At 39.0% G+C, this 72,089-nt stretch overlaps 3 protein-coding genes across 5 annotated transcripts; all 3 read right to left on the bottom strand.

Annotated features, from left to right (window-relative positions):
• Positions 1 to 32,243: 32,243 nt before the first annotated feature.
• Positions 32,244 to 51,485, bottom strand: trmt11 (tRNA methyltransferase 11 homolog). Its single transcript, XM_028471685.1, has 13 exons — positions 51,372 to 51,485; positions 48,864 to 48,929; positions 48,666 to 48,739; positions 48,478 to 48,559; positions 48,267 to 48,359; positions 46,165 to 46,299; positions 45,075 to 45,231; positions 44,907 to 44,987; positions 43,830 to 43,994; positions 41,963 to 42,035; positions 41,508 to 41,642; positions 35,716 to 35,836; positions 32,244 to 34,075 (listed from the first exon to the last, which is right to left on the bottom strand). The coding sequence occupies exons 1-13, from the start codon at positions 51,447 to 51,449 to the stop codon at positions 33,935 to 33,937; spliced, it is 1,401 nt and encodes a 466-aa protein (XP_028327486.1). The 5' UTR covers positions 51,450 to 51,485; the 3' UTR covers positions 32,244 to 33,934.
• Positions 51,486 to 54,398: 2,913 nt separating this feature from the next.
• On the bottom strand, positions 54,399 to 59,244 carry hint3 (histidine triad nucleotide binding protein 3). 2 transcript variants are annotated; one of them, XM_028471122.1, is made up of 5 exons: positions 59,083 to 59,244; positions 58,275 to 58,392; positions 57,412 to 57,481; positions 57,183 to 57,309; positions 54,399 to 55,445 (listed from the first exon to the last, which is right to left on the bottom strand). In XM_028471122.1, exons 1-5 carry the CDS (start codon positions 59,224 to 59,226, stop codon positions 55,398 to 55,400), a joined length of 507 nt encoding a protein of 168 aa, XP_028326923.1. In that variant the 5' UTR covers positions 59,227 to 59,244; the 3' UTR covers positions 54,399 to 55,397. The 2 variants fall into 2 exon arrangements, with proteins under 2 accessions (XP_028326923.1, XP_028326924.1); XM_028471123.1 differs by lacking the exon at positions 58,275 to 58,392 and having other exon boundaries at positions 59,061 to 59,244.
• A 1,880-nt stretch (positions 59,245 to 61,124) lies between these two features.
• Positions 61,125 to 71,587, bottom strand: ncoa7a (nuclear receptor coactivator 7a). 2 transcript variants are annotated; one of them, XM_028470587.1, is made up of 7 exons: positions 71,459 to 71,587; positions 70,166 to 70,358; positions 69,421 to 69,573; positions 69,147 to 69,299; positions 68,971 to 69,066; positions 62,353 to 62,426; positions 61,125 to 62,153 (listed from the first exon to the last, which is right to left on the bottom strand). In XM_028470587.1, the coding sequence occupies exons 1-7, from the start codon at positions 71,482 to 71,484 to the stop codon at positions 62,015 to 62,017; spliced, it is 834 nt and encodes a 277-aa protein (XP_028326388.1). In that variant the 5' UTR covers positions 71,485 to 71,587; the 3' UTR covers positions 61,125 to 62,014. The 2 variants fall into 2 exon arrangements, with proteins under 2 accessions (XP_028326388.1, XP_028326389.1); XM_028470588.1 differs by lacking the exons at positions 70,166 to 70,358; positions 71,459 to 71,587 and adding an exon at positions 69,712 to 70,107.
• Positions 71,588 to 72,089: the final 502 nt, after the last annotated feature.

Genomic DNA, 72,089 nt, shown 5'->3' with positions numbered 1-72,089 from the left:
TCAGGGGAGGGACAGTTGTCGATTAATCACAGGTGTAGAGCATTGTGATCAATCACACCTGCTATGTATTTTCTTGGAGGGGAGCTGCTGGAAGAGAGATCAGACAGCCTGTGTGTGTATGTGTGTGAGTGTGTGCGCGTGTGTGTCTCGAGTTGCAATGAAAGCCGTTTCAAAACTCACCTACGTCGTATGCTGAAGTATCTTGGAACCCTTCCGGACATATGGTCGTGTTCCAGTTTGTAAATACACACAATAAGAACACATGAGCCTTGGTTCTTCTAAATATCAATGCATCCCATATAGCACACACACACGCACAGGTGCATAGGTGTGTGAGTCTGTGGTCCTATGGGAATGGAAAGCCGATTTTGATATAAAAAAAAAAAGAGTTTATGTTATGCAAAAGTTTATGATGGCGTTTTCTTGAGCTACTGTACATGACTCTAAGAAGAGATGCAGTAAAAATCATTCAGTGGTTATAAGCCACTGAAGTCCAATCTGCCTCATTATCTGCCTGTCCCCGCAGGGGGCCTGATTACTTCTGTACATCATTACATGTATATAGTGTGTTTAAATGGGTATGTCTTCACATCACAGAGCATCAACTAAGAGATTACAAATGATTTTAACTGTGACTTCCATTAACCACATGAGTGCTTTTTTAGAACTTGATTAACTGACTTTATTCATTAACTTTATCTCTTGCAACCTACGTCAATGATTCATTTTTCTTTACCCCCTGCTGAGAATGTATATTTAAAGTTCCATACAAGGCATGTCGTAATTATTCTGCATTAATTTGTAATGGCTTAAGAAATGTCAAGGAGATGGACGCCGTGAGGGATCTTCTACTCCGGTGTGAAATGTGATTTTCTTCATCATCCTCAACAAGACAAATAGAGATGCTATGTATAGCATTTGACAAAAGCAGGTCAAATGTGATAGTGCCTTAGTATATGTGTTTACTTTGACACTGCAGCATGCAGTTAATACTGTATTTTCCTTTTTATGAGGAGCGGGGGTGTTGCACATAGGTCCCATGGAGGCATGAGCATGTGACTCCTGTGCAGTAAATACACTCTGCAGAGGTCCTTGCTTTGACACTGGGTCCAACTGGGACCAGAATTAAGCCCTGGCATTTTCTGTCCAGACCAGCCCACTATACATTATCAGTGACACCATGTAGAAGCTGTTATTAAGTCAGTGATGCTCAACATGTGGCTCTTTATGTCTTAATTTTAAATATTGTTCTCCCTGAAACCTTAAAGGGAGAAACTTTATCGCCATTTTATCTTTTTTTTGTCCCTTTTTTGCCCCTTTTCAAAAGTTTTTTCAGACTTCAGCTACCGTTTTACAATAAATATAATTGTTTTCCTATTTTTTGTCCATTTTTGCAAGTTTTTTTTTGACACTTTTATCCACTTTTCAACCCAATAAGCTACCTTTTGCCCAATAAATACCACTTGTTTCATTTTTTCCCTACATTTAGCCTCTTTTTGTTCCACATTTTGCCCTTTTTCACTATTGTTTGCCAACATTTGCCCATTTAAGCTATCCTTTGTCTTAACATACCACCTGGTTCCTCTTATTTGCCAAATTTTGGCCACTCTTGACTGCCCATTTTAGTTAATTTTTACTCGTTTCTTGCCATGTTTTTGACACTTTTGGCCAATGTCTGCTTCCACTCGCTTGTAAAAAAAAAAAAAAAGAAAAAAAAAATGTAGCGGACCAGACTGGCCCACCGGGACGATGCCACCCCTGGGTCCAACAAATGTAAACAAATGAAAGAGATGCAGCGCAGAAGTGGAAGTGAAAATTTTCAAAACAAAATTATCAAAACATACATTTAAAAAAAACTAATAATTAAAACAAAATCAATAAATCAGGACACTTTAGATCAGGACTACTGATCTAAAGTGTATTCATGTGACAGGTTGCATATCACTTAAAGGAAAGACAGCAACAAATTTAATAATTGATATGATATATAATGCACTTCCAGATGTGACACAATATAAGAAGTGGGATACAAAACACATTTTAAACTATCACCAGTGACGTGCCATCAGGGTAGGCAAGGTACCCAAGGGTGAATTGATATTTTGATTATTTAATTATAATTTTATTTTATTTTTTTTAATTATAAATTATTTATTTTTCCATTTCCAATAGCCTACAGTACCTATAAGTTTGAAAGTGTTCGCATTTTGTGCGTTTCATAGCCCAAATTACTAAACAGCGCTATTTCCTGGAACAGCTGCACAGTCTTTTTTTTTTTTTTTTCACTCCGCTGTAAGGCAGAGGGAGGCCACGCCCCCTCCCAAAGGCACGTCGCTCCTCTGCCTCCGTTATATTGCGTGATTTTACGTGTTTGCGCATGCGCAGTCCGGTCCCCAATATGACATCAATTTACGCGTAAAGGCAGCGTAGAGAGCTGCCTTTGGACGTAACTGCGCTATGCTAAATGCTATACGTAAGTTCACAGCACATTAGTGAATAGATGACACGTGACCGCTGCTGCTACATTCTCTAGCTAGTGGGCGGGATAACACTACAGTGTGGATGACAGCGCTAGAGATGATAGAGAAACTTTGTTTTGAGGAAAAACGACAGCTTTTAAAAGATGGAGACCAACACCTGAGTTACCAGAGCTTCAGCAAAGGTAAGGTCAGAACATGTTTCATACTTTTCACAGTGAATGGAACAAAAGGAAGGATTGACTTTGTGGATGCTCCTCACTGAGGCTGTTCTGAGTTGTCATTTTTTCCGTGTTTCTGTGTTTCCAACACAAACAACAGATGTGCTGCCGTGTCATGAGATATACAGTATCTTGTTGGAGAGTATGGAGGCTATATTAAATAATTGTTTATGTTTCTTTAATGGTGTTGTACGATGTTGATTTTGTTAGATGGCTAAATACTTGTTCATGTGGATCTTATTGGGTTTTTTTCTTTCTTATTATGAATTTTATATTTTGATAAGCGCATTGAGATGACTTTGTTGGAAATTGCTTTATACAAATAAAATTGATTTGAATTGAATTAACACTTGACAGCAGAAACATATGTAATTGTCATTGGTGGTCTCGATTTGCAACGTGCCTACCCAGCCCTAGTGGTCACGGCACGTCACTGACTATCACAGTTTATTATCGATAACAGAACGAGGTCTTGGTCTTTTTTCCTCAGGTGAACTTTCTCCATGAAGGCCAGTAACTTCCCTTAACAACTAGCTTACAGCGACACAGCTGCAATAGCAAACACCAGCTTGTCCATTCCTGTGGTGTCAGGGTCCGGGGGGGTGGGGGTGATGTTGAGGAGACTTGACCCCCACCCCACAGCAAATAAAACTGATTTACTGCTGCTTTGCAGGCCACCCCGCACTTTATAAAACTGTCCTGACCAAAGTTATAACCCCAAGTAACACATATATAGTGGATATAAACACTGACGCACAAATGCACTCACACAAAGCTTATGAGTACTACTGGATTTTAACCAGCAACCTGTTGGCACCCTCAGGGCTACAACCCAAATCAAAACTGAATATGTATCGGTGGTATTAGGTTTACTGTTTCATCCTCCATTATAATTGTAATTGTAATTTCAAAAATCTGTCGCTGTCGTAATCGTAATTAAATTGTAATTGAGTTTAGATAACTGACTTTGTCATTTCAATTGCAATGAAAATTCTATAAAAATTGTCAATAATAATTAAACGCTAAACTGGGGAACCATGTTCCAGTTATGTATAGTTCTACACATATGTAGTTAACAATTATTAAAATATATAATATTTATATATACTGTATTACTACATTATACTATTAAAAATGAGTACACTGACACAAGAAAAGGCTCAGACGACCACAACAAAAATATTAAAACCTATATTTTCATTGATTAGGAAGCCTAACAAGGTAACAAGGTGTATTTTACAGTAGATTTAGGACCTGTTAGCATAAGAGACGCAAACACAAGAGAAAGGTTAACTTTCATTAGGTAATTTATTTCAGGATCAATAATTTTAAATAAACTTCAGTAATTAAGAACATAATTGTAATTGACTTTCTGAGGATCCAAATTAATTGTAATTTCATTGTAATTGGAAAAAATACTGGTCACCGTAATCATAATTGAATTGTAATTGAACATGGGTAACTGGAAACGTACTTGTAACTGAAAAATCTAGTTGACTCCAACCCTGGATAGAATCATCCAATAAATAGGGCCTTTCCATTTTTTTCGATTACTACCTTTTGCAAAAACATAGCTACGCATACATGCAAGCACTAAATCTGATACAGTACAAAGCAATGCCTTAAATCTTCTGTCTTCTAGCCTCCCACCCCCTATTCCAAAAGAGGAAAAGCAGAGCCAGCAGCTCATGAGTTTAAATCACCCTGCAGTGCCACACACTCCCTCCGACTACTTCATCTGTCCAGCCTGCTGCCGCGGTGTACGGCTGACGTTGAGCAGATGTGCAACGTTTTATCTTGTCATGACACAGAGCTACTGGAAAAAAAACCCCTCAGGATTCAGATGTTCAGCCTGAATGTGACACTCAATACTTCTTGATACCTCATTAATAGCAGGATAATGTGAATATAATAACCAGATGACAAATATCTATAGGTTTTGACAGCGAACAGACACCTATTGTGAGGAAGTTTAACAACAATGCCATCATAGGAAATAGGAGTCAGGCTGTTATTTTATGAGCCTACAATAAAAGAAAACCACATCCTAACATTCTCACTTTTACCACCTATTAGTGGTTAGGAGATTGACTCGTATTTCTCTCTGTTAATAAGGAACCACTTCCCTAAATTTTTGCAGTTTTGTTATTCCACTTATATATTTTGAAGAGGAAACTCTAAACAATCTAAAATAATTGTAGGTCTTGATAAGTAGAGTGTTGAGACTGAACAGATGTGCTTTGTGTTATCTTGTCATGTAACAATGCTACCAGTCAACCCCTCAGTCTTAGAGGGCTTTGGCTGCCTGCTGCCCTCCTTTGTGGCCCATGGCAGCTCTAACAGTTTCCTGATTAACAGCAGCTGTTGGTGCAGTAAGGTCAGGGTTGGGGTGGAGCATTACAGGGCCATTTATTAACTATTACCTTTTACTTGTCAAGGCAATTAGAGAAAGCTATGACGTATTAAAAAAAAAGTGTTCCAGTGAATAAAGTTTGTGGCGCATGGCTATAGACCCCTTAATGACCTGGAGGTGAAAACTAGATGACACAAGTGGGATTCGCCAGCGTAGCTCAACGGCGGCCATTTTACTTTAGACAACTGACGTTCTGACAATCTGACGTGCTCTACGGGAGCAGTTAAGGGTATTTAAACAAAACTACCCTTAACTCAATGAAATATTGATGGATTTACAATCGGTTTGCCTTATTACAAACCTTATTATACATAGGACGCTTGTACATGATGAAACTGCTGCTTGCCGTTTGAAAGTTGGTTGAAAATTGAGCAAGTCAGGGTGTCTGAGTTCAGATGGCTGCCACGTTGCTCCGTCGCTCCCCATTGTCTAACGGCGTGGGTAAGTCATCTAGTGTTTATATATAAATCAGTGACGTGCCCATGAGCACTAGGGCTGGGTAGGCAGGACGTTGCAAATTGAGACCACCAATGTCAACACCAATGACAATTCTATATGTTTCTGCTGGCTAGTGTTAATCTAACAAAATCAACATCGTAAAACACCATGCTGACACTTTCAAACTTATAGATACTGTAGGCTATCGGAAATGGAAAAATAAATAATTTATAATTATATCATAATTAAAACAAATAATCAAAATATCAATTCACCCTTGGGTAGGCACTGCTTACTTTGCCTACCCTGAATGCACGTCACTGATATATATCTATAGTGGTTTGCCTCCAGGCTAAGCCCTGCCCAACAAAATACGTCAGAATGTTTACAACCAATCAAAGGGTCTATAGAGAGATACTGGTCAGTGACATGCCGTCAGGGTAGGCAAGGTAAGCAGTGCCTACCCAAGGGTGAATTGATCTTGATTATTTGTTTTACTTATGATATAATTATAAATTAAGTTTGAAAGTGTCAGCATTTTGCGCGTTTCATAGCCCAAATTACTAAACAGCGCTATTTCCTGGAACAGCTGCACAGTCTCACTCCGCTGTAAGGCAGAGGAAGGCCACGCCCCCTCCCGAAGGCACGTTGCTCCTCTGCCTCCGTTCCCATTGCGTGTTTTTACGTGTTTGCGCATGCGCAGTCAGGTCCCCAAGATGACAACCATTTATGTCCAAAGGCAGCGTAGAGAGCTGCCTTTGGACGTAACCGCGCTATGCTAAATGCTATACGTAAGTTCACAGTACATTAGTGAATAGATGCCATGTGACCGCTGCTGCAACGTTCTCTAGCTAGTGGGCGGGATAACACTACAGGCAGGATGACATCGCCAGAGATGATAGAAAAACTTTTTTTTGAGGAAAAACGACAGCTTTTAAAAGATGGGAGACCAACACCTGAGTTACCAGAGCTTCAGCAAAGATAAGGTCAGAACATTGTTGTTACTTTCTACAGAGAAGGGAACAAAAGGAAGGATTGGCTTTGTGGATGCACCTCACTGAGGCTGTTCCGAGTTGTTGTTGTTGTCTTTTTCTCCGTGTTTCTGTGTTTCCAACACAAACAGTGGATGTGCTGCCGTGTCATGAGATATATCTTGTTGGGAGAGTATGGAGGCTATATTAACTAATTGTTTATGTTTCTTTTACGGTGTTTACAATGCTGATTTTTTTTTTTTTTGATGGCTAAATGCTTGTTCATGTGGATCTTGTTGGGTTTTTTCTTTCTTATTATGAATTTTATATTTTGATAAGCGCATTGAGATGACTTTGTTGGAAATTGCTTTATACAAATAAAATTAATTTGAATTGAATTAACACTTGCCAGCAGAAACATATGAAAATGTCATTGGTGGTCTCGATTTGCAACGTGCCTACCCAACCCTAGTGGTCACGGCACGTCACTGATACTGGTATGTCACTTCCTGTAACACATTTCACTGGTTTGACTTTGGTCACCGACAACACAAGAAAACAAATCATTTATCTGAACCATGTTCAGCTACTGCAAAGCAGGTTAAGGCAAGAACTGAAAAATAAAAAACTGGCAGATGGAAAGAAAGTAGTTTAGGAGTTTACATGGAGCTTGTAGTGAAATCTGATTTTGAGCTTGATCAAAAGATCATATATAATCAGAGGTGTGAAGAGTACTGATATAACCTACTCAAGTAGAAGTGACCAAATCTGAAACAATTGGAACTTAATTTGTTTTCCACAAAGGCATCTGTATTAAATAAAAGGTTTGTCAAGATCTACAACAATTTTTTAAATAAAATACCACCAATGAATTCAATTCAAAATAATAAAAGTTGTCAGGCTCTAAGTATAGTTACATTTATGAACTCTAAAACAGTGAAAAAAACTTCCATTTAAGGCTGTTTTGGCACTGTACATTATTTATGTTTAATCTAATGTGTTGGCTATGATGTGATGCATTTGATTGTTGTCTGGTCATTTCATTTGTTGTAGTTTCACAATGTCCGTTGATCACTTTAAAACAAAACATAGTAATTTACTCGGTAACAGTTGTGTGTAGAAATGTAACTAACGTAATTACTTTACTTCTCTTAAGTACTCAGAAAAGAAACTCAATTACAGTAACATGAGTACTTGTAATTCGTTACTTTCACCTCTGCGTGTGTGTGTATACCTTTATTTTTTTTAATACAGTTCTCTTTTCCTTTCTTATTACCCCTCGAGGATTAGTGAAGTTTTTTTCTGATTCTGATACTGTATAACGCATTTTATGTTTAGAATCAGAATCAGCTTCATTGGCCATGCAGGTATGGTTAACACACAAGGAATTTAACTTTGGCACCCTACTCTCTCTGTACAATGTAAATATTAAATAATAACAATCAACTAAAAATATACATAAGTAAATAAAGAATAATATGTGCAAGACTAAATAATAATAATAATAATAGGGCAGTGGTGAGTTAGATATGTTAAATATATTTCCACTACAGGTACCCTTTATTAAACACAATGCACTATGGATTGAAACTGTACCGTTTCGTCTTAATAAGCCAATCACCGCCTTGATTTATCTTATTAAGCATCATTGTTGTTGTACCATAATTCAGTGTATTGACACCCATGACCGCATTGCCAACATTACAGAGAGATGACGAGATGAGCACGCCGGCTAAAAAGGAAACATGACCACAGGTCTAGTTCACCTTGTACCTCATTGATCCAGGCTGTGAACACAACACACTCAGTATCAGCTGTTTCACTATGTATTAAAATGCTTTGTTCCTAATTACACTGGCAATGTAAGACACGTGTCAGGATCGTTATCTTGTCCTCCACACCCTTCAACCTCTATGTGCTCTGATCCAGACATGAGATCTAAACATCAGATTCCTGGAGGTAGGAGGGGGTTGATCCTGCTCTGTCACCCTTAGAGGAGATGTGATCCTGGGATTAAAGGTCTGTTGGTTCAGGCTGGGTTATTTGAGACAGAATGAGGCTGACAAAAAAAAAAAAAAAAAAAAAAAGACAGGAGCAAAGAACAATTGATGAAGTGCAAAAGGAAGAAAAAGACAGTCAAGGATACAGATTAAAACGTGTGGATAGGAAAATACATGATGGAGGAGAAGTAATCTGTAAGTGTAATAAGACAGCTCTGTTGTATTTCTGAATTATTTTACTAATGCACTTGTTTGGCAGTTTGAGGCAAATTAATTATTTGCTCATTTCACAGCTCTTTTTAATTTACCATTACCAAGGTTTGACGTTTGATTATTAAACAAGTACAAATGACAAAAAAGAGTAGATAGAGTCCTTCCATTAATTTACATTAAAACTAGCACTCGATTCCAACCACAGGTGCAGCACCTATTCGCTTTCACACATCGGTTATGTCACAGAACGGAAGAAGGTTTAAAGCAACAATGGGATGCTTCTGCCTCGTTGTTCTGTTTATGTGTGACACAGGAGCCAAAGGAAGACGTTGAGAATGAAAGACAGAGCAGAACATTTAGAAAGTGTTCACCCACACACACTCACACACATTTCTCTGCTGCGCTCTGTGACCTTGCACTGACCTGTACTAGTATCTGGTTCACCTGTCCACAGGGGATCTCCTCATCCTGCTGTTTAATCATCACTCTCTGTCCGACTGTTATACTTCTGAGGTCGCACGCTGCTCTGGGGAGGTAGGATTATCAACTGCAGTTAATCCATGTTTTAAACAGCTGTCAAATACGTCACTTTAATATAAATACAGGAACATTTAGAACCAGAAAATCCAAAATTGTTACAGTTAAATGTGGTAATACTGTGCATGACTATCTATTATTTCATTCATTATTTATGTATACTTTATCAAACAGCGATAAATGCTTTGAACTGTATTTCAGAGAAAATGGATGTTATGTAGGCCAGGGCTATTTTGCAAACTCTGTTAATTGTTGGGCTTTTAAATAAAATAAACCACACCCTGAAAGTACCGTTAAGAATAATCAGGTGTGTTGTATCCAGGGTCGGGGTGGTTTTTAGAATTTTCATGGCAACTACAATTACAAAGTGAATTATCTAAATTCAATTACAATTTAATTACAAATATGACAGCAACAGATCTTTAAAATTACAATTACGCCGTAATTGTAATTAATTATCAATTAAACGATTACAATAACTAGTCCAGTGCCCGTTGGAAGTATGTATTCATATAGTGGGAGCTTAAGTAGAGTTGTCAATTATGGTGTTATGTGTTATAAAAGGGTTTATTTGCGGGTGCAAAGTAAAATAGCATGTGCAATTTCCCAGGTTTAATTCTATGGGACATGCGCATGATAAATGTGTTTTTATATTTTTTTAGTTTGGTGTATTTTTCTGTAGTTTGTGTTTTTTGGAGTCATTATGTGTATTTTTGTATCTTTCGGTTGTCTTTTTGTGCATTTTTTGTATAATTATTGTTTTTTGTTGCCATTGTAGTGTGATTCTGGAGTCATTTTGTGTATTTTTGTATTTTTTTTTTGGTGTATTTTCTGTTGTTCATTTCTGTTGTCGTTTTGTGCACTTTTAGTATAAATATTGTTTAGTTTTTGTTTTATTTTACTCATTTAGTATTTTTGTATTATTATAAATACCTTATGTGTGGTGAGGACGTCTTTTGAGATGTGTGTGTGTGTGTGTGTGTGTGTGAGAGTGAGACTCGCTCCTGGTTGCCGTGTGGCACTCTTCCAATCTCCTCCGTGGGTTCTCTCTCACACACACACGCGCTGAATACGGAGAGGGAACTGTAACCCTAAAATTAAAATGAACATTTTTAAACGTTTTGCAACACCAAATTACTCTAAGTTAACGGATGCACACACTTGTGGTATTTGGAAGCCTTTGACAAAGTTTCAGGTCAAACAGACACCACGCCGAGGAGATATTCGTTCCACAAACATACACACACGCACGCATGCAAACCTTTCTTGCATTATAGTATAGATAGTATATAATCTATAGATAATTGACCCCAACCCCGGTTGTATTCAACAACAAATGTCTCTTTTGCTCCCTCCTGTGGGTAAAACCTTCATAATGACTGAGCACCAAGAGCATCCAGTTCACTTGTGAGCTAATGTTCTAAAAATAAATGTATTAGCACATTGATAGACCAAGGTTTGAAGTTGACGTACAGTTCAGTTGTTATATAACTATTTTATTTAAAGGTTGTGTTCTTTATATTTTTTTGAAAAAAGGTAAAAACTGATATTTATTGTATTATTTCTTTATAAAATTTTAAAGAAATAAATCACCCTCCAATATTTTCATGCATGGAATAAAGTGGTTTGTACATACTGATTCTAAATAAATATTAGGCCATTGTAATCTGAATTTATTTTTACGATACAAAGTTGTCATCAATTGTGATAATATTCCTTGATCCCATGAATACAAACATAAAACTGTTACATTGGAATAACAACAGCAGAAACCGAACATACAGCATGAGTCCAGGAGTGTAAAGTGGTGCATTAAAGCAATGCATCCTCAACCAGTCTCAGTGGCTCCTACAGTAATGGCTGAGCGATGGAGGCAGGAGGGAGCTGCCTTCACCTCTTCACGACACCCATCCATCCACCTTTGTAACAGGAGTGCAGCCGAGCAGCGGCCAACAAAGGCGGCTGGACTGGTTTGAGCTGTGCACTCACCACAATAAAAGGTCACGGAGACATGGAGAATATCTCTGTGTGTGTGCATGATTGTGAGCGTATTTCATGACAGAGAGATCCATGGTTTGGTCTACTTAGCCCCTGTCCTATCATCAAAGGACACAGGTGAGGGCAGCATTGTCAATCCGGAGTTCTCATGTTACCCTTTCAGCCCGGTGAGGGCACATCAAAGACGGGTGTTTTGAAGAGTGCAAAATGTACGCACGAGCACAAAACCCAAAGGCATAAAAAATGCAGGGACGCATTTGTGCGCACGTTGCATATGGAAGCATGCTGTCTGAAGCAGAAAAATGCAAGCATGCACTCAAGTGTGTGTGTGTGTGTGCACGGGTAGTTAATGCATAAATGATGTAACTCCTCTCCTTCTTTTCTCAAGCTTGTCTCACTGCTTTTTGAAGGCTTGTTTGTCTGTCAATCGAACCACATCCTTTTTGCACTGTAGACACACCACACATGTGCTGTCTTATAACATGACTTGCAGTTCATTTTTCCAGAATTCACCACAAACTTGTTCATACCTCCTAAAATCACCGTAAAAATACATTTTTTCCCTGGAAAACTTTTTTATTCAGCTCATCTTTAAGAGATTCTAATAATGACGGTCTAACTCTGCGTAATGTACAACTCATTGTACATTGTATTCCCCTCCTGGACTTGCATGAAACAAACTTGTCGGTCCCCGTTAGGAAGCCAGTGAGGGTGAGCCAGGTGCTCGGCAGCAGCAGCCAATGCATGCTTGATACAACAGTTGCAGACATGACAGACTTTCCAAAGCACTTTTATAGCCATACATAACCCTAAACTTGACTTAGATGGAAAGGAAAGGCATTTTATAGTTTTCAACATAAATACTGTATACTGACCATCAACAATCAACTAGAATGCATGAATAAAGGTTGGCAAAGGAATATTTATTTTAACATCCTAACAAATATGTGTTTCACTTTACTTAAATTACATAGTTTTACTTTGAAAGGAGAAGAAAAACCAACATTACCACATGGTCAGAAATAAGCATCAATAGAAAAGAGTTTTAATTTGTTTCTCCTACACTACATAGGGAGACTGAGAATGCTTACCAAACTTGAAAAGGCCTAGATCCTCAGTGCTTTTTAGAGATCAGTATGTCAGAGAGATTGAATGATCCAGGTCAGAAGTGTTTATGGGCTTACGATACCTCAGTGTGTGCAAAGGAAAACAAATCATGCTCTAAGTTTTTCACAAAAAGCAACTTAACTTCTTCCATCTTAGGCTCTAACACTGAGCAGCATCACTGAACTTGATGAACCTTTGGTAACTTTAAACTTGGCACCAGTAATCCATCTGGGTTTGGCAAGACCCGTTTATTATTGTGTACCTTCTTTAGATGTTCCAGGAGCTTGACATTTTTTTTTAACAAGTTCACATGACATGTTTAGGAAATGTCTCTGAGATGAGTAAATGTTATCTTTTGTGGTTAATTTCAGAACAGGTTTTACCGCTGGATTTTCCGAGTGGTGTTGATACGTTCTCCCTCCCTCGTTCTCCTTTCAGCAGTTTTTCACGGATTGAAAGTTGTTGACACAAAATCGGTGGATGTTGATATTGTGGCTCCCATGGAATAACTAGATTACGGCCGAAATCAGAGTGACCACATATCAAGGGGAACACAATAAACATAGTAAACCAAAAATGACGTCAAACTAATCAGGGCCTTGTCTGACAAAAAAAAAACGCATGAAATCAAGGTACGAATGAAGTAAAAAAAATCTTGTTAACGCTGCATTTGCATGCTTCTGCAGGACTCCAAATACCACAATGCAATGCGTGAAACTTTCCCAAGTAACATGACTATTTGTCAACAACCCGTTGACACTAACTTTCGAACTATCTTCGACATTTGTTTGTGAGTAAATCCCTATCAGAGGATTTGTGAAAACTACTTTTGGGTGGCATACATTTTCAAAAAATGTGTGTTATGCGGTTCAGCAGCTTTAAGGACTAAGTTAGGTCACATTTTAAAACAACAGAACCCTGATCCTACAGCATGAGTGAAAAATGAAGAATATTATCATCGCTTCTTGTTTGGTGATGGTCACAACTATGCAATAAAACAAACTAATTTATTTAATTGCAATAACAAAACATGCATTGCTGTCTTAGTGTTGACCTCCGACAGAATGTGCAGACAAAGAAGAAAAAAACAACATAATACCAACATTTAGTTTTGCAATGAGCTTAATATTGAAATACAATTCAAAGAATTATGGTCATCCAGTACACATTCAAGTTTCAAGAATGAATAATAACACTTCAACTGCACACGTAAACAGATTTAATCTCTCAAAAACTCAGTTCTTAAAAGATTTTGAATAAATTGTACTCTGAAATCAGTGTGTGAACAGGTGAATTGAAGACTAATGTTTAGTCATCACAGCTAAGAAACATGGCCATCATAAAAATCTTCCAGACTATATTATATCAGTCTCTGTGAGACACTGCCAACTCAAATTGCACTCTCGTGCAAACTTTTGCCAAGTCAGGTATAAATGTAGTAAATCTCTAATGCTGGCAACCTTAAAGAAGACTCTAAATTTAAAAAGACAGCTCAACACTGAATTGCCATCCTTGAATACCAAAGGCAGGGTTTCTTCTTCTTCTAACGATGATTTACCACTCTAAATCAAAACCGGATTGGATTTACCTCCTTTCTCCATGTGTTTGGAAGAGTGAATCGAAAAGTGACAAGTTACTGCCTCTTAGGCCAGGGGCTGAATTACACCATTTAAAATACAGGTTTGTACAAAAGTGAAAACACATCACAAGGCCTGGCTACTCCAATTGACGTCTGCATGGTGCACATATACACACAGTTTCATTAAATGATAGGGATGTAACGATTCACTCAACTCCCGATACGATTCGATTCACGATACTGGGTTCACGATACGATTCTCTCACGATTTATTTTACAAAATGGGACTGTAGACAATACTGTATTATTTTCCTTTTATATTTCATTGTCAAAAGAATTCCTTGATGAACTATTCAAAACAATGTAATTTAACTAAAAATAAATCTTGAATGAAATAAATAAAGGAATAATAGAAATGAAAATGAAGCCTATTAATTTAAATTCTGGTTCTATAATAAACAATGCAAAACTGCATAATAGTTCTTTTTCTTTTAAAAGTGCAACTGAAAATGTATTTTGTGCCTTAACAATTGGACTTTAAAAAAAAAAAAAAAAACCGTGATTACACTGATTTACGTCATATTTGTTTGGACCAGCAGAGGGCGCTGGTAACACAGTGGTCGGTTGGCATGCAGATATCTTGCAGTGAAGAAGAGAAGCTATGCTAGTAGACAGAGCTAATAGAAAAACGTGACTTTTACATATATTCAAGTAATATTACAGATATTCTTTCGGTGCTAAAGGGGCAATGAATAATTTATTAACATATTTAAGAGTAGAAAGCGGCCAGAAAGAAAGTATTATCAGACTCCGCCCGCCGCCTACACTTGTGGATAACTCTGCTGGTTAAAAAAAGTACTGCGATTCAATTTTCAAAAAGTCGATATCAACCGTGATACAATCGATTTTTAACTGCCTTACGATTAATCGTTACATCCCTATTAAATGACCATTAGATCCATTACAAAAAGAAGACCAGGCCTATGGAGACAAACATACAAATGATGATGACCTGCTGTTTTAAGAAAACCACAACCTGATTCAAGCCTCTCAAAATAAGACCTACTTTGTTCTACATGAAATGTTATCCACAGTGACAGCCGTAGAAAGTAACTATGTAGCAATAACTGAGGCCAAAGAGGCAGGAAATAACCAGGAGATTTGGATTTTCTAAACTAAGACAGTCTAAGTGGACGAGGACATTGGCAGAAGAAAGTGAAAAGTCCATCTGGACTCACTGAGGCCACCACTAGACCAAAACAAATATATTTGTGCAATTATTTTGCATGCACATATTTGTTAAAGGTGTACAGCTTTGAAATTTGTTTATTAAATCACAGCAGGTTTTTAATATACAATGGATTTAAAGGTATTTGATTCTTTTTAAATTGATTTCTACCTATTATATTACATATAATTATTTCCTGAAAATGTGCAAGTGTTGCCATATATTCAATACTTAACTCCATTTCCTCCATTCTTTGTGCATGCACTTTATTGTCCAGGGAAAGATGGAGTCTGGAGTAAATCCAGTCTACTAATCTATTATGTTTGGTAAAAACAGGCACTTGGTTTATCCAAGTATGTTTACACAAGCGTTTCATTTTCCAGTCAGAGTAGTTAACAAAAAGAGAGACAACAGGTGAGAAAGACAATTTATCATTGTGATTTATCTGATGATAACAAGAGTTATGAAACAGTTACCTCTAAAGGTGTCTTTCTTTTTTCTACACACGCTGTGGTGGATCATGTGGGGCCCTGCATGAACAGGACGGGGCTCCCCTGCTGGTCCTGCTTGAATGCTAAACTCACCTGTTTAGGATTATCCAGGTTGTGCAGGACAAAGACAGTTCCGCACATCTGTTTGAATCAACCTAACTTTGTGTAAGTCACTTTTATGAGAATGACCTGTAGTTCTACTCTTCTCTCCCTAACATTGCCAGGGCATTATTCTAGCCAGTTCAGTTTTTTTTGCTTTTTATGTATTGGAATACATCTCTGCAATCCATCAAAGTCTGAAAAAACACTTATGTTAAAAACTTGAATTACTCTTGCATTATATTGCATTTTAGAACAATAATAAATATGTTTTGTTAAACCATTTTGGAAGGGAATAGGGCATTTAGTGCTTTTGTTCATGTTTTCTTTATTTGCATTTATTTTTCAGTCCTTTGGTCCATAAATAAAATGTCTTGTCATGGAATACACCATAGTTCTTCAGTCACCTTTTAACAGTTCTTCAAACATTTATTCAACCATAACAACAGAAGAAGAGCTCCTGGACTTTTTCTCTTTTGGGTGATTACCGTGATAGGCATATGCAGAGTTTACAGGGGGCGCAAAAGACTCCCCCCTCCCTGACAAAATGAGTAGCAGTTTTGATTGCAGAAGTTCATGTATGGTACTGCAACAAAAATGAAGCAGAAAGCAGCCGCCGGCCTGATTTTATAATGAATTTACAACATTAAACAATGCGTCGAAGCAATTTTTTTGTAGTCAACATTATCAATTATGTTACTACTAATCGTTTTTGCATTATTGTTTATGTTACACACAATGTGGTTGGCGCAAATCTCGAGACGTTCTAGATATTTAATTCTATTTTTTTATTTTTTTGCCCCCCCCCCCAGCAAGAATCTCAAACTCTGCCTATGGTAATAGGTATATCATTTGGTAGTAGATAAACGCTAGTCTCTTTTCAATACATGTGATTGTTTGTTTGTGTAAAATTTTCATGAAATCTCCTGAGTTTTACTTCACCTTTCCAAAGAGATCTGCTTTTTGAAAGGAATACATTGTCAATGTTAGTTTAATTGGATCTTAACAGTGGAAAAAATGTTCCTCAATTCTAGGAACATGACAGTTGTTGGTGATGCAACCATTAAGTCATTAAGAGCCAACCTTAACAATGGTGTGTTTGGTTGCTTGCAGTCTCATAAAAGCAAAACGCATCTAAACCTCCCTCACCGAATCCAAGTCTTAATTCATTCCTTATAATGTAATGTTTCCCTCCCTCCACCACAACCTCAGGGAGTGCTGTCGGCAAATGAGACGTCACCTTCTAACCTCCTACATGGCATGTCTGTTTTTTATTACAGGTTTAAGGGGTTTTTCTTTTCATTTCGCTCCCTCTCAACCTTCATTGCACAAACAGATTCCTTTTAAAATATAAGTATATGATGATAAATGACTGTTGAAAGCACTCAGAGTTACACTGAGCGCACATGTTTGAGGAATGGTAAAACGAAGGTAAGGCCTGTAAGGTGGAAGAGGGATGAAGTCTTCTTCTTCTTAGTTGAAAAGTAACGTTCCCCTCGTGACCATTTCAATTAGTCATCAAAAGGCAAATTGGTCAGTTTATTTGGCTTTTAAGAAAAATGACTTCAGTCCTTTTGAAGTCTGGAAGGAATTTCTCACCCAACTCCCCCTTATTAATGCACCCGTGTGCTTTGCATGTGTTGCTGGTCAAACTGTGTAAAATGGTGGTTAACACTGTGGAGCAGACCTGGACTCGTTTAACTCCGTTTTCTGGAAAAACGCACAAAATATCAGATAAGTTTCCATTTGGAAAAAAATAAGTCATGGATCATTGAATGTATTTTATGGTCTCCTTTCAACACGTTTCTGTCGACTGCTTATCATTGTGTAGCAACTTTTTAAAAGCTCTGCTGCCTTTTCTTTGTATGGTGTGGATAAATCAGCAGTGGAAACACCGGCTAACACCTGACGATTACACTCCCTATTGCTGCAGGTTGGCAAGCCTCCAGTCATCCTTTTTTTTTACAACAACAAAACCCTGAAAGCTCAGATGAGGTGTTAAGTGTCTAATAAAAGGTGAGATTAAACTCCCTAAATCAGGACACGGGTCCTTTCATTCTCCTCCAGCAAAATCTTTATACTTTGCCAAATATTAATATATCTAATTAGCCGCACAGATGCACAGGTTTGTACCATACACTTTAGATAGTAAACAGTTTCAAGCTTTCCTTCTTTTGACAACTTTTTACAAAAAAATAAAAAATTTAAGGCATCAAGAGTCACATCTTTTTTTTTTTTTACCCATGTTTGTCTTAGCGGTATAAATCATACCCTCGAGCCACCTTTGACTTTTTTTTATTTCACTTATGTGGTAGGTGACAGTGGGATATTTCCCTAATAAAATCAGCTTTACCATCCGGGTGTCTTGCATTTGTTGACTTTACATGTGCTTTAGTTTGAACATCAGCTATCTGCCGTAATTCAAGTGTGAAAGGTTCTCAGTCTTGGAGAGGGTGATCATCTTTTGATTTCCAAAAAAGACGTTCACTTAAGAAAGTATTGTAACCAGTGTTAGTTTTTTCTACTAAACATTGTCACCATTTCAATTCAATTCAACTGTATTTATATAGTGCCAATTATGACAAAAGTCATCTCAAAGCATTATCAAAATATAAAATTCATAATAAAAAGGAATAAGGAAAAAACCCAACAATTTCACATGAACAAGCATAAGCAACAGTAGGGAAAAGTTCCCTTTTAACAGTTTTTTTTTTTTTTAACAGGAAGAAATCTCCAGCAGAACCAGGTTCAGAGGTGGCAGCCATTTGCCTCGACTGGTTGGGGTTAGTGGACAGGATGACCAACAGAACAGGATAAAGAGATAGAACATCAGAGTGTCCCAGACTAGTTGAGTCATGAATCATAGATCAGGAACTGCCAGCTCTAGTGACCACTCTCACGGGGAACATGGTGATTATCATAACTGGTAGGGCTGGCTTCATTAAGAGCAACAAAATCTTCATTTTTGAGCCAGGTCTCAGTGAGGCATAATAAACCTAATTGATGGCCAGTTAAAAGATCATTCACCAAGAGAGACTTAAAGGAAAGGGATCTGATATTTAATAGTCCACATTTAATAGTTTAATAGTCCCACCTACTATAAGTGGAGTGGGCGGATGATACTACACCATTCAAAAACCTCTTCTCACTCTGAGCTATCTCACATCTTCCAGCTGCTTAACTGTCCACAGAATGAGCCTTTTTATTTTTTCGTTTCCATTGCCAGAAGCCTCTGGTGGAGCCACACCAGTTCGACCAGTGCTTTCCTGCTTTCCACGTTCGGTACAGTACAGCTTTGATGCCTCACCACGGTCGTCGAGTGCCGACCACTAACACACCTGTTTTCGCTTCGGCTCAACACTTCACTCGACACCACACCACGGCTGTCAAGCCCTGGTCTTAACACACAAGTTAATGGCTCAGTTGCAACACCGCCTTTGCCGACCCACCACGGTCGTCAGGCGCCACGAGTTGGTTCTCCGGTTAGCTTAGCAGCTAGCTGCCACAGGCCAGCACTAGCTGACCACCTCTCTCTGCCTGCACACCAGCACAGAGGGATGGAGAACAAGGGCCCACACACCAGGGGGTCATGAGGCTCAGAAGCAAGGCTCTGCAGGTGCGGCAACAAGATCTCGAGCCGAGACACACACCAGGTCTGCTCAGGCTCAGGCTGGAACATGTCCTGCAGGCCCTTGATGACCCGGCTCCCTCCTCCACTGTGCCGTCTTCACGGTAAAGAGCCTCCACAGATGGCTAGCACTCCAAGCTAGCCTGTCTGAGCAGGACCGCTATCTCCCTCCGCACGGCATCACCACCGCATCGGGAATTGACACGGGGATCTTTGTGGAGTCTGCAGTGAGGCCCAGTTCCAGCTGGGGTTCCCAACTGGATCTGCGAGGGGTCACTGGGATGTGAGCCTTTTAGCGCTCTTTGATAAATTATTTGGAGCTTTCAGTGGTGTTCCTCTCGTTCCTCATGGGCCACCCTGTCCTGGTGAGGACAGACAATAAGATCACGGTAGCGTACATCAACCGCCAAGGCAGGTTGCGCTCCAGCCAGTTGCGGGCGTGTAAGCTGATCCTGTGGAGTTGTGGTTGCTTCCTCTTGTTGAGAGCGACGCACTTCCTGAGAGCCCTGAACACAGGCGCAGACCTGGTGTCTAGGGGGGCGCCGGTTTATGGGTAGTGGATGATGCACCCGGAGGTTGTGGAACAGTTGTGGGCCTGTTACGCATGGGCCGAGGTGGATCTGTGTGCCGCGGAAGAAAACGTGCAGTGCGCACTGTTTTATTCCCTTAACAACACGGGTGCTCCCCTCGGGTTAGACGCACTAGCGCACGATTGGCCACACGTGCTGCTTTCTGCCTTCCCCCTTCTGGCCTTGTTGCTCCCCACCCTCTCCAGGGTGCGGTGCACGGCCACACTTTGATCCTGGTGGCTCCGCATTGGCATGCAATGCACTGGCTGGTGGAGATTTGCTGTGCACTTGCCCCTGGCAACTCCTGTTGCACAGGGATCTGCTGTCACAAGTGGGGGCTCGGCGAGGCGCTATGGGCTTGGCCACTGAGTGGCGCAATCTGTCAGTCATGAGACTCTCACAGCGTGTGATTTCCACCATACAGAGCGCTCGGGCTTCCACTAGGTCTTTGCACTACTGTAAGTTGAGGGTGTTTGAGGGGTGGTGTCACCAGATGGGACACACCCCCTTTAAGTGTGGGAGTGATTTTGTCATTTCTACAGGATCTAAGTGACAAACAGAAAGCCTTCTCCACAAAGGTGCCACCGTGGGATCTGGCTGTGATTCTGGAAGGACTTCAACGTCCTCCCTTTGAATCGATGGGACGAGCAGACTTGAAGTTTTTGTCCCTTAAAACAGTGTGGTTATTGGCTTTGGCATCAGCTAAGCAGGTCAGTGACATTCATGCACTGTCAGTGCACTCATCATGTGCTCAGTTCTTCCCGGGCAATGTGAGGATGGTGCTGAACCCCAACACTTTTGGCATTTGTGGCATTTTGGCACTCCCTGGACAGGGAAAGTGGAGATGTACAGCCGGGTAAAACTGGACGTATGTTCATCCAAGACATGGCAATTCTGCTAAAGTCTTTTTAAAATCAGCAAGGCTTCAGGATTTAAACCTGCCTTTTAAATGGTGTTAGCTGGATTAGTCCTAACCATTGGTTTTACCCTAAGAAAGGTATAAAATGTATGAATGAAAGGACATTGTTCAGCTATAGATCCAGAGCAATCAGAAGAGACCGAATGAGATACATTACTTGCCTTATTTTTTATTCTACCTTACTTATGCTTTTTGAAAAGCACTCACAAAGAGAAAGGTGAGACTTGATTTGTAGATGTAGTTTCAATCCTTCACAAAAAGACTTTTTTGGCTACACGTAGGAAATCACGAAATCACTGAAAAAAATCAAGGAAAACATTTTCAATACTATTGTTGCCCCGAGGACTATTCACAGAGGCTTACTCTTGTATGCCAGCAACAATTTGAACGAAGTAAATAAACTATTTTCAATTCCAATCTGATCTTCTTGACAACCTTAGGTCAGCAGTGCTTTGCTAAAAAGGAGAGGGGGAAAAAAGTTCTGTTTTTTTGGTTTTTTTTTAGAATTAAGTGCCTTTAAGGCAAGGCAAGGCAAATATATTTGTATAGTGCATTTCATACACAAGGCAACTCAATGTGCTTTACATGATAAAACATAACATAAGCCTGCCTTAATGAAAGAGATTTTGAAATACAGAGTGTAGATCGATTTGTATAATTTTAAAAAGTACCAGATCCAGAATTACTTTTTTGAGAAGTAGGGTCGTGTGGGGTTCTTATTAGCTCTATTTTTTTTTTTTTTTGCCTTTTAGCTCTGGTCAAATACCCTTCTCAACAAGCCACGGTACATTTTTAGAAACAGAACTATTAAATGTCCCTGGGTATAAAAGATTATTGGATTACTGCATGTTCAGACTTCAGCATTAAGGTGTAGAAAACATCATCAGGCTTCATAACAAACCATATATTATTAGATGTCAGTCAACTGTTTCAAAGAGAGTAAAAATAAGAAGTAAAAGCTAGCTACAGAGCTAACCATGATTGTGCTCTATGTCATTAAAAGTAAGCTATTTGATTAGAGAATCAGACGACGCAAAAACATGAGAATCTGGATGCAATATAGGTTTCATTTGTTTGTTTGTCCCTTCTTTAGCTTGAATATCAAAGCTGTTTTTGAGATGTACTCTTAACTTAGTGACTTTTTTGCTATGTTTATCAAGTTTTCAGATCCTTACAGTAACTTTTGTGAAAAGCAAGTCACAATCATATAGCAACTTCTCTTATTGTTGTTTTGGAGACACAGCATGTGAACGCACTTATCATTCTGCAGTTACTGTTGAAGCTAGAAGCTCGCCCCAGCCAGTGTAGCATTGGCCAGCAAATCTGTGAGAGAAGACCAATCCTCCACCTTGACCCCTCACTGCAAATGAATCCCAGTAGCCTATGTGGAAAACCACTGCTGATTCCACTCTAGCTTACAGTGCACGGTTGACTCACACTTTCAGTCAGGTATTCACTGTGTGCATCTCTGTTTAACATAACTTTAATATCAAGCTAGATCATCGTGTAATTTGGTTTAAAGCGAAGCATTTAAGTTGTATGGTATTTCATAAATCCATCCATCCATTGTCAGACCCACTTCTGCCTTTTGTATTTCATAAATCATTTGTATCCAAAAGGAGTTTTTGACGTACTTTTTTCTCCATTGATTTTATTCTGCTCTACAGTCTCTGTTACAGTTACATGTAAGTGATAAATCCTTCATTTTAGATGATTATATTAAATGCCAACTTCAACCTTTAGGACAGGTACAGATATTTTCTTATCCAAGGATTGGGTAATTATTTACATGGAGCAATTCAGCTCCATATCTTCAATTTCTTGCACTTTCTAAAATACATTTTGCGTCAGACTTGCACAATTGATTGAACATTTGTAAACCCCTGCAGGAAAGTTGATCTAGAGCTCCAGCAAACAATTTTAACCCTGACCCGACTTTGTTCTGATGCATGAGATAACTCACAGCATAAAGGAGGTGTGAGGAACCATAACTTTTTCAACATGAACTGATTTGAACTAATGTCCTGCCATATGTCTTATTGAACCTAATTTGAAATTTGAAGGGAAACCCCACAAAAAAGCACTGGGCCCATTGTGATAACAGCTTACATTGACAGTTTTGCAAAAAAAATCAGATGAACATTTTATAAATGTAAAGTTTACATCTGGAAAACTTCTGTGCTAAGAGAATGATGACTGTTGTGGCGGTTTTGAATGGAATGACACGGAGCGAAGTTGTAGGGTTTACTGGTCAAATGCGGACACAGGGTTTATTTGGTCAAAGGGTTTTAGAGGCATAAGACCGGACTGGGATTCAGAGGTTTCCATGTGTGTGTGTCCCAATGAATCTGTAGTTGTTCTGTGCTCTCAGTGTTTGTATGCTGCTGATATCACCAAGCATATCAGTGTACAATGGTATCTGGCCTGCTTAGGGCAGTGTGACCAGGAGAGATTCTGTAATCACATATTAATGATTTTAATCTACCTTAATGGCAGATGCTGAATTACTACATAAGTATTGCAGGTGGGAGGTTAAAAGCATCAAAGAAATGTATCAGGGAGGTGGTTCTGGGCTCTCGAGGGGGGCTGTCTGTGTCCAGTCTTGGATACACTGGCATGCCTTAGGCTTGGGGATATGATCATATTGGGATTAACCTTAGAAATATTGATCCCAAGTATCAGTTCTAAGCGTAAGCACTCACCCTCTCCCTCAGTTCACCGCCACAATCATTATGCTTAAGCCTGGTGTTGCATCACCCTCTTCAATCTCTCCACATTTTTCACCGGACGGATTTAGTAGATTGAGCCCCACAACACAATATGCACAACTGTAGCAGCAAGTCACACTTTTAGCACAGCCAAAATAGCTTAATGTCTGTTACGCCTTCATGTCTCTTCCTAATTCGCTCTTCCCTGTTCCTTTCCCCCCTTACCCAGGTGTAACTCTGCCCTCTCTTTTAAGTTTTCCCCTTAAGTGAAGTTTTGCTTACCCTTCCTTAGGGAGGGCTGGTGATGGTCACCATTGCAATAATAAAACATGCATAGCTCTTGCAAAAAGACTGCACTACATGTAGTGTTGACCTTCAACAGTATATGCAGACAAGGTAAAAATAAATTAAAAAAATAAAAAGCGTCAGGGAGGAAGCGCTAGGTGTTCATTACTATGGTTACCCACCAAAAGAGAAACCTCTAACCAAAATAGACAGATTTCCTGGAAAGTCAGATCACTACCATCTGTAGACAGGATCCAAATCCCTGACACACACACACACACGCACACGCACACGCACACACACACACACACACACACACACACACACAGACACACACACAGACACACAGGAGCAGAAATGTACATGAACATACATTAATTATTTAACACAAGTTATGCAAGAAGTAAATAAGAAAAACAACAAACTTTTTTGTGAGCATATTAAACAAGCCCGTGACCATCTTCATCCTAATTGAAAAGGGGAGGGATATTTTTTTTTTGCCTAGTTTTGCGGTTTCCATATCTTCTGCCATCTAAAGCAAATTAAAATATAAAAAACTAAAGAGTACAAACTGGGGGGGAACGGAATGCATTTAGCATGTATTAAATATCCCAGTAACCTGGCCTGTTCTTGGAAGAGGCAAGATTTTGTGCGGTCTGCAAATTGTTTATAGTGTTATGACAAGAAGAGGTCGCATAGCAACACTGTTTGAAACTCAAGAGAAATAAATGAATAACGCCAAGCATAAAACCTATAACGTTTTAACTTTGTCTGTACACAGAAAGTTCCTAAAAACATTTCCATAAAGTGTTAAGACAAAATATGTATTTATTAAAAAATAAATGAATAAATAAAAACCTAAATAAATAAATACCGTGAATAAATAAGTTGCATGTTGGTATGCTAAAAATGTATTTGTTGGAATTGTGAGTGTGTGTGTGTGCCGTGTTACAGCTTTAAGTTGCTCAGAATGCTACATGGACGAGAGTCAATGTTGGTCCTGGGCTGAGCCAAACTAAAAGCTGTAACAACAGAACAAGCACTAACTAAAATCTACGGGGTTTATTTAGTTTAGACTTTCCCCATCAGATACTGGCAGGAACGCTTTGGCGACACTGCACAGTCCAAGAAAATGTCAAGCAAAAAAGGCCTCATCTGTTTATATTTATTCATACTCGTTTGGCAGATACGGAAAGCCAAACATAAAAAGTTGTTCTTGTATATTGTACAGTATGTTGTTGTAATAAACAAAGAAATGTTTTTAGAATATATATTCCAACTTTCAAATGACAAACTGTGTATTCCAATCTAGCCAGAAATTCATCAGTTTTCCATACTATCTTATCCTATCTAAGTGGCAGCACCAAACCCAATGTAACTACTACAGATTTATTATGGAAACAGATTAAAAAAACAAAACAAGAACTACATATAAGTCCAATCAGAATTCATCTTGCTTTAATATAAAACTGCCCCGCCATTGTCAAAGATTGTGATTTGAATTTCCTCAGGCTTTCAAAACAAAACTCAATAAACCAGATAATGACTTGAAAAAAAAAAAAAAGATGGACATTCATCATCTATATCAAAGTTTTGGCCTCTGGTTATACTTAAAGTTACAGCTTAAAAAGCTCATCATCATTCACCACTGAGTTGTGTTAAACCATCATGATTATGACCAGAGCAGAGCCGTTTGTTGGAGCTACAGTGTGTGCAAGACACCATTTGAAGGCCCTCCGTTTGCACAACTACATTAAATTATGGTCCATGAATTGTTTATTGATAGGTATCCGTCAATCACTCCTATAATACCTGTCGGTTGACATCACACACTGCAAAGATATTAGAGTGTCACGATTTACTTGAGCCAAAGCTTATGATAGCAGTTTATCTTGATAAATAAATAATCTAGGATAATCTCATATCCTAGATATGAGATTAAAGATATTAGGGATAAAGACAGGTACGTTTTATTGTCCACAGATGAGGCCAAGGACTCAGCTTTGGCGCCCCGTAGTGGCGCATGGGGCTATATTCATTTCATAGTCCGCCTATAGCCAGAAACGCTATGCAACAGAGACTTCATAAAAAGTATCAAGTTATCCAACTTTTTAAACATGTAATAAAACATTCAGTTCATGTTTTAATCAAGCTTTTTTTCATCATTATTATTATTTTTATAATCATTTTGAACTAAATACAAACATTATAAAACACCACATTTTGAATGCTTTAATTTATTTTTCCATTCTCTCTCTCTCAAGTAGCCCCTGTAGTGCCATTGTGCACCCCTAGGGGTACACGTACCCTATTTGAGAAACACTATGTTAGATTAAACACTTGGGTGGGGGGGGGGGGGGGGGGGGGGTGGGGGGGGGGGGGGGGGGGGCACCTATTGAAATGGGACTGAAAGCAATACCTCACAAAATGATAGAAAACTAAGGAGTCAATATTTAAAGTTAAAGTAATTCAAATACAATGGTTAAAACAGTGAGGCAAGAGGAAAATTACACTCTACTTATGTATTTACTTTAGCAAACTTGCAGAAAGTTGTCCGCCCGCTCACCTATGCTGACAAGACAGGTGTGAGGCATTCATGACGCGCTCTACAACCTCACCTACCAGTGCTAGTGGTGTGATGGTGTGACGGCCCCTGTGAGGCGCAATAGGGGTTATAATTGAGCATAACACAAAAACACTGGCTTTACGTATACACTCCCAGAGATAACACATTCCACTCAGCATAACCACGGGCGCTGTAATCAGCCCTGGATGCTCACTGATTCACAACTGGCTGTTTGACCAAAATACATGCACGTACGTACTGAGCACCCTCACATCCAAACCTACCACCCTCCCAAATGGCACTGAGGTGCATCGCTGAAATATGAACCCTGCATAGAAGGCCCTGTTCACTGCTGAGGGGCAACACCGCTCATCATGAAAGATGTCAGTCTCTGGGAAGTGGAGTGATATGGGGGATGCACAGTTCATGCTCAAGGTCAATAAGATAAAAGTAAAAAAATGTTCTTTTATGTATTTCCAACACACTTATTTGCCTGGATTGTATTGATTCTGAGTGTAAATTCGGTGCTGCTTTTCCCAGTCCGACTTTGTGTGTGTGTTTTTTCAGCCTTGTGAGTACAAATTCAGTTATTAAAAGGTCATATTTAAGGCTGAAGGAATTGGGAAATAAAAAGTGTAAAAAGATATTGCAATTTTCTTTTTTTGTGATTATCCCCCCCCATTTCCACAGATGTTTTCTTTGGCATATTTACTTCCCTTTTACTTTGGAAATACAGACAACTCTACTGAGTCTAGAGACACAAATTTGCTCATTAGTGTAAATGTCAGTGTGAAGGTTTTTATTAGCGCTGTGGCAGATGGCTTTCCTGTCCACGTTGTTTTCCATGTTTTGAACCCAGTGCATGCTGCAATTGGCTATGGCATCAAAGGAAAAGTCTGTGAAGGAATAAAATATGTTCCCACATTACATTCTCACCAGTGTCCTGTGGTGGGATGACTGTTCAACATCATAGTATTAAAATCTTTGCAAAAATGGAAAAAGAAATTTGTCATATCCACAAATGTTGGCCATATTATCTGTTTATGAATGTAAGTGTGTGTGTGTGTGTGTGTGTGTGTGTGTGTGTGTGTGTGTGTGTGTGTGTGTGTGTGTGTGTGTGTGTGTGTGTGTGTGTGTGTGTGTGTGTGTGTGTGTGTGTGTGTGTGTGTGTGTGTGTGCCCGTTTGGCAGTTAAGACTCATTAAAAAAGGGTGTGAGGGAACCATCGAGTGGTTTCTTGTCATTAATGAAGAACAGCACAGACGACCGCAAGAACTCACACATACACACAAACATTGTAAACACAAAATGAAGCCCATGTGCACACAGTCAATTACACTCACCGACTATGCTTGGCTCCTTGCTCCCGACTACTTTCAACCACAAACACTTTTTCTCCACTTCTTTCCGGTTAAAGTGTGATGACCCCGTAAAAACACATGCATACACACAAATATGCAATTTTGTCTGAACGGCAGTGTGTGTGTGTGTGTGTGTAGTCTTCTGAATGTCTTTAAAGCCACATGTTGGGGGAGCAGGAAAACATAAAGCTGCAGAAACCACAAAGGGGAACTTAAAAGGAAATGTATTGAGTAAAGCTTGAGTGCTTGAAGCTTCTGTGAACTTTAGTTTTTGCCATACAACAAAATACATACTATTGGATGTGTTCAAAGTGAGCGTACAATGGATAGGTGATCCTTTTTGGGGAAGTTGTGTGACAAGTCGTTCACTCACCCCCTTAACTTCCGAGGCCAACAACCTTCACCACTTCCAGGCGAGTATCTTAGAGAGGATGTTGTGTCCTCGGCGCTGATCTGCGCTTTCTCAACCGCAGCTCTATCACTTCAAAAGCTTAGCCCCTGAACTGTTTGTTTACAAACTGCACAAAGATTGATTGTGTGGCAAAAAGCCTGCACGCTGGAGCACAAACAGTAAGTAGAGCCAATCAGGTCTGAAGTGCTTTCTTTGCTCAAGGCTGTCATCTAGTGGCTCTGGACTCTTCTGTGCTGACAGAAAGAAACACTGAGCTTTCATTAATTCCAAATGAAAAATGATGTAAATCATTTAGTGGCAGAACATCGTGGATTTTCATCTTCTCTGACAGCATTGTGTTTGTTCCTACTTCATTCAGAGCATGGTTTGAGTTTCACACAGCTGTGTGAGAGAAGGACTCTTCTGTGATTTGTAGCTGTTTAATAGTTCTTCCTCTGCCAAGTTTCTCCTCCCTGACAGTGAGATAACAGCTCTCACCTTACCTTGATCACCAACTAAAGAGTAGGAGCAGGACTTCCCAGGGTGGACCAGGGCACTGTGTTGACCCGAGGGCGGGGGAGGGAGGCAAGGCGAGCAGGGGGTGGAAGACTTGCAGGTGTCTAAACTCCTCTGGCTACAGACAGGTGCACGGCACCTGCATCCCATATGTTCGTGTGTGTGTGTGTGTGTGTGTTTGGCCAGTACCAGATGTGTTCTATGAAGTTTAGTTTTTTTTCATTGTCACACACTAATCACTTCTGCCTCCACACACGGCCTCCCTAAGACATTAAGGTATAAGTCCCCTCACACTTTGATGACAACAGACCGATTTTGCAAGTCAACAGGTGTCAGATCACTATAGCTACGTTTCAATTACCCTTGGAAATGCGCAAAATCTAAACAGCGCAATAAAAACTGGTGATGGAAACACCAGAATTTTGAAAAAAAAAAAAATCTCTCAAATATTGCTAAAACGTTTTTACGTTTTCATGAGGAGGAGTTTCAGACGTTTCGCTATTGAAATGTGTCGCAGAAACGCCATGGAAATACTTTTACCGCAAATACATGTCACAGAACGTGACATACTGTACATGATCACATGATGTGAGGTACCTGGTCACATGACCACTTCTCTCTGAGAAAACATGACACGGTATGTGCAGACAAAAGAAAGGACCGCAACATTTATTAGCATTATACTTAAAAATAATGACTGCCATATTAGACATGAAACAACAAGGGAGTACAGAGTCTCGCGGGATGAGATTTCACTGGAGGTACGAGGCTCCTGCCCAAAACGTTCGAAGTGCAATTATACTTTGTCGACATTTAGAAACTTTTATTTTGCGAAAATCTGCAATGGAAACCCAGCTTCTGTCTTTGAATCAGCTCAGACAAAAACAATAGGATCCATACACCTGATTATGAGAAGTGTGGAGTTTGTGGCTGGATAAGTAATTTACTACTTTATCAAGCACAATTTATAACTCACTAAACGCCATTTGGAATATCCTTTTTTTATTTTTTTCAACTTGTCTGCACATGCTGTCAAAGGTGGGGGGGAAGGGAGCAGGGAGGAGAGAGTCAAGGTAGAAAATGGAACGGTGGGGAAGAGTTGATTATTGTAAAGTAAGAGTGAGATGTGAAGTTGTAGGCGTACATATTGTGCTTATTGTTATCACACTTATCTGGTGTTAAGTGTGAGGCTTAGGTATAATGGTGGTGGCTGTGGACAGAGGGAAGGAGTGAGTGGTAATACCTAAAACAGGTATTTGGGATCAACGTTTAGTTAAGCCCACTATGAGTTTTATCCCACAGTCCAAGGCATACCAGTGCATCGTAGACCAATGTATGTGCAAGAACCGCCACCGCCATTTGGAATATTCTAATATTCACATCAACCTTCTGGTAAAACCCATTTTTCCTACTTTCATTTTCATTCATCGGGTTGCGTTACGTAAAAAGGTATACATTGGTGTTAAACTTGCTTTGCTCAGTTTGGATCATTTTAATCGTCCAACTGCTGAGTCAGCACGTCCAGGGTCACTCTCAGATTGCTTTTAGACTGTGGGGAGTTTAATCAGGAGTTACTGTTCCAAACGAGTAGTTCTCTCCTCCTCATGAAATTCCCTGCAAGAGAAAATACAGAGGTGCAGAAAATAACATTAAAAAACAATAACTAGCAAACGCCATTAAAGATGGATTGACTAAAGTATTACAAAATAAGTGCAGGGGAATATTGAGTAGGATAAGACGAGTATGATATATGGATGTACAGTAGAACTACAAGGTGATGCTGTTAGCCTTTATTAACAAGTAGTATCTAAGGAGTTTTTGATATTGTTTGTGTATGTCAAGAGGTCGTGAGCGCCAATAAAAGCGCTTTCACAAATGTCTTTAGACTGCAGTGGTGAGCAATCTGTCACCCCTATTTTCTCAAGCTCTCATGTGGGGGCAGCAAATAGTTACAGGATGGGTTTTTACGATGTGAAAATTCCTTTTTGAGACTGGAGGAGATTGTAGTGATTATTGACTCTAAAAAGCAGGAACAGATTGGCAAAGATCTTAATATTGTATTTAGTTACAGCCAGGAAGCTCAAGTCAGGTCCTCGAGTGTTCCTATTGATTATTATTGATGGTGATCTGCTCCAACACACCTAAAGCTGCGCTACACAAAACCTAATGATGAGCGACCCTTTACCATCAGATGTGATGGACCAGGATAGACTGGAGCACCCCTGGACTACAGATTCAAGACTGAAAATAATAAAGGTTAACAACATTCTAGAGTTGATAAAAAAAAATGTTTTAATAGTTTTAATTGACAACTATTTTTTATTCAATTTAAGTTTTAGTCTGTATTTGTTTTGATTTAGTCCAGTTTCAGTCAACTATAATGACAACGGTGTAAGTCAAGTACATATTTATTTATCTGACCAACAGGTCAGTTTATATTTTTATAATGCGGGTTATGGTAATGTATATAGTGTTTTGTGGTGAGTAGTATTACATATTTATCTTTATTTTTCCAATATTTTATTTGCTTGTCATTCTTGGAGAGCACCTTCATTTCACTGTATACGTTTTACAATGACAATAAAAGCTTCTATTCTATTCAACTAAATACTGTATACCAAAGAGATCCAATCTAATCGGCTTGTTTAACATCATGTCTCGCTCACTTCCACACACTAACCTGCTCACACTTGGACATAAGCGACTCATTTTACAGAATGAGTTCTAAAAAAAACAGTGCTAGCTGGAGCATGGACCGCCTCTTCAACCTAATGTGCTCTGTAACTAGATGTTAACTTCAAGTTAACAGAGACTTACTGAATAGTATGTTTATTAGTGGTGACTTTGTATGTTTAAACTAATGAAAATGTAAACATAAATGTACAACAGTTTAGATGTGTTAGCAGGCTAACACATTGAATGGATAAAAGCTATAACGTTATCCTGAAGCTAGCTAGATTTATAGGATAACCCTCTGCTTAAGTGTATTGATAAACAACAATAAAGCGCCAGTTCCTAAACAGTGCTAAACAGCATCATTTTAGGTAATGATGCTATACAAATGTATTTTGTAGCACATTTTTTACACAAGGCAATTTAATGTTGTTTTATGATTCAAAGTGTGACATTTCAAAAACAGAGTTTAAACAACAACAATTAAAAAAAACATTAAGCAGAGTTTGAAATGAACAATAACATTTTTGAAAATCTTCCTGTCAGTCATAAGCAGTAGAGAAAAGAATTGCTTTTAATTTTGATTTAAAAATGTTCACATTGGATGCTGACTTCAGCTCTGCTGGTGAATTATTTTACTTCTTTGCAGTCACACAACACTTCAATCTTGCAGCTCTTTGACCTAAAGCGTATAAAGGCTGAACAGAATGGGTCTGAGAACAGAGCCCTGGGGAACCCCACAGGACATCAATAATCAGTCACATTCAAAGTTTGCAATACATACAAAAGAACTCCTCTAGGAATCAAACCATTGCAAATCTAAAATCATGTTATTATTCCAATAAATATTAGTCTAAGTTGTCACCATTTTATTAGTACTAAAAGACATGTTTGGAACTACAAAACCAAACCAGATTTCACAAGTAGTCACACACACTCACAAATGTGTACACACACACACTTATTCACTCACTCACTTCTGGACATTAGATGGTGTATAGAAGAACTCCCACCATCACGGACAATTCCGCCTCCTTAATTACAGTCTGCACTGTGGAAAGTGAGGGCTCTTGAGTTTTATCACTGTGATTATATATATATATATATATCAACTCAAACACAGAAACAAACAGCAGCTGCACTAAAAGCTACAACTTTATAACCAACAGAGATCTAGTTTTATCAAACATGGCACTTGTTTTCAGTGAAAAGCCCCCAATAGTGAGTGAACAGAAGTAAGGAAAGGCAACATCTCTGTCGTGTGGGATCATTTGATAGAGCACTATGGGAACTGTAAACACCACATACTACAAACAAATGGTGAGTTGGAGTATCAGATGATGGTGTGTTGAACAGTTCTTGTGAAGCCAGGCTGTGGTTGGAAGGCAGAGACCCCAACTGATAAACAAAGCAAAGAGGCAATGTACAGAACGCCTGCTGCGTTACTCTTAGGAAATGAATAATGAGCCAGTCTGCAAGTAAACTGTGGTTGGAAAACAACAAAAGCTGCTGACTAACTGTAGTGGTGAGTGGAGAAGTGGGGGCGCCCTGTTATTTGGGTTCAAGTATGAACAGGGAGGCCTCCCATACATAAACATGCCGTCTTTGTTACAAGTAAAGCAGGACTTAGCCTCTCACTGTAACCTCTGTTCCTTTACGTTCTACAGCAGGCATATTTAAATGGAACATTCATTTTCACCAAACTAGCGGTTCGCAACATGCCTGACTGTAGATCCAGGACTCACACTCAGGGCTGAAGCCAAATTGTTAAAATTATTTGTAAGTATTAAATTTAAAAAAAATTAAAAAAAAACAAAGATTTTCTTTTTTTTTTTGAAGTCATTATAAATAAATCTAATATAAAAATCTAAATCACAGCATAGGATTTTTTTTTCTTAAATACGATTTATTTTGGAAAAACATTAAAAAAAAAAAATAATAATAATATCTAAAGAAAAGCAACCAATTAGTCCCAACAAATCAATTATCCTTATAATGAAAAGCACTGTGATTCCTCTTTTCCTGCAAACTCCTGATCCAAGCTTTGGTTTTGATCCTCTAGTTGAGAACTGATGCTTGAAATGACTATTCTGAACCTTTAATCAAATCCAATAGATTTAGTTGTAGGTATATCAGCCCCTCCAAATTCAGAAATTCAATAAAGCTCTACAATATTTGCAGGGGCTCAAAATGTCAGTTACTTTTAACAGTTAATTGATCAAACAACTAATACCTCATAAAGTTTCCCAAAAATAAATAAAAATTGGTCACAAAACCAAGGAAATTTAATGAGAGGACCCTGGGACTGATGTGTGTCACTTATTGTTTGAATGTGAATAGAAGTGCAAACTCGGACAAATTAATGTTGAAATCCCTAACAAACAAAAGCAATGCCAGATTATATTTGAACATAACTTATTTAATGCCATACTTTACAAAGGTCTAAGTAACTAAAACATTGTTTGAGAAGATTAAAAACTTAAAAAAATCTACTGGTAATTATGTTTACTGAGGATATTTACAGAAACCATCACAGCAATCACCAGTTTACTCTCCATTAATATCTACTTTAATGTCCTCCTTGCTGCTCTTTTTGTTTAGTCCACTGAAATACTTCTGCCTGAAAGCGTTGTGTCCCTGGTAGGGGCTGAAGCGAGGGTCTGATAGATGGGCCAGGGAGTCCAGTTCCTGTGGAAAGACAAACATGGAGGTAACTATTCATACTGAATACAGTGCTGCCTGTTCTTTCCAGTGAGAAATAATAGAAAACATCTCACTTCATTTAGCCACCACACACACATTTTCAAGCTCTCTTTAAGAAAAGTAGATGATAAATGGCTGATTGCAGGTCAGTAAAACAAGGTCTCATAAGGTTTTCTCATTTACTTTTTTTAAACTATTTCCATTACATTGTCACAAAGAACTGTCTGTTTGCATTAATAACACTTAAGTGAGATTTATAAATCTCACCTGCTGAGCTGTTTGACTTGGCTGTAACGTATCCGATGGTTTAAAGAGGAAAGAAGTGAGGAAGTAATGCCAGGGTAGGAAGAATGAAGAGTTATAAGTGATGACTGCATTACTAGACCTGTTATTTATCAGAAACACTTTTCTTTGGCCTGCTGAAGCTGCTAAACCACCTAGAAACAGATTCTAGGACTCTTCTCACAGAAAAACTACTAATTCAATTTAAGGATTATGTAGACTCCAACTATATATAACAATTTTTCTTTTAAGAATTTGTTAAACACATTCATTTTCTAAAAGAAACATATGTATCACTTTACTTGAAGTTTTATACATAAAGCTGAGGTGGAGGGATCTAGTGGGTTAGGATAACAAACAACACTTAATGACAGCCTTCATAACACCCTATTAGTGCTAATGACAAGTGTCATGTTATAATAATGACAGCGTGATGTCAGATTTTTTGTATAAAACTTCAAGTAAAGTGTTCCAAAACATATGAAAAAAAAAACTGAATCTTAAATACTTTTTTTGCGTTCTATGGGAAGGGAATACAATGTTCATAATGTCCATCCTAAAATTAACCAAAATACTATAGACAGACTTGTCACAGATGAACAAACTTCTGCCGATGTCGAAACAGATCAAATTGTCAAGTTGTGAGCAAGTGAAAAGGTTCAGACAAACTAAGATTTGTTTCGACAGGAGAAGAAAAACTGCCATTTGTGATCGATGCCAGTCAGACTCGATCAAACAGCTGTGTGCATGTGTGTGTGTGTCATACATGGCCGTTTATTGAAGCAATTTTAGGTTTTGAAGTGGAAAAAATGACAGCCCCAAAGATGGATTGTTTTCCATAAGATGTGTGATGAAGTCGCTTAGGGTCCCAGTATGAAAGAAATGAGCCAATCACAGCCAGATGGTGACGATTTACCCCAGACAGACAAAGACACTATCACTTCCAGTGGTTTGACATGATGAGGGAAAAGAAAGAAAGATGCATACACAGATACTCCATGCATGTACACAACATACTTACATGGTTAGGTTATATAAGCAGCAATTTAAAATGCATTGCGTGCCTTTGCATAAAGGAACAGTCAGACACACACATGCTCTCATTTTACACACAACAAGTTGTACTTTGGCAGCTGTTCATGCTCACACATAAACACAATGCACACAGGTCGATGCTGTGCAGATATGACATGTGGGAAGACATAACTACTCAATCACAAAAGAAAAATGCGCTTAATATATACAGCAAAAAAAGTGTCGTTCAGTTCCTTTATGCTGTTATCACTTATGACATGTACTGTACATTCTCATCCACTAAAGTTTGTACACACACACACACACACCTCTGGATCTTTGATCTTCTCCATTGTAATCAACCGTCGAGAAGTGTGGCTGGAGAGCGTCTGCTCACAGTTACTGATGAGGCGAAGACAAGGATGAAGAGGGACCACCTCGTCACAGTACCTGAAAAGTGGCCAAACATATGACCCAAATGCATAGGTAGATCAACCTCTATCACCTCAACTGACTTCACTTAAAAAACTGGGTGTAGATGCAGATAATGTGCACAGCATAATTCCACCAAAACGGATTTTGTCCACATCAGTGTTTACATGTTTAAAAAACAACATCTGCTGAACTACGGCCGGGCACGCAAAGAATAGCACGTACCACATTCCCGAGAATTCAGTGAAATGACTTGGCTCCACCGAGTAAAACAAATGAAATTGTGCAACCTAAAATTGTAATCTACGTTGAATTGCCTTTGAAACGATATATCACACGACTATGTCCTGATAAATTTAGAAATGATCAAAAAGGTCTTTTAGAGACTCTTGACATCCGCTCATAGAATATCCATGTGAAATTTCACCACAATTCAACGAGCATTAATGGAGGAGTAATCATTTGAAAAATGGGGCCTCCGTGACACATACGGAGTAATGGGCCCCATTCATATATTGGGATGTGTCAATGATTCGGTGCCACCAACTTTCACAATATTTGACTAACAAATAAAGGAAAAAACAACTTTAATGGAAATTACTGGAAATGGGGGGGGGGGGTTGGCCCCCGGGCCCCATTTAAAAAAAAGGGCTGTAGTATTCATACCAAACTGCATTCTGATCTAAGGAGAACTAACGGAGGAGTAGTCTTTTGAAAGCTGGGGCACCCTGGCGCCGTGACACATACGGGGTAATGGGCCCCATTTATATACTGGTATGTGCCAATGATTCAATACCACCAACCATCGTAATATTTGAGTTGCAAATATATGAGAAATGGACTTTTGTTTTTGTTTTATTTTGGGGCCCACTGGGGCCTTCCTGGGCCCTAAATCGAAAATCAGGCATGGAGCGTTGATGCGTACACATCCATAGATCATACCTACCATATTTCAGCCCGATCCGTTCATGAATAACAGAGGAGTAGCGATTTTAACCAGTGTACACAACAAGAAGAAGAAGAAGAAAGTGACTGACGTTCTGAGTGTGGTAGTCTGTACAAACAGGGCCAATAATGCAGAGGAGGCTCACTTTTTGTACCAGTTGGAAAAAGAAAACGCGTGTTAAAAGGTCGACTGTTGCCTCTGTCATCACTAGCAAGGTCAGGTTAGGGCCTATTAACCGTGGGTGATATATGTGTTTGCATATTTGTGTCAGTGGCACTTTCTCTTTAACTACTACCACACCACCAACAACAGTCCCAACTCAAAGACACATTTGTACATCACTGTTTGCCTTTGTTTCCATGGCCACATGTGGGTTATTCCTTCAGTGTGATGTTTGGTTGTCATAGTGACTCGTGCTGACCCAGCCATAGAACACATTTGGAGGAAAGTCTGAATTGTTTCAATTCTAGCAATCACCATGTAGCTTATATTCTTCAAAATCACATATAAATAACATATCGACAGTGGCTCAGGTGGTAGATGGGTGGTCTGCTAATCCAGAGGTTGGGGTTCAATTCAAAGACTATGTCTTTCCATGTGTTTAACCTGCTACTAATGGTAGATTAGCTCTGTCCCATTGCTTTATGGATGTGTTTGAATGAGTAAATCTGGTGATATTGTAAAGCGCTTGTGGTACTACTGCAGTTATCATTAGAACCTTTATTTAATCAGGAGAACCACAGGACACACTAGTGTTTACAGTAGTAATCAATGCGCTACGTAAAACAACTCCATTTGTTATTTACATGATATTGTGAAGTTATGTATCTGACGGTCGTTTTCAGAAATATCCAAAAAAAAAAAAACCTTATGGAGTTTTCAGGGTAACTTCCTGTTTCAAAACAACTAAAAATAAATAGCTGCTCAGTGGGTCAAATCTATACTAAAACTAGTATTTTACACTTACAGTAAAACTATTTCAATGTATTACAAAAAAAAAATAATAATAATAATTTCAACTGCTTTAAAAGGTGAATTCATGACAGTAGAGGAACTATTTTAGAGATTTGAATGTGCGTAACAAAAAAGGTATCAAGCAAATATCTCAATAGCATTTGCAAAGAGATCAAAATGTTTATTTTCACAGCTCCATTATTGACGGGGCACCATGTGAGGAACAGCATGATTTCATGTTTAATGTTGAGGACAACGGGCCACATAATAAGTGCTGGTAATACCAGGTTATTCATCAAAAGCTTGTTTGCTGAATACAACACTTCTTTTCAAACACGCTTTCATTTTTTAAATGTGATGTCAATCCCATCCAAGCCCTTGATGACACACATATTGCCTTTGCTCTGCCTATTTGGTCACTTTATATCTTTGTGTTATGTGTTTACATAATGTAATTCAGAAACTATATGGTTGTGATGATAGATACAGTATAATCAGTCTTGATTTTTTCTTTCTTGATTTATTTTTTTTAAAGCAGGAAGGTTTAAGGAGTCTGTGACTTGTCATCTCACTTTCTCTCTCTCTCACACACGTTGACATACACAGTGCCCACTGTTCCATCACAGCTATGGTTGTGCACACACACACACACACACATACACACAGGGGCAACAGAAACCTGATATCATCTCTGTAGAGGCCCAGATTAGGCCCAGGAGACGAGCTATGTCTGGACTTCCACACACAGACACAAATATCCATAAATGCACACAGGTTATCTTCCACACCGTAGAGACACACAGTTTATAAATCTAACTTGGACGTTTATTTTGGCACCGCACTCTGACAGGCACGGAGTTAAGCACTGGCGACAAGACGAGTAGCAAAGACAAATAAATGTGTGAACATGATGTGTGCAGGGACACATACACAAGACCACGCACACACACACACACACAATAGTGTGCATCTACTAATTTACCGTAAATAAAAAACAGCATGTAAATCAATACATTTAGGTGTTCAACAAACACTCAAATCAAACAGATTCATTATGATCTCATCTCCTCTCTGAACCTAAAATGAGTGAGTAGAGAGAAATAAGCCTTCTGTTGGTTCTAACGTCTGACTCTGCAATAACCTGTTGTGGTTTGTAGATTTACTGTCAAACACCTGCACCTACAGCCAACACTGTGCTTCCTGTTAACACACACAACATCCAACAATACTCAGCTTTGTTAATGCGCCACCAGCTTAATTCACCAACACATAAAACGATGCTCACCACTGTCAGTTGTGGTTTCCTGTAAACCAGCTGTAAGGAAGGGGAAAAACCTCAACACACCTGTAAACTGTCAAACACTGTCATTCACTCAGCTGCTTACGCACACACACGCACGCACACACACAGTATGATGATGAAGCAGTGCTTTCCATCATTTAATGAAAGTCCTGCAGCACAAAATCTATTGACTAAGTACCACTTTACTACACGTGCTATCTACTGCCACCTATTGGTGTGGTTGAGTACTTAAAAAGAACCGGTTACTGACATAGCATATTTGCTTTAACACAATAACACGTATTGAGGGAGTAAAATTGTATTGTTTTACATTGGTCACATGATCACATACCACAACACACTGGGTTTCCACTGCTCAGGGGTTAAAAAAATAAACTGACCTGAAGGTTGAAAGCTGGAAAAAAGGCAAATAGTTGAAATACTTACTAGAAAAGACCATGCAAATGAAAACAAATGACAAAAAAACGAATTCCACCATAATATTGAAAGGTTTCTGTTCATGCTCAGAAGTTTTTTTAGGCCGGTGACACAGTCTGAGTTTACCTCCGTACTGAGATTATAAACTTAACCCTAATCTTAACATAATCCAAAAAACAAATAAAACACCAGTCAGTTCACTTTGAAAACAAAAATAAACAAAAATGAATTAATTCTCAGTACGATGTGAACTCAGACCATGACATCAGGCTACAGGACTCAAAACGCCACTCACTTTGTTCTTCTTCTTGTTATGTATTCGATATTTATTTGCGAGTCAATAATTATGACGGTTGGTGGTGCAGAATCATTGGCACATACCAATATATAAATGGGGCCCATTATCACGTACATGTCGGGCCCCATTTTTCAAATGACTATTCTTCTGTTAGTTCTTGTTAGATCAGAATACAGTTTGGTATGAATACTCTATGAATGAATATGATGAGACACTCAATTCGAAGCCCTTTTTTTTTTTAATTCCGGTAATTTCCAAATTCATGGGAACACATAATTTCAAAAGTAAATCAACATAGATTACCATTATGCCTCACACAATTTGATTAGGGGCACATGGGCCCACCACCATTTTTTTTTAACAATTTCCATTAAAGTCGTTTTCTGATGTATGGGTGAGTCAAATATTGCAACAGTTGGTGGTACCGAATCATTGACACATACCAATATAGGAATGGGGCCCATTACTCCGTATGTGCCATGGGGGCGCCAGGGGGCCCCGGGGGTCCTAATTTCAAATGACTACCCCTCCGTTAATGCTCGTTGAATCGGGCTGTAATTTGACATGGATATTCTATGAGTAGATGTCAAGTGCCTCTCAGAGACCTTTTTGAAAGGTCTAAGAGAGGGCCCGGGGGGGCACCCCCTTTTCCGGTCATTTCTAAATTTATCGAAACATACATAGTCGTGTGATATACAGTATCATCTCGAAGGCAATTCAACGTAGATTACAATTTTACGTTGCACAATTTCATTTGTTTTACTCGGTGGAACCGAGTCATTTCACTGAATTCTCGGGAACGTCGTACGTGCTATTCGGCGTGGAGACGTTCCGCGGGCCCGTCCGTAGTTCATAAGAACTTGTTTTTATTTGTTTCAATATTCAGGTCATTTTTAAGTCGATTTGCATGAAATTTAGCCACTATTGTTTTTTTTATTTGCTTAATTCCAAAGTCATGTGTATTGGAAGTGTGTAGAAAAGGAAATTTGCATCATACTGACACTTAGTAATCTCATGACCAAATTTGTCCCATTGGCACTCATTGTAACCACATATTGTTCATATACTGTAATTTTCTTTCAATTAGTACCTAATAGATCAAAGCCTCTACCTTCAAAATAAAGGGAAAATATGTTTTAGGTGAAAGAGTCCCCTACCGACCAGAGAACATTGCATAACGTTTTAGGAAAATTTTAGTGAAGGCCTGGATTTCTTATCTTGCAAAATATACGTGTACAAGGTGTACAATGCATTTTTTTATTTGAAACTGTCCTTGTGCCAAAAATAATAATGCATTAAATTGTCATTTATTGACACAGTCAAGGCTGTGGTATTTTCATCAAAAACATTTCACTTTGGCCTCATTTTTGGAAATACTGCATATGTAGTGTTTTTCCTACTGAAAAAAATAGAGATTCTCATGATAAAAAAGTCCATACAAACATAAAAAGGGTTTAATAAATAATAATACATTTTATATCTATGGATAGGTCTGAAGTAGTTCTGATGTGGAGGAAGTGGAAAAAAAAATTAGTACATTTTTATTGCACTTTTATAAGACGACCATTTGTGTACACGTGGTGTACAAGTGTATGACAATTTAAAGAAGTGCACAACATATAAAGTCCCTTTATCTGATTTAATAAGGATTATTTTGTAATTTCATCCACCCGGGAATCAAATCTCTTCTCATTTACTGTGAAAATAAGTGGTTTCACTTCTTCCAAATGCTTCGTGTAATTAGGTGATTGTATGAAATCTTTCGACTCACTCAGGCCTGTAGACTGGCAGCCAATAGACCAGCCTGCCACCAATGACCAGGTGCTCAGCAGAGAAATTCAACAGGTCTGTAAAAATGTCACTCAGGTGGTACGCCTGCGACACGGGGACATGGGACTCCACGTACCTGGGTAGAGTAAAACAGAACAGAGCAGACACTGGAAACATTATAAATGACAACAATCTGTACCAACGCTCATGTGTTGGTGGGAACTCACAACACAGTCAATCATGATTAAAATTGATTTGTTAACAGGACAGCGAGGGGGAAATCCTTTAGAATTAGCTGAGGAAAATCTGGGGATCTAGAACATACATTATTGGTCAGGTTTAACAAAATCAAGGAAATTTCTTTCAATAGCTAGAGTTGCATGTCTAAGCTAATCACCGCCTAAGATGTAAGACCAAGAAAACCACAAATCGTATGTCAGGGAAACGTGAACTTACATGACATCAAGGGGTTTTGTAATGTCTTTGTGGGATCCTGTTCTCCTGGTAGACTCACGAATTCCATATGGCGCTAACCACAAAAAAATCAAACAAAATCCACCAAATTACAGAAATATCAGTTTACACAATTCAAACAGTATACATGTGGCCGAGGAACGTGCTCACACGAACACAGCTGCTGCGCTCTCTAAACTGTATACTGAACACAGGCAGTCTACAACAAGCAACAGTAGATAGATAGATGGATAGATAGATAGATAGATAGATAGATAGATAGATAGATAGATAGATAGATATTTTATTCATCCCCAGAAGGAGAAATTCAAGTACCCAGTAGCATACACTGTGTCATACATTCCACACATACACATGAAAAAATAAATAAACAAAAGGTTAAAAAGTTCCTAAAAATGATTGGAATAAAAGAGCACATTAGCAGCACCCATTGTACAGTCTTAAAAACTTAAGAATTAAAATGCTTGAGGTACCAGTTTTTTTTTTTGACAGTGTTTAGTAAACGTTTTGATGACTGGTGAAAAATTACTCCATAAAACAATTACTCACAAAATTAACTGTCCTCTGAAATGAAATGAAAAGTTGAATAATTAATACATGTCACGATGAAGACATTTTTTTGTCTCACTCTCTGTGTACTCTAATTCAGACATGGGCAACTGGTGGCCCGGGGGCCACAATCCCCAAAAATTGTAATTCAAGAAGTTGGAAGGAACATAAACCCCCGACATAATACACAAATGTACAAAGTACACAAAAACAAAGAAAAAAAAGAATCAAAAAGCACACAAAATGACAACAAAGACAAACACAACCACAAACAAAATGACTACAAAAAGACACAAAACAACAACACATAACAGAATAGCTCCAAAGACACACAAACTGTTAACAAAATTGCACAAAATGACAGGAAATTACAGAAAACAACAAAAATACAGAAAGTGACCCCAAAACGCACAAAACAACAAGAAAAATGCAGAAAATGACCAAAAAAACAACACAAAATTACACCAAGAACAGTGACTCCAAAAACATACAAAATGGCTAAAAACTGACAAAACATCAAAACCATAAAATCAAAACCTTTTTTTCCTCCAATTTTAATGCTCTGATTGGTCATTATTCTAAAACACTATCATGAATATTGATCATGTGGCCCTCGGATCAGATACATTTGAGGCCCCTGCTGTGATAGAGTTGCCCATCCCTGCTCTAATTGCTGTCCTTTTTTTTTTGCTGTCTTAATTCTAAGAATAATACCACACCATGAACAAAGAGAGTGTTTTTTTTTTATTTTTCCCCCTCAAATAGTAAATTCAACTTCACATTTTCTGGTGATTCGATAATCAAATCATCCAAATGGTGTGTTTGCTAAATTTAAATTGTAGTCCTGGGACTCTTCAGCGATGTGAAGTGATGTGATGCTATGTGGATTTGCATCATGTGCTCATACCTTTATGCTTCAGTCGATTGTGTCCTAAACCACTGATTCATATTAAAGTGTTAAACTAACTGCTGGGTTAAGCTTAAAGTCACAGCTGGTTCATAGTTGTACAGATGCAACAAAGCTGCACTGATGCAAACCTTTCTGCTTCACTGCTTGATCCAATTCAAATAGTGCAAAAAAGTCTGTTTCTTTTAAGAAACTCCACATTTACTGTATGTCTCAGACAGTTGTGGAAAACCACACCATCATGTTACCTCGAGGACCACAAGGAGGCGGTGACATTGATGATGTAATACTCAAATCAATAACAATGTTTCCCTGTTACAACGACTAAACCATGAGACCAAAGTGACCTGCAGTGAAACATGGAAGATAAATGATGATAATCTGATGACATACGGTCAGTGATGATAGCATCAAACAGTGCAGCTTTCCTCCACACAGACTTGGATGCATCAGACACCATCACGTCCACGTACATCCTCTCTGTCCCGTACTGCCGCAGGTTGGCTCGAATATTCTCGTCCGGCCCTCGCCACATATGGTTTTTACGGCTTGATCGGCCTGGAATTTAAAAAAACTCTGTTAGCGAAGCTAAAAACTATGCACACCAGAGGAATTGCGTAATTGACAATTAATTGTAATCATGGCTTAATTATAATCGTAATTGTAATTTCAAAAATCTGTCGTCATTGTAATCGTAATTTTATTGTAATTAGGCTAAAATAATAGACTTTGTAATTGTAATTACCATGGAAACAGGTCGATGGCTTACACGTATGCAGTTAACAATTATTAGAATATGTTTCATATTACGTTTTCCCACAAATGTCAGTGAATTTTCATTAAATAGTTACGGGTTAGAGAGTTAGAGTTAGAATATACATTTTGGAATATGGACAATGCATTTATACATATTTTTTGTTCTACACTGTCTTGCACTGTTTATGAGAGCTGTTATTTTTTATTTTATTTTTTTGTTGTGCTTTTGTGCAACGACAAATAAAAGGATTTTGATCCTGAATAGAATTTTACAGAGTAACAATAGCATGAATATAACTAATGTTTTGTACGTAGAGTTTATAGCTATTGCTAAATTCCTACTTGTGTCCCTAGTTGGACTTCTACATGAGATATTATAATAAATGCACTAAAACATAAATGAATAAATGCTAAAACAACATCATACACAGGTAAAAAAAAAAAAAACATGCAATCATCACAACGCTATATGAATAAAAGTTAGTATAATTGTAATTGAACTTTAGTAATTGAGAACATAAATGTAATTGACTTTCAGGAGAAAAATTATAATGCCAGTCATCATAATTATAATTGATTTGTTTGTAATTGAACATGGATAATTGAAAATGTAATTGTAATTGATGAACACCAATATTTATGTGTTAAGAAAAAAAAAAAATCACAATTCAACAAGAAATGGTACATTTTAAAGCTCTGAAAGATCACATTTACCCTTGCCATGAATTGTGTTGTAATCAATATCTGTTCCACATACGTAAGCTCCAAAATGAGAACATGCCACCAGGAGGCTCCCTGCAAAGAATTAGAGGAAATACTGTGAATTCACAACTATCTGACATGGTCTATAGCAGTGTTAAACAGGAAGTGAAACAAACCTACCCGTGCCAACAAACGGGTCAAAAACTAAGTGGTTCTCGTGGACCTTAGCGTGGTTAGCCATGATGAACGAGAGGCCTGCGTCCATGCTGGTGTTTCCTATGAAGTGTCTGTTCTTCACACTGTGGGAACGAATCAGCTCCCGCTGGCCATCTGCTATCTAAAGAGCACAGGGAAAACATTAGCTAGCGATGGATCCGGCATCACCGATGTGACTGCGTATGCATCAAGCTCACAGAGGGAAATCCTGTGTCGCTGCCCGTATCGCTTATACAAAACGTTTGGGACCATTTTTACCTTATATCAGTAATGTATTAGTCCTAATTTCCTTTTTGGAAATTCATCTCAGTTACAGCTTGATTATTCAGAATTCAAATCTATTTCAAAGTGAGTTTAAATTATTAATTTTATCTTTTGCAGGTTAAATGCCATATTTTTTCATCAGAACTGTTAAATATTAATAAAATCACCCTTGACGCTGAGGCATTAACGTGCCTGAGGAGCCTCAGGAGGTCACAAATACACCAACAACAAACACACATTTTGTATGTATACACACATTTTGTACCTTCTTTATGGTGGCTTTATTAATAATAAATGCATATTATATTATTTCATTTTCAAGCTTCCACAAAGCAAGCCTTGTATCAAGCTCAGTGATGTAGATAGTGATGGTCTCAAGGAACTATTTATTTAAGTCCTCTAATAAAACATACTGTATGTGTTGACGTCCAGAAATGTATATAAAATGTCAAGAGAAGTTGGAATACCTTGTTTTTTGAATAAAAATGTATAAAAAATAAAGAAATAAAAACATCTGCCTCAATAACAATTACATAAGCAGCATCACATTTATTTGCCTTATTTATTCACCTCATTACTTGTATATCTGACAAATGTGACAGATGTAAAATAACACAATATGAAATACAATAGGTTGCCTGCAATTCCGTATGTAAGATCCAGCAGGTGTCAGTGTTGAGCCGCAGTGACACATTATCAATACAATATTGATACAGTTCGGGTCATGTGTCGCAACGCTTCCACATGGTCTCATCTACCCATCACTAAAAAACAATCAAATAGATCTCACCCATCTGCCAAAGTACATGTAGTCCGGATGCTCGGGAATGTTGTTTGGGTCCGTTCCGTAATCCTCCAATAAACAGAAGATGTGCTCTGGGCTTTTAAGGCTAACCGAGCCCTCAAAGGGAAGGAACTCCAAAGCCTGAGGACAATCAGAACAAATACAGTACAAGCAAATAACCAATAATTACTGTAAATATTTACCCCAAACATTTAAATCCATGTTTAATTGTTATTACTTTTGAGAAGGAAGATGGTTTTCGGAAGTATGTTGGTCAGTCTGTTTGTTACTTTTGAAAATGAAAATGGTTTGAGTTGTATTATCATTGTGTTGAGTTGTGTAGTAATTGTGTTTAGTTGTGTAGTGCTCAAACGTTTTGTTGGTTTTGTGATGGATACTTTGTGTCAGTGGTTGTTACACTATAGGTTACACAGCAGTAAACAGTAACAGTAACAGTAAAGTTCTAAATGCAAATGTTCAAAACTAAACAAAACCGGAAAAAGCTTGTTTTCCATGTTTCCAACATGATCCTAAATAGAAAAGCAGCACTAACATAATGTTCAAGAATTAACATTGAAGGACCGAGATGATCATTTGAATTTTTAGGGAGGCACTTTTTTGAGATTTTATTATGAAAATTGATTAATTATTATTATTGTTATTATTATAGTTTTTCTGGTTTGTTTCAGTTTTTTCGCACCATCCACAGCCAAGTCACATTCCTTGTATTGTTTTAAACTCTATTAAGTGATATTGAAATAGTGCAACAATGTAAAGTGCATGACAAATTTAATGTATTATTTATTATTATTATGCTCTCCACGATAATATATGTTCTTGTGTAAGTAGCGGCGGTCCTTGGTGCACCGCTCACACGCCAAACTACCTTTTCCGTTGTCACATACTGAGATTGTATCTGAGCTTGCGCACCACCGGAAAAGGCATTTTGGCTACTGCCGCTGTGCTGAGATTGTCCATTTAAATTCAAAGTACATGTTCAAAGTTAATTCTACAAACTCAGTACGGCGTTACGGAATGAGACAAACTCAGTGCGGTGTCATGGACTGAGTTTTCCTCCGTACTGAGATTGTCTTACAAAGAGGGACCCCCGTCCCCTGTCCTTCCGAAAAATAAAAAATGACCAGCTTCCCTTAAATTGTAGCAAAAGTATGTCACAATCACAATATTCAATAAACCACTAAAATATAGTAGAACAGATTTATAAAATACAAGCAATAGGTTATTGCAGTTTTTTCAACCTTAGGGTCAGGACCCCATGTGGGGTCGCCTGAAATTTAAAATGGGGTTACCTGCAATGTCTAGTGATTGAAAAAATTAAAAAAAAAGTAGGTAAAAATGGATTATGTATTATATTATTATTTTTCAAATACACATCACACACAATAAATATCAAAAAACTGTATCCTATACTAAAACTTTCTCCAATATAAATCTAGTCCAAATAAAATGCAGTATAAAAATATCTAAGGTTTCACACTTGTCACTAATCCTGGCTACTATGTATCTGTAACACACTTTAATAAACATGATCAAAAACTAATTGTAGAAAAAAAAAATGTCTCTGGTGTTGCCAGACATTTGTGATACCAAAATAAGATAGATAGATAGATAGATAGATAGATAGATAGATAGATAGATAGATACTTTATTCATCTCCAAGAGAAATTCACAATAAGGAAAAAGGTCGGGAATTTCTGGGTTAATGTGGAAAAAAAGCAAGCTTATTTAATAATGCAAGAATACTAGTAGAGTTTCCGTGTGTAAAAAAAAAAAAAAAAAGTGTACATAACTTACAGTAGGGGCCCAAAATGTGGTGCTACACCCCTGATCACTGTTGATTCTACCATTGTCTCCACGGCCGTTTTCTAAAGTCTACGCTAAACGAGCGGAGGTTCATTTTATTGTTAGTTGTTGATTCATTAGTTTATCCTTAGTTTGAGTCTAAGTGAAGCAGTGTTTCCAGTGAAACAAACAGTCAATCAAATCTGCTATGTTTAAACATCGTTAAAGGAACGACATAGAGCTTGTTTTGGTTGCCGTGTGCAAACGTTTCACTCTTTCATAAAACATCCATCAAAAATACTTACATCAATCTTTTTGATTCGATCTGCAAACAACAGGGTTTTGTTGAAAGTATAGACATTGATTTTGTAAGTGGAGCCTTTGTGCATGAAGGGACCCTGTGGGACGGAAACACCGCACACATGGTGTTATACGTACAACATATAATGTAATCATGCGAAATGAAAAATGAACAGTCTGTTTAACCAAACCAGCACAAGATTTGTCATTCCGAACCATATTCTCCGATGGATAGCTGGAGAGGGACGTTTGGAGTTCAGCGCATGTTCTTCCATGGCCCCATAGTTCAAAAGCAGACCTGAGAAAGAGCAACATATCAGTCACTGTGCAGCTGTGGAAACTAAATGTTCACAAAGCAGAACGACTCCGCGACGACATCAGTAATAAGTTCCACTAACACTCACTTTGCACAAACAGATCTGGCCATGACCCAGCGGACATCCTCTTCAGACAAACCATCCAAACACACAAAGGGAGACTGAAGAGAAACACTTGCACTGTGAGTGTGAGGATTTGAAGAATAAACAATGCACATTTTCCCCCCCAGAACTATTACTCATTATTCGCTTTAATTGTAGCACAAAATGAACAGCCAAGCAAACCTTTTCTTTGAAGTTCTCACAGGCGTTAAAGGGTTTTGCTCTGAGCGCCAACAACGCCTTGATTTCCTACAAGAATCAGATTTTAAATAATGATCACTTTCCAGATTGTCAGAAGGCTCTTGCACATGTTTATAATCACACTTTTATATATTTGTATCAGTATGTATGAAAAAGTACATATTTAATAACCGGTTTGTCTCTTGAGAATTTATCCTGTAGGATAATGTAACTTTATGTTATATTATCCTACAGGATGTGCAACTGTATCCATTCCAAACAGGTGAGATTTGATATCTTATTGGGATTTATCTGGATAAATAAAGGAGAAATAGATTTTGTAATATACTGTGTTTTACCATTTATATATGGATATTTTCTTTCTTCATTTGTTCAACCAGATAAATCTATAAGAACAAGTTCTCATTTGCAATGATGACCTAGATCATGGGTGTCAAACTCATTTAAGTTCAGGGGCCAAAAACGTAACAGATTTAATGCGAGAAAATAAGTGATTTCAACATTATTGTGCCCTTGTTTGCATTTCTACGGATACATAAAATACTGAATATGTAAGAAACAGACCATAACAAGAAAAAAAGTGACATATATCAGTGCAAACAGGATCCTCCCTTTAAAATTCCAAGAATTTGTGACTAAATTCTATTTAATTAAGGGAAATATTGGGTCATAATTTGAGAAATGTAGAGTTTTTTCAACTGTTTAACATTAAAAAATGTCTACAATCGTGTGATATAAGCATCAGAAAAAACTGTGAGCCCCTGCAAATAATGGTGTATTATTACTTTCTCCTGCGGGCCGAATTGGATGCTCCTAAGGGCCGGATTTGGGCCCCGGGTCACAAGTGCCTACAGGCACTAAGGGTTATGGAACTTGCTCAACATTCCACAGTGTATATCCCATTATCGAGTTAAAGTTTTACATTAGACAATAAATATATTAATCAAGCCTCGTATCAATGGATAGGATTCATTCTCTCTCTCTCATCCACCAATAATATAGAGACTAATAGACAGCGTCACATTTCACTTCATCTTGAGATGCAGGATTTACCAGCTCATTAAAATAATTTTATCTATAAGTTTCCTATTAACAAAAACTGTGATAAATGCAGTAGACGAGTTCATTGTTTACTAGGGGTGTGTATTGCCTGGCATCTGGCGATATGATTCGTATCCCGATACACACGTCACGATACGATACACAGTATCCCGATATTAAAGTATAGGGCGATTAATGCATTTGTATATATATATATATATATACAAATGCAATAATATGTATAATAATGTATAAATGTATAATGTATAATATGTAATATATACATGACTTAAGAAACAACTCATATGTAAATGTGTACACCTTCATGAGAACATTATATATGAAATATATTTTATTGGCATATTTTACACTAAAAACCCTGGATTTAACATGCCATGTACCAACAACTTAAAATAAAATAATAACACACAATCTGTCTGTGGCTTTTAAACCAACTTTGACTTTAGTGCAACTTAACTGAGGTTTATGCCTAGAACAACAAATTAATGCAGAAAGTTAGTATTTTCTGCATACATTAAAAAACACACACACACAGCTGCCCAGCATGTTGACCAACTGGGAAAAAAATTAAAATAAAAAATCAATATGGATGCATTTTGAATAAATCAGAGAATTGTGCGACGTAATATCGCGATATATCGCCAAATCGATGTTTTTCAACGCCCTTATTGCATACAGTTTGCATGTTCTACTTATTAACAGTGTGTTTACAGTGCTTATGTTGACAACTTGACTGTTGCTAATTACGGATCATTAATTAAATGTAGTCGTGCTCTGCTTATTTGTCTCCAGTCATATTTTGGATGTTAAAATAATTTGTGTTCATGTACAGTATATATCCTTATAACAATGTTCTGCTTTCATTTATCAGCTGCTTTGAATCCCAATTTTCTCATATATATTTCTTTCATTTCAACATATTTAACGCGGCAAATCTCTCGGCACCTATCACGTGACCTAAACTGGCCAATGAGGGGCGCTGCGTACGGATAGACTGCTGGTCAATTGACACAGATTACGTATTGATAGCCACTGCCTAGAAAATTACTCCAATAGATTAAAAGATTAATTAAAACCCTATTAGAAAATGTTTTCAACCAGGAACAACAGTAACAAAACAACAAAAAACGGAAACAGAATTAAAGCTTCCTAGGATTCAGTAGTTAGTCCTATTACAATAACCTTATAACTGAGCATCATTAAGTGATTATTAAATTGAGATACACAGGGAAATAATATAAGCTATAGAATGAGAAATGTTTTATCAAAGAAAGGCGTTCAGCACGTGTGGTAACATGTGCACCAAGAATTAAAACAAAGAGGTGAAATATTAGCCCCGGTGTGTCGGACAGAGTTATTCTGCAGGTTCAACCACATCCTTTAACAGGACATTAAACAAGGAAAAAGGCAGTGAATATTTGGTGTTACCGGTATTCTGAACTCTAGATGATCCTGGGCCAGATGGAGTAAATACTTCAGGCATGGGCGGGTGAAGCAGGTCGCCATCTTTAGTGAGGACTGAAAACACGTCCGACTGGAAACAAGAGCCCGGAACCAAAGGACCGATTTATTCACCTGGTGTTTCTATTTTCAGTGGGAACAAGGTCTGTGTTTGTTTAGAGATTAAGACATGACCAAAAACATGTATGAAAGATATATCTTTGAAAAGTACAGAAATGAAGGAGAATGTAACTCTCACAGATGTTGATGGTTCCTGTGCATTTTTTTTTTTTTGTTTTTTTTTTTTTTCTGGTTTTCGGAATAGCTCGAGTATTATTTATTTGTATAGTCAATTTAGTTTATTCTTCACATCCCTTGTCGAAAAAATCAAATATATTATAATTGATTTATTATTTTTTTAATTTTATTTCATAGAGATTTCTGTTGAAATTTGTTTATTCGTTTTCGTTTTCATCCATTTTTATTTGTTCGTTCGAAATAAATGAATAAATAAGTCAAACAATCAATCGTTAATGGTTTGTTTATGACCTGTACCCGTTCCAAAGCATCACATTCAAATACTGATGTAAAAAATATTGACATCAATTTTTTTTTTTAACCCAAAAATTGAGGTTAGCACATATTTACGTTTATTCCGCAGTAATAACATCCTAATCTGCGCATGCGTGAACAGGTAACCTCTCCAGCTCGAGTAATCTGCTTTACTTCGTCCTTATCTCTAAACCCCGCCTCCTGCCAACTGATTGGCTCGTTGGATCAAACCATTGGTCGCTCCACATGTCAATCAAAGATGTTTCACAGGGCAAAGACAAAGTCTCCTCAAGCTTGTCAGCAATGCTGAGTTTGGATGTTTTCTATCTCTGATGACGCCTTCCTTTGAGTGTAAGTTAAACCAAAATCTGTGTCACTTTATTTGGAATATATTTAAACTGGAAGATCACAGAAATAATGAAGCGGAGTTGGAACTTGTTTTTAAATTGTAAATATGAGTTAAGTTTTTTAGAATGTTGATATTGCTGCAACTGGGATTTATTTATTTATTTTTTAGCAAAATATGGATTTTTATATGTATATTTAAGATATAATCTGTTTACTATTAGAAATTACTCTTCCCAACTGATCATAAATGGGAAGATTCAAGTTTTATCTTTTAATCTTGTACATCTAAAATATTTACAGTTGTGATTGATTTTTATTAACTAGGAGTACTATAAACAAAACAATCAATCATAAACAATATTCAAATAATGGAAAGTTAATGAGAATAAATCCTGATAATCCAGAATTCCTAATAGGATTATCAGTGTTGTATTATTGTGCTTAACAGAGGTGGTGATGGGGACAAACAGCAGGAGCGTCTCCACTGTGGAAGCAGAGGATGTCAGCCAAGTAAACAATGACACAGCAGTGTGTGTTGTTTCTGTGAAAAACTTAAAGGAGAACTGGCAAAGATGGTCCAGTGAGCATCAGGAATACCAAAAGCACAACTCCTTCGGTATGGACACCAATCAGAGGTTGGAGGTCCCTCAGAGGGAACAGGGGGACTATGGTAAACCCAGGAAGGGATCCATAACAGAACAACGTGGACAAGACGCCCACACACACATCAGCAGAGAAATCCAGGAGCTGTGTGAGGTGATAAGGACTATCGGTGAGCCACGAGACGCAGACGTGGGTGGATGTGCCAGTGAGAAGAAGGTGTTCACTGTAGAGTTTGGGAAGCTGTTTGACCATTACGTGGCTATTTCCAACAAACTGGTGGGAATCCTTCTACGAGCCAGGAAACAGAAGCTGGTTGACTTTGAAGGAGAGATGCTGTGGCAGGGAAAGGATGATCACTCAGTCATCACATTGCTGCACTGATAAATTGTTTGTTACACGACTAATGTTTTCCTTCTTTTTCTTTATTTACTGCACATGCTGTCGAAGGTTAACGCGACATGTAGAGCAATCTTTTCACAACAGCAATGCATGTTTTGTTATTGCAATTAAATAAATGAGTTTATTTTATAGCATAATTGTGACCATCACTAACCCTTTCTAAGGGTAAGAAAAACTTTATTAAAGGTGCAGTCTGCAACTCTGACTTTTTGTCATATTTGCTAAAGCAGTCACTATGTAAGGACAGCTTTACATTAAACTAGTAGTTTGTATGAAAAAAAAAACCAGACTCATTGAATCCCCTGATGCTCCTGCAGCCTTTGGCAGATTGCCAGAATGCACTGTGACCGAGCAAAAATAACCAATCAGAGCCAGGATTGTGTTTGATGGACTGTCTGACAGCTGTTGCTCACAGTCTCCACCCCTTTCCCATGGCTGGAGCGCCGTCTTTTTTACAGTGTATGGTCTGGAGGAGTAGAAGATGGAATTGGTGATTTTTCTGCTTGAAAGGTAATTACTGCTGCTGTTTGATTTGTAATTGTTACACTAGAAATCTGTAGTGCATGTGTTGTTCATGTGCACGCAGCAGCCTCCACTTGGGCTGCTGTAAGTGACACTGTGTTGTTGCTGCTGTTCCTACTGAGGTGTGTAAATATTGAGCAGTAATATGCTTTTAACAATTCATGTCATATTACTGTGATGTTGCTGTCTGACTAACGTTAGCTTGTTAGCTCCTCTGAGGGAGGGACTTTGTAAAGTTTGGAGGCAGGGCAAGAGAGCAGCGGGGAGGGAGGGGGAGAGAGGGATCTGAAAGTCACGGACTGCAACTTTAAAGGGAGAATATAAAAGAGAGGACAGTGTTACACCTACAGTATGTGAGGGGGAAGGGAACAGGGAAGAAGGAGTCAGGGTAGGACAATTGAAGGGGTGGGAAAGAGTCGACAGTTTAAAGTGAGTGAAATGTGATGTTATAGTTGTGCATATTGTTGACTATGTTAAAACTGCAGGAAAATTAAGTTAAAACATGACATTTTATTCAATTTAAGTTTTTAGAAATGTTTGTTTCTTGTCCTCAATTTTTATTTTAAGCAAGTACACAAACAAGAACGTAACTATTTATTTGATCAGCAAAGTTTATTCATCTCTGTAGTGGTGTTTATTGGAAATTTTATAAAAGCATTAATACTTCTAAAACAACAACAGTGCAACAAGCCACTCTGATCTGCAATTTCATTGTTCAATGACAATAAAGTAACTTTACAACATTGTATGGAGAATATATTAGTGATATATACAGTAAGTTTCTGAGTATTTACATGTCCTCATATTGTGTAATGTGTTGATCACAGATATAGAACACGATGTTGTCAGAGTGAGAGTGAAACATAAGAACACCCATGACACACAATACAGTGTTTTAGAAGAAGCCTGAGCATAGATACATACATACGCGTGTGTCTCAGATACTACCCACACAAAAAACATTCATAAATTATTTATTCTGAATTAAATATTTAAATTGACACCCACTGCACAGCATATACTATGTTTGTCTTCCTTTCCAGAGCCGAGCAGAACGTAGCATCACTGAATTTTACATATGATCATCTTTAGCAGTGTTAACAGAGAATTTATTACCATAACGTAACTTAGTGTCTTACAGTCTTGTAGCCTCGATAACATTACATGTAATTAAATGCTTTTTCATGCGTTTCTTCATGTCAGCTGAGAACATCAGGGCACAACGAACCAATACAATCCACTATAATTCTTTCCTTATCAGATTAGCTCATTTGACATCTTTACATGCATCAAGTACTATTAAAAGCAGAGAGACAATTGCACCTAAAGCGCCAACTTTTATTTTTGGTATTAATTAACATAGCACTAAATGGAATCACTTTTGAAGCTCATTGGGTCAATTAAATTTATACTTTTCCTGCAAGAGAATTATGATTCATTTCCTTCAAAAACAGAGAAGATTTTTTTCCTAATCATTTTTTTAATATTTTGTCATGCTGGTGGCGTCCACTCCAGGTTTGTTTTTTTAATAATAAAATAAAAACAAACACTGTTGTTAGTTTCTCCAGTATGTGAGCAGTCAGCAGAGGATCAGTTGGTCTCTCCTTTACAGTTAAGAAGCTCTATCAGCTGGTCAGCCTGCAAAGCAAACACATGTAAGAGAAGAACATTGAACTAAAAGCAGACATTGTGTCATTAAAACAAACATATTGATTATGTTGGACACCTACTTCCATCCAACATGAGCGTATTCTTTGTAATGGTTAGCAGTGGACTTTTATTTGAATTAATTTTGTATCTAAGACAGTTCAACAAACGTGCTTTTCAGGAATTGTTCACTTTAACTTTACTAATACATCGACATTTTTCTTTTTATAACTGGAACTAGGGCTGCACAATTAAAGCCAAAATGATAATCACAATTATTTTTATCAATATTTTAATCAATGCGTTTTGAAATCACAATTATTTATCATATTAGGGAATCTGTGTTTTTGTTAGGGCTGAACAATTTTGGAAAGTAATCAAATTGCAATTTTTTTTCTCAATATTGCGATTTAATATGCAATTATTTTTTTCAAGGGCCTCTTGTCATGTATTTGTCAATGATCACAAGCAATAAATCAATCTGTTTCATAATAAACAATTTCAGATTTATTTAAATTTTAAATAAATACAAAATATACATTTTAAAGCACAGATTACAACAATAAAGCAAACAAATCTGCGGCTTCACCTCTTCAACGTATCTAAATAACTTCACATTTCATGAAACATGTAAACATGTGGACTGTAATTCTTAAACACTCTCTGAACTTAACAGGACAAGACAACAGGACGAACAAATAAATAAATAAAACGCAGCCTTTGCGATTAGAAAATCGCGTTTTATGATATTGCGATAGTATCGCAAATGCAATTAATCGTTCAGCCCTAGTTTTTATTGCACTACTTTTAAACAGACAATATGTGTACAGTTTACAGTGCAAAATTAAGCTTAAAAATTGAATTATAATGGATTTTTAAAAGTGAACCCAAGATTTTAAAATGTACCAAACCCTAAGTGAATAAATACACTATTACAGCGTGCAAAGCCCGTATTTCAAATGTAAATATATTGCAGACGATTAGATTAATTTAATCGTGGCAACCAAAATCGTGATCACGATTAAAATGTCATTAACTGTGCAGCCCTAACTGGAGCACTTAGTAGGGGTGTCCCGATCCGATATTGATATCGGTCCGATATCAGCCAGAAAACGAATATTGAATTTTATCGGACTGCATCTAAAATCTCCGATATAAGCGCTCCCATTTTTTTAGTGAAGACTAAGAGCAATGATCACACTGTTTTGTGCACAGTCAGTGAAATTGGAGCTGTGAACTCTTAACTTTGCGATACAACACAATATTGTGTTGTTGTTTTTGTCCCCGCCCTCAGTTGTTCCCACTATATGCTAACAGTAAAAAACAGCTGAAGTGAACTTTGTTTGCACTTTAAAAGTACAATTTGTTTTTATTGGATTTATTTAGGTTATTTTTCAGAGTCTGATCATTTTTATTTATTTAATTCAAATGTAGAATACTGTAGATAATATGGTAAAGGTTAAAATGTATGTAACCTATTGGTTAATAATAAATGGGTCAGTTTTTCTCATACCTACTGTTGCTGACTATTGTTCTCTGTTTGAGTAACATCACTTGATCAATTATTTTCTATTCCACATTCCACACTACAAAATAAGTAATAAACGTATGTATGATTCGTGCTGATATCGCATCGGATCAATATCGGTATCGGCCAATACTCAAGGCTGCAATATCAGTATTGTATCGAAAGTGGAAAAGTTGTGTTGGGACATCCCTAGCACTTACTGTAATGAACCAGTAGGAGTTAAGTCTGTACATTAACCGTGACAGGAATCCCATCTGACTGGCTGGAGCCAGGACGTGCAGGTGCAGATGAGTGACAGAACAGAACGGGGGCCAGTGAAAGCCAAACCTGTGGAGGGACGAAAGAGCAATGAAGACGTGCTGTGTGATGTGAGCAGTACAAAGAACAAGGGGAGGAGCTGTGATGTGTGCACCACGCGTCTCAGCCCACCTGACATCACTGAAGTCTGAAACATTATTTTTCCGCAGAATCTCCTTCCCCGCCTCGACCATTCGATTCACTAAGAAAACAAGAAGAAGAAGAAAAACCTGTTTGTGCAGTCACAGCCAAAACAAAGGGCCTGATGAGTTTTACTTTGAAAATTCTTAGTGCATAGGGCTGGGCAAAAAAATCCATTTCATCAATTTTTCAAGTTTGCAAATTCGAGTTTTAAAAAAATAAATAAAAATAAATAATATATATATACCTGTATATATTTTTTTCCCCACCAGTTTTTTTGGAATTTTTTGCATTCCGTAGTCGTGGGTTACCGTAGCGCGATGTGAGCCAGCCCTCTCTTTGTTTACCCTTTGAGTAGGATATTCTTTTTTCTTGCACTACTGGCTTTGTTATTTATTTATTGTTCAGTGGCCCTAATCCTCTTCCGTAGCTATATGTGTGCCACAGGTATGTTTAATTTTTCATTCGCACTATGCTGAGATGCTAAGGGAAGAGTTTATTATTATTTTTAATTGTAATGTTAAATGTTATAAAATATGTAGTTATCTGATTTCTTAATCAGAAAATTGAAGCTACTGTGAAGTTGCTGTTACACTTTTGCTTAAACCTGGGTTAAAGCTTGAAATAGTTGAATGACGGAGCCTCATTTACTTTTTATTTTTGGATTGTTCTATGCATTTTAACTCTTGAGGACAATCACAGTAATAAAGTTGCACTTTTGACAATAAATCTGATGTCTGCAGTTATTTTTAAGTGCATTGGAAAAAAAACTAAAAATTTCTTTTCAAAAAATCTGTTTTTATGTGGAAGCTTTTTTTTTTTTTTTTACTGTTGTGAGAGGATTGAAAGCTCACCCAAAGGCACATGTTCTTTGCTGAGTGATTTGCAGTTGCCAACATGTTTAGTTGGAATAACGAGGTAATGATGAGGAGCAGCAGGTTTAATGTCCCTAAAACACGAGATCTCTTCATCCTGTAACAAAAACACACCCTTGATTAAAAACATTGTTTGTTGTTTTTTTTTGTTTTTTCATTTAAGGCTGTGAATGTTATCACATTAACCCTTTTTGTAAGGTAAATTTGTTTGAAAAAATTACCATGTTGTTTTTTTTTTTTTAGAACATTATTGAAAAATGTAAAATATGTAAAATACAAGACGGGAAAACTCGCAAAAACATTGTGAGTTTAAAATGATAACGCATAACTACATTCAATAAACAGAACACACATAAACACCAAACAGCAGGAGCAAAGGACATTATTAATGATTCAGTTATAGGTTTTTAAAAAATATCAAGGATTGAGTGATGACAGTATTACTTTCATTTACACTAAATAATAACATGAAGGCTGGTACAATATTATTATTAGTATTCATAATATTATTATTATCATAGTATTCATAATAATTATACAATAGTTTATGTCTGAACACAGTGAACAGATTTTAATAAGGTTATAATTTAAACTGCAGTTATCTCAAATTGACACTGGATTTTTTTTTTTTTTTAATAATCTATAAACTAGATTATTTCCACACTTCATTCTAATGGTTTACTTTTGTTATATATATATATATATCAGGTCAAAGCACCAGTGACACAGGGCCAGCTAGCTGCTAAAGGCACTTATTATTATTACCAGTGTTGTAAATAAGCCTCACACTGTGAAGAAGCTCAGTTCCCATTTCGTTGTTTACGATCCTGCAGAAGATACATTTCTTATCGTAGGCCTCGGTAGAGGAGCGACCGGCTGTGGAAACAACATCTACCGGTGGGACGGTTTGTGCGGTTTGAGCAGCGGCCATTGTTGTTTAGATGAACCCGCCCTGTCGATCAAAGAGATCATCGAGCAACCAACAAGGCACGATAAGAAGATCCCAGACACCAGAGAACCGGACCACACAAAAGCCAACAACACTATTGGAAGCATATGTGTTCCATAATTCAATTTAAAATGGATTAACAGAAATGTAGCTGCTTTTTTTTTTTTTTTTTTTTTTAAACTCATAAATTAAAAATGAATAATAAATAATCCAAACTGCATTTTCATTTTCTTCCAAAGGTTGCTTATTTTGTAACTTAATTAAAATGACAATGGAAATTACATTTAAGTTTTAATTTTCAAAAGACACAAGCTGTACGTAAGCGATGAAACAAATCCAATATAAACAACAACCTCAGGGACAATCAGATAATCATAAAGACGGTTTGAGAGCAAAATGCAAAAATCTAAATAATTAACAAATAAAAAGTCTGACCCCTCTTTTTTAAATACTAAACTTACATACACAATAAACAATTGTTTAATGTGTATTAAAGTGTGTATTTTTTTAATTCAAACACAGAAATGTGTCATCTTGAACACAAAAAAATACATAAATAAATAAATGAAATATGTAACAATGACTTATGATCCATTGCAGTTTCTTACATTACATTTTTTTTTTTTTTTTAAGCAAGAATACTATTAAACATGTATTGTACGTGTTCACATTACCATACTGCGAACATATTTTGAATCAGCAGGGAGTGCTGTTGTTTTATTTAATCTGTGCTTTGGCCTACACTGCTACGTACACTAAAATAATGAAATTATTTCTTATGAGCTTGACTTGTCAATAATTTACCTTTCAGAACCAATGAAAGTGACAACATTGCACTGAATGGGATTTAAGTAGGTAATCTAAGACTTCACCGCATAATGTAATGGATTAGGACTGTAAATTAGTTTAAAATGTTTCTTTTCTTTTATGTCCTTCAGTTTATGAATGCTCATGAACAGAAAGTAGTACACTATAAAACACTCCTCAGATGGGTTTAAACTATATTATTATTATTATTATTATTATTATTATTATTATTATTTATTATTATTTATTATTTATTATTATTATTATTATTATTATTATTATTATTATTATTATTTATTATTATTATTATTATTATTATTATTATTATTATTTATTGTTATTTATTATTATTATTATTATTATTATTGAAATACCTTTAATGTTATGGTTTTCTTTTCCTTTCCATTCCAGTAATGGTGATGTATATATATAAAAAAAAACTATTCCAAAAATGACAGCAACACAATGATATTTTAATATTGATTAAAATAAGTATAATTACTAAAACACTTTTGTTAAATTTTTAAACATGATGTTTTGAAGATGGTTTTATTATTGGGTTCTCATGAGGGCCTACATATTTACTGAGAAAGGGGAATAATGTACTCAGCTCTCACACAGCTGTGAGAGCTGAGTGCATTGGTTTTGTGTGTTTTCCAGGTATACTTCCATTTCCTCTGACAAACCACATGTTTCATTTTTAGGTATCAGTGCTAGTTGTGTGACGTGAGCGGTCCTAAACAGAACTAGGCCACACACATCGGAGCAACACATCGTTTGTGATCAAATAATTGATAAAAGAGGATTGAACAAAAATATGGTCAACTATGGAATCAGCATATTATTTGGCAGGTCCCCTATTCCAAGATACTAGTGTTTTTTTATTTAATATAATAATTTGTTTGCTATTTGGTGTGTTTGTTTCAGGTTGTTTAGTCTGTATTAATGCCTTAGGATTTATGTATCCATTTAAAATGTTTCATATTATTTTGTAACTTGTATGTAGAAACAAATTTCATAGAATAATGAGATGTATTTCAACTGTGATAACAGTAAATTACACAGATGCAACATGAAACATGTTGAGTTTAATGTGCATTGACATCATCGACGAAGGCAGCGCCAGCACTGTCTGTGACACTCAGACAAACCATTTTATAATAAAAGCATTTAAATACAAACATTTGGTTTTTTTTAAAAAAAAAAAATACAAAAGATATTAAATGTGCATTGTTGGTATTCGAACAAGTCTCAAATACAAAACAAAGATAAACAAGAACTGACCGTTGGCTGCAGACTTCCCTTTCTTGACATACAGTATATCACATTTCACAGAGAGCAACACATAAAGTAAGTATCACTTGACGCAGTGGCATTTCAATTAAAAATGTGACTTGCATGACCAACATCAGACAGCTAGGCTGCTGTGTGGTCATAGTACAGTGTCTCGACCACAAAGGAGGATGTTCGTTCAACTCAAAAACACACGCAAACACAGACAAATCTTGAACACACACAATCAAAATGATATAAATATACAAAGCCAGTTAGAAGAACTAGAATAATAAGTTAGGTAGAGATTCTCCTAAAACCTGGCAGCGCTTTTAGTCGACTTAGTCGACCAAAAATGTTCTCCATTAACGAAGAAGTACAGCTTTAATGTCCTCTCATTTACAGCTCGGTGCAGTTCTGCTGGTTTGTTGTTAGCTGTTAAAAGTAGTAAAGTTTGAAACACAGGATGGCTCATTGATGAGGAATGTTTGATAGGTGCATAACAATCAATATCTAGCCTGAGAACCACAACGACAACTTCAAGCTGTACCCGGAGTGACACAAGCCACCTGCACAGATGCATTACCAGCTGCTTTGTCGACTGCAAGTGTCTTCACTGCTCCATAAGTCTCATTGTGTTGTCACTGTAGACTGAGCAGTCGTGTAGAATTCAGTATTTAAGGTATCGCGTTCAATCGTGCACAGTCCAGACCTCAAGGTCTAGCACCACAAAGTCTTCCTGTGTAGAGAGCGGTGCATTTTGAAAAGTGGCACAAGAGAAACTGGCACCGTGGTACAACTCAGCGTCCAACCAGAGCGCGAAGCCACTCCTAAAAACCAGAGGAGAATTGATTCAGTTTTGCTGAATCCTTATCACAATGTAAACAAACTTCACTCTAACTGATTTTCACAATCCTAATCTGTTAGCAGGGGCTATTTTATTGAATTTATATTACCTTATGACAGTCACAGATAACATTATTTAATTTTTTTTTTTAGGGAATAAGCAGTTCCCTAAGTGTAACTTACCCCCCACCACCAATCTGCAGAGATTCCGAGTTCCCACTGACAAAATAAGAGTTCTTTCCACTCCACCTGTATGCCTTAAAAAAAAAAGATGAATCTTAAAACAACATTCAGAACAAGTCAAATCATGTCCTAATATCTATCTCTATCTCAATGCACTGGTGGACTGGGACCAAAATTCAACCCTGGGATTATCTGTCCAGACCAGCCCACTACTTTATCAGAGGATATAATGTAGAAGCTAATATGAAGTCAGTGATGCTCAACATGTGGTTCTTTTTAATTATTATTCCCCCAGAAAACCTTAAAAGGGGGGAACTTTAACTCCTTTTTACCTTTTTCCTTTGGTCATTTTTCAATTTTCTTTGTCCCACTTTTACCCCTTTTCAAAACTTTTTTCAGACTTTGGCTACTGTTTGCCAATAAATATCTTTTTTCCCATATATTTTTTGTCCATTTTTGCAAGTTCTTTTAGACACTTTTATACAATTTTTGTCCTTTATTTATTTTTTTTGGGCCACTTTTCATCCCAATAAGCTACCTTTTGCTCTATAAATACCACTTGTTTCCTTTTTTCCCTACACTTTGCCTCTTTTTGTTGCACATTTTAGCCATTTTTCACTATCGTTTGCCACATTTTGCCCATTAAAGCTACCCTTTGCCTTTACATACTGCCTGGTTCCTCTTTATTTGTCCATTTTTGACCACTCTTGACTGCTTTTGGCCCACTTTAGTTACTTTTCACTCTTTTCTTGCCATGTTTTTGCCACTTTTGGACCATTTTTGGCCACTAGTTACCATGTCTGTGTCACGGGACTGAACTGAGGCTCAAGCGCAGACAACACAACAGGAGGCACAGATACAATTAAATGATTTATTCCATAAACAGAATATAACAGAAAACCTACCAGCGCCCTAAGTGGGGTGGTGGAGAAACTAAAGAAGTGCTGAGCAAACTGAGGGAGACCTAATACTAAGATTAAATAAAAACGATCAGGAAACTACTGACGAACAAACAAAATCCTAGGTCTAAAGGCATAAACTCAGAATGGGCTAAACTAACAAAGAAAACCTCTGAACCCCAAATGGGCAGGAACACGGAGACGCTCGAGCTGCAGCCAACACGGAAGAAACGACGGAGCCTGGCACAGGAGTGGGGAAGAACCAGCTGAAGGGTGGAGTGAGCTTAGGGATTTCAGAGGTGATGGTAGTTGCAGGTGGGAAGGAGGCAGGAGAGATCCCAGCGGCAGAGAGGGTCAAAGTGAACACTGTTTATGGTTTGGCGTTGGTTTGTGGTCTGCCGATGTCTTAAGTAGTGGTGTGAATACTTGCAGGTGGGGAGACCACTCCCCGCCGCAGCTGGAAGCAATCCTGATGATCAGAGGTGAGTAGTCCGGACAGTGATGAATGGAGACCACCAGATGGTGCCAACGGACCAATTCAGGAGATGCCAGAGGTAGAGGACATGACAGTACCCCCCCCTCCTACGTGCGCCTCCAGGCGCACGACCAAAACGTTCAGGACGCCGCCGCTTGAGATCCCTGATTAGGTCAGGGCAAAGGATCTGACTGCGGGGGACCCAGCTCCTCTCCTCAGGCCCGTAACCCTCCCAGTCCACGAGAAACTGGAGGCCGCGACCCCTGCGGCGGACATCCAGCAAGCGCCGAACCGAGTAGGCGGGCGAGTCATCCACCATCCTGGGAGGAGGGGGGGGGGGAACAGGAGGAGCCAGGGGGGAGTCCCTGGCGGGCCTGACCTGCGAGACATGGAACGTGGGGTGAATTTTCAAAGTTCTGGGAAGGGTGAGACGTACCGCTGTCGGACTGATGATCCTCTCCACGGGGAAGGGACCGATGAACCGGGGTGCCAGCTTTCTAGATTCGACCTTCAGAGGGAGGTCCTTGGCCCTCAACCAGACTCGTTGGCCCACAGAGTAGGTTGGTGCCGGGCAGCGACGGCGGTTGGCCTGCCGCTCCATCCTCTCAGTTGATTGTATAAGTCCGGCCCTGGCCCTGTCCCAGACCCTTTTGATCTGGCTGACGAAGGCTTGAACAGAGGGAACGGAGAGTTCTTGTTCCTGGGAGGGGAACAACGGAGGTTGGTAGCCGAGGGAGCACTGAAAAGGAGACATCCCCAGAGAAGAGTTTATTTGTGAATTGTGTGCATACTCCACCCAGGCCAGATGCTCAACCCAGGCAGTGGGGTTGGAGGAGACCAGACACCGGAGGTACGTCTCCAGAGACTGATTGGCCCGCTCCGCTTGGCCATTAGACTGGGGGTGAAAGCCAGAGGTGAGACTGAGGGTGGCCCCTAGGGCAGCGCAGAAGGCCTTCCAGACTCCGGAGATGAACTGTGGACCACGGTCCGAGACAATGTCTGCTGGTATCCCATGCAACCGGAAGACGTGGTCAACTAGGAGGGATGCCGTCTCCCTGGCTGAGGGGAGTTTGGGAAGGGCGACGAAGTGTGCTGCTTTGGAAAAACGATCAACAATGGTGAGGATGACCGTGTTACCTCCAGAAGGGGGTAGCCCCGTGACGAAATCCACAGCGATGTGTGACCAAGGCCGAGAGGGCACCGGGAGTGGTTGAAGGAGACCCGAGCTGGGTCTGGAAGGGGTCTTGCCCCGGGAGCAGGTGGGGCAAGTGGCGACAAAGTCCCGAGTGTCCCTTTCGAGAGAGGGCCACCAAAACCTCTGCCGAAGGATGGCTGTGGTCCGGAAGCCCCCAGGGTGGCAGGCGAAGCGAGAGGTATGAGCCCACTGGAGCACCTGGGTACGCACAGACTCAGGAACATAGAGAACATTAGGCGGGCAGTTACCTGGGATTGGTTGTTGGGACTGTGCTTGACGGACCTGATCCTCCACTTGCCAGGTTAAAGAGGCGACAAGACGAGCAGGGGGAAGGATAGATTCAGGGTCACCAGAGGGTTCGTCGCAGGAGAACTGACGAGACAGGGCATCCGGCTTGATGTTACGGGACCCCGGGCGATACGTGAGGGAAAACTGGAAGCGACCAAAAAACAGCGCCCAGCGGGCCTGCCGAGAGTTCAATCTCCTGGCTGAACGAATGTACTCCAAGTTTTTATGGTCTGTCCAGACAATGAATGGGTGCTCTGCCCCCTCCAGCCAGTGACGCCACTCCTCTAGAGCGAGCTTGACCGCCAGCAGTTCCCGGTTCCCCACATCGTAGTTCCGTTCTGCTGGGGTCAGGCGGCGAGAGAAGAAGGCACAGGGATGCAGCTTTTGGTCAGATGGGGTCCTCTGGGAGAGTACGGCCCCAACCCCGGAGTCAGATGCATCCACCTCGACCACAAACTGAAGGTGGGGATCTGGCTGAACAAGGATAGGAGCAGAGGTAAAGCGTACCTTGAGGGACTGGAATGCTTGCTCGGCCTTGGGGGTCCACTGGAAGGGAATTGAGGTGGAGGTCAGGGCTGTGAGAGGGGCTGCCACCCTACTATAATCACGGATGAAGCGGCGGTAAAAGTTAGCGAAGCCCAAAAAACGCTGTAACTGTTTCCGGGTCTCTGGCTGGGGCCACTCGGAGACAGCCGATAGCTTGGCCGGGTCCATCATCACACGTCCTGGGGAGATGACAAAACCCAAGAATGATACAGTAGTAATGTGAAACTCACACTTCTCCGCTTTAGCAAAAAGGCGGTTCTTCCACAGGCGCTCCAAAACCAAGCGGACATGGCGGACGTGTTCCTCCTGGTCTCTGGAATAAATCAGGATATCGTCTATGTAGACAAACACAAAGCGGTTGATCATATCCCGGAGCACATCGTTAACCAGGTTCTGGAAGACGGCGGGAGCATTCGTGAGGCCAAAGGGCATTACTAAGTACTCAAAGTGTCCCAGGGGGGTATTAAAACCCGTCTTCCACTCATCTCCCTCTCTTATTCTCACTAAATGATAAGCATTTCTCAGGTCTAGTTTGGAGAACACTTTGGCCCCGTGGAGAAGGGTGAAGGCAGAGTTTATCAGAGGTAGAGGGTACTTGTTCTTCACGGTTATATTATTTAGGCCCCGAAAGTCAATACAGGGTCGCAGGGACCCGTCCTTCTTATTTACAAAAAAGAATCCCGCACCTACCGGAGAAGTGGAGGGCCGAATGATACCTGCTGCCAGGGCGTCCCTGATGTATGTCTCCATGGCAGCCTGCTCGGGTTTAGAGAGGTTGTACAGACGGCCAGAGGGCAAGGTGGCTCCAGGCAGGAGCTCAATGGCACAGTCGTAGGGCCGGTGAGGAGGCAAGGATAGGGCATCCTCCTTACTGAAGACTGGAACTAGGTCATGGTAAACCTCAGGAACGCCGGACAGGTCTGGAGGCCGAGGATCTGGCCTGGGATTTACAGGAGCAGGGGATGGGGCTGAACGGAGACAGTTAGCATGACACCCAGTACTCCAGGACTTAACCTGGCTGCCGCACCAGTCAATAGAGGGGTTATGTTTAATCAACCAGGGGTGCCCCAGCACCAACTGTGGGCGAGAATGCTCCAGCAAGTGAAAAGTTAGTGTTTCGTGATGGTTACCTGCTAACCGGAGGGTAACAGGAACTGTCTTCCGGCGGATCGTGGCCAGGGGGAGGCCGTTGAGAGAACGGGCCTCTACGGGAGAATCCAGTGGCATTGACGGGATGTGGAGCTGCCTGGCGAGGGCCGAGTCCAGGAAGTTCTCCTCGGCCCCAGAATCCACCAGCACGGTCACAGAAAGTGATTGGTTCTGGTAGCTGAGTGTAGCGGGTAGCTGTAGCAGATGAGGGGAGGTGGAAGCAGTCCGACTCACTCGTAGACTCCCTGTCACGAGTGAGCCCTCTTTTTTGCTGGTCCCTTGGGGCAGGAAGCAATGAAGTGCCTCCATGACCTCGGAGGCAGCCTCAGGGCACGGTGTGGGCGTAGCAGGCTGGAGAGTGGGACTCAGTCGGCGGGAGGGTGCAGAGTCCCTCCAGTGTGAGCGCTCTCTGCGCCTCTCCCTCAAGCGATTGTCAAGCCGGATGGCGAGGGAGATTAGGGCCTCCAGGCTGCCCACCTCCTCCTTGGTGGCGAGTTCATCTTTCAGAGCCTCGGACAGTCCCCCATAGAATGACCTCTGGAGGGCCGGATCGTTGAACCCACTGGTAGCTGCAAGGGCCTGGAATTCCACGGAGTACTCTGCAACACTGCGGACCCCCTGCCTCAGGGCCATGAGGCGATCTCCAGCGTCTCGCCCCCGAACTGGGTGATCGAAGACGCGCCTCATGTCTGCAGAGAAGCGGGAGTAGGAGGTGCAGATCTCCCCCTGTTTCTCCCACACAGCTGTTCCCCAGTCCCGTGCAGGCCCTCGTAGAAGGCCAATTAGATATGCGATTTTAGCCCTATCGGACGCGTAGGAGGTCGGTTGTAACTCAAAGACAAGTGAAACCTGAGTCAGGAAGGCCTGGCACGAGCCGAGATCTCCAGCATAGCGCTCAGGAACCGGAACCGTGGGTTCACGGCCTACTGTGGCCAGAGCAGAGGGAGAACCTACAACCGTCGTCTCGGGGGCATTAATGGGGGTAGGCTGGCAACCTGACGCAGCTAGTGAAGATGCTAACACGGACTGCTGACCAGTCAGGTGAGACATTTGGCTGATTAGAGCTTTAACGCTAGACACGAGAGTCTTGAGTAGCTCCTCATGCCGGCCTAGAATCGCTTCATGACTAACTACAGCATGATGAGCGGCTGAGGCCTCATCTGTAGTGCGGTCTGCTGAGCTCATTATGGCCAAACCATACTGTCACGGGACTGAACTGAGGCTCAAGCGCAGACAACACAACAGGAGGCACAGATACAATTAAATGATTTATTCCATAAACAGAATATAACAGAAAACCTACCAGCGCCCTAAGTGGGGTGGTGGAGAAACTAAAGAAGTGCTGAGCAAACTGAGGGAGACCTAATACTAAGATTAAATAAAAACGATCAGGAAACTACTGACGAACAAACAAAATCCTAGGTCTAAAGGCATAAACTCAGAATGGGCTAAACTAACAAAGAAAACCTCTGAACCCCAAATGGGCAGGAACACGGAGACGCTCGAGCTGCAGCCAACACGGAAGAAACGACGGAGCCTGGCACAGGAGTGGGGAAGAACCAGCTGAAGGGTGGAGTGAGCTTAGGGATTTCAGAGGTGATGGTAGTTGCAGGTGGGAAGGAGGCAGGAGAGATCCCAGCGGCAGAGAGGGTCAAAGTGAACACTGTTTATGGTTTGGCGTTGGTTTGTGGTCTGCCGATGTCTTAAGTAGTGGTGTGAATACTTGCAGGTGGGGAGACCACTCCCCGCCGCAGCTGGAAGCAATCCTGATGATCAGAGGTGAGTAGTCCGGACAGTGATGAATGGAGACCACCAGATGGTGCCAACGGACCAATTCAGGAGATGCCAGAGGTAGAGGACATGACAGTCTGCCTCTATATGCTCGTCAAAAAAAAAACAAAAAACACGTAGCGGACTGGACTACTTTGGGTCAGCGGCCCACCGTGACACGGTATGTCAGATGGCCAGTCCACCCCATCTCAATGTAAGATATTGTTTCTATGGAAGAAATACTAGCTTCCAAAGTTGCTAATACCCAAGTTGATCGTGAACATCACTGTTCTTACCTTGAAGTCAGGGCTGAAGCTGAACAGGAAGGTTTCGCCTGTTCCGTAGCAGTATTTACTGACTTTGAAAGGGTCTGAAGAAAAAGCTCCAAACACCTAAAAAAAACAACAATAGGAAAAAACATTAATTTACCTGCATGTGTTTCAGGTCAAATGAATGGCCTAACAATGCAAACCTTTTTCTGCATGTCCTTAATGACCAGTAGCACAGGGCTGTCCAGACCAGCCATGTTTCTGTACAGAGTTTTGAGGCTGCTGCCATGAATGGCTGTGCTGTAGACCAGGTGCCATGGGTAGCCATGTGTCCTTGCTGGCATTTGAGCCACCAGCTATAAAGGGACGAGATGCTATTACATACCGTGATGACTATTACAAACTGTACTCTAGAAATAGTAAAATATCAATGCAAGTAAGGTATTTAGTTAGATTTCTCGGAGGTGTAAAACGTACCCGCTCTAGGTGAAGGTCATCTAACAGCTGGCTGTGATCACTCAGCACTGGTAGACCATTGTCATCCTCCTCGTGGTACTCTGCCTCTTCTGCCTCCGACTCCACTGAGCTACACAAACTTGTGCGACGTTTCGTGTCCCCAAATTTAACAATCTGTGGGTGAGCACAAGATGAGGGTCAGAAAACGCTCAAACACATCTTCTTTCAGTCTCATCACAGCTGCCATATAGTCATTAATCATCACTCCTTATAATTAATGCAAAGCAGGGCATGTTTTTTTCTTAATCCTACCTTAATATACGGCTCCACACAGTCACTGGCAAAATAAAGCACCCTAACGTTTTCTGGTAGTGGTCTCATAACTGCTGATTTTTTAATAAGCCTGCTGTGCCACATGCTTGCTCAGAGGTCTGTCTGGTGTGTCAAAGCACTTGTTTGCGCTCAGATGTAATTTTATTACTCGTTCCTGCACTGTAATTGGCTGTACCCTTAAGGGGCTGTGCTCTCATTGGTGAGCGCTCATACAAATACGTTTCTTTTTATGCCGAAAGAGGAAGGAAGAGGATGTGAGGGAGGGGAAGTCATGCCCTTATAAAGACAGATTCCTGAAACAGTGAAGATAAGTGCCAACTAAGCACTTAAAACAGCGTGCAATTTAACTGTAAATCATTCACCGTTGTTTAACAACCTTCTCCAACCTAATATTCCTCAAGGGGCTTTGGTGACATCACAGTCTATGATTTACCTTCCAGTCAGCACCTTTGCAGCTAACAGGGTTTCTCAGGTGTTTGTTCATCCCTGTCACGTCTTTTCCTGATGCCAGATATCGATTTGGATGCTTCTCCTGTACCAAGTAGTGGGACTGGTAGCATTTTCCAGTGTCTTTTGATGACATAGTAGGCGACCACTCAGAAAAAAAGGTGTAAAGGTGGTCAACCCTGCAAAAAAACAATGACAACAATAGTTTTAACACATACAAAACCAATACAAATATTAGTTTGTATATATTTTTTGCAAGCAAATGCAGCAATACAAATCCTGTGAAATCAATATGAGGTAGAGTTTGTAAATCTGACAACTCATGTTGTGTTTTCCCATGGGAAAATCAAAGCTCGTGAGATGTGCCTGGACATGAATGCATGCAACAAAGCAACACAAGTTATTCTTTAAGAAAACAAAAAAAAAATATTTTAGGCATTAGTCATATCCCGCTGAGCTGAAGTAACCCAAAAAAAAAAAAAAAAAACACAGAGTGAGCACACACTTGGATCTGTCTATAGAGCAGTGGTTCCCAACCAGGGGTGCGTGTTCCCCTAGGGGAACTTGAACACATTGCAGGGGGTACTTGGAAAACATTGATGAATCTATTTCCAACATGCTGAGTCATTTTCAAGCCAATGTCAGACACTGTACATGCTCATCCAACATCTTTTCCACCCGTTGACAATAAATTGCATTAATTAAATAAACAATATTGTGGCCTTAATAACCTACTAAATTGTTACTAACATGTTATGCACATTACTAAAAATTTAGGTAAATATATTCTCTGATGTACAATAATTGTAATGCACACAGTTAGTGTGCGTTAAACGTACAGGTTGATATTTCAGAGGCCAACATGTTAACAACATGTAAATAAAACAAGTAAGGTTACTAAATTGGAGTGACGAAGGGGTTCTCCTGATTTGAAGAGAGGCGTTGGGGGAGTACATGAGACAGAAAGGTTGGGGAACACTGCTATAGAGGATCTACATTCTTTTGATTCTATGTCTCTGATTGTTTCTAATGTCATTTACAACTTTTAAACCTTTTTTTGTCAAAAAATAAAAAAGCTTTCAAACTTATTTCTGCAGCCTTGTCTGATACATTATATAAAATGATGGGGTATTAAGTGCACACAATTTACCTAAACCATGGGCTTTCACCTTAATATTCAGCTTTAATCATTCCTAACAAATCAAGTCAAAGTATTGCAATCCCTTCCCAACTACAGTATATCATCTGCACCATCAGACCCACTGCTCGTTGTACTTACTCTCCAACGCTGTAGGTAACTCCCATGGCTCGCTGTAGAGAAAGGAGCTGTCAGAGGAAAATGACGTGTAAGTAGATCTTAGCTCATTCAGCCTGAGCCTCAGCCATTCCTGCTTTTATATGAGCAGAGGGAGCTGGACTAAGCCCTGTCCACCCCTCCCACACAGCATGCATGCAACGCACGCATGGATTTCACACGTCTGCATAAAATCCAGTGCTGGTCACTCATTAGCTAGAGACCAGCTCCAGGTCCCTGTCCTCTTTTTTTTTTTTTTTTTTTTAACTCTATAAAGTCGCTGTGACAGAGTTTTCTGTGGGACAGGATGCAGTGACATGGCCTACTGACACATGTCTGACCCACTGGGTCAAATCCATGCTTTAGTTTGCAAATTCTACTCAGTGCTTGGACAATAGAATGGATATGATTTAACTCCTCTAGTTTTAACTGGGCAGCACTAGGGCTGAACGCCTAATTGCGTTTGCAATATTATTGCGATATCATAAACCATGACTTTTTAATTGCAAAGGCACTGCAATTTTTTTAATTTTTTTTTTATTTCTTGTCCTGTCTTGTACTGTCCTGTTAAGTTCAGAGAGTGTTTAAGAAGTGAAGTCTACATGTTTTATGAAAC

Source organism: Gouania willdenowi, chromosome 16, assembly GCF_900634775.1.
Source record: "Gouania willdenowi chromosome 16, fGouWil2.1, whole genome shotgun sequence".
NCBI lineage: Eukaryota > Metazoa > Chordata > Actinopteri > Blenniiformes > Gobiesocidae > Gouania > Gouania willdenowi.
The sequence above is the reverse complement of the archived record's forward strand: the minus strand, read 5'-3'. Positions and strand labels throughout refer to the sequence as shown.

What these genes read in the sequence shown, in the direction of transcription:
- trmt11 (XM_028471685.1), bottom strand. Translation starts at nt 51,449, where the DNA reads ATGGCGACCTGCTTCACCCGCCCATGCCTGAAGTATTTACTCCATCTG. An exon ending in GTGAGAACTTCAAAGAAAAG is followed by an intron (nt 48,740 to 48,863) that starts GTTTGCTTGGCT and finishes GTTTCTCTTCAG; the next exon opens with TCTCCCTTTGTGTGTTTGGA. An exon ending in CAACACAATTCATGGCAAGG is followed by an intron (nt 43,995 to 44,906) that starts GTAAATGTGATC and finishes TTTAAATTCCAG; the next exon opens with GCCGATCAAGCCGTAAAAAC.
- ncoa7a (XM_028470587.1), bottom strand. Translation starts at nt 71,484, where the DNA reads ATGGGAGTTACCTACAGCGTTGGAGA. An exon ending in GCAAAGGTGCTGACTGGAAG is followed by an intron (nt 69,574 to 70,165) that starts GTAAATCATAGA and finishes GCTCACCCACAG; the next exon opens with ATTGTTAAATTTGGGGACAC. An exon ending in ATGACCTTCACCTAGAGCGG is followed by an intron (nt 69,300 to 69,420) that starts GTACGTTTTACA and finishes GTCCCTTTATAG; the next exon opens with CTGGTGGCTCAAATGCCAGC.
- hint3 (XM_028471122.1), bottom strand. Translation starts at nt 59,226, where the DNA reads ATGGCCGCTGCTCAAACCGCACAAACCGTCCCACCGGTAGATGTTGTT. An exon ending in GAACTGAGCTTCTTCACAGT is followed by an intron (nt 58,393 to 59,082) that starts GTGAGGCTTATT and finishes TTTTTGTTACAG; the next exon opens with GATGAAGAGATCTCGTGTTT. An exon ending in TCAGACTTCAGTGATGTCAG is followed by an intron (nt 57,310 to 57,411) that starts GTGGGCTGAGAC and finishes GTCCCTCCACAG; the next exon opens with GTTTGGCTTTCACTGGCCCC.